The 56,029-nt window shown below is 38.0% G+C and overlaps 1 protein-coding gene across 3 annotated transcripts; it reads right to left on the bottom strand.

The window, feature by feature from the left end:
* Positions 1-8,400: 8,400 nt before the first annotated feature.
* On the bottom strand, positions 8,401-25,780 carry LOC310637533 (complement factor H-related protein 4-like). 3 transcript variants are annotated; one of them, XR_014491939.1, is made up of 8 exons: positions 25,492-25,780; positions 21,461-21,652; positions 18,708-18,914; positions 17,043-17,222; positions 15,784-15,963; positions 13,175-13,351; positions 12,216-12,367; positions 8,401-9,644 (listed from the first exon to the last, which is right to left on the bottom strand). XR_014491939.1 is itself a non-coding variant. In XM_083357989.1 (8 exons), exons 3-7 carry the CDS (start codon positions 21,522-21,524, stop codon positions 13,176-13,178), a joined length of 807 nt encoding a protein of 268 aa, XP_083214115.1. In that variant the 5' UTR covers positions 21,525-21,652; positions 24,209-24,246; positions 25,492-25,542; the 3' UTR covers positions 8,401-9,644; position 13,175. The 3 variants fall into 3 exon arrangements, 2 of the variants coding, with proteins under 2 accessions (XP_083214115.1, XP_083214114.1); XM_083357989.1 differs by lacking the exon at positions 12,216-12,367 and adding an exon at positions 24,209-24,246 and having other exon boundaries at positions 25,492-25,542; XM_083357988.1 differs by lacking the exon at positions 12,216-12,367.
* Between the last annotated feature and the right edge of the window lie 30,249 nt (positions 25,781-56,029).

Here is a 56,029-nt window from a genome sequence, read left to right as displayed (position 1 = left end):
TGACTTTGGTCTCATACTGAATTTCCCTGCCCACTCCTCATTTCCTGCTGGACAGGGAAAAGAGCATTTTAAGACAAAAAGTGCACTTGGCTGCAGATTGGAAGAAGGGCTCCCATCTTTCAGTAGCCTCTGAGGAAAACTCAAGGAATCTCAAAGCAGAAGATGATTTGCTTCAGATTTTGTCTGAAAGATGTAGAATGTCTAGCCAGGAGTATATTTGGATTTAGATATCTACTTTCTGAATGTTGGTGAGTTGTTTCAAAATCTGTGTAGAAGTTAGGGGGATGCAATGATTAAGTTCAGCTTTATTCATACTTCAGGCAGTTTTGCAAGATACAATTTTACAGATTTTGTGTTCAGTGGTGGTTAAGCAGGAAAGTTGGAGCATTTTAGGAAGGTGCTGCCAAAGCTCAACTATAAAGCCAGCTTCTGGCTAATATATTTTTTGTTTGATTATTTCTCCTTGCCTCTTTAAGGTTATTTTTTTAATGTTCAATTTTTATATAAAAATATTTTGGCATCAGACTTGCTAACCATACTCACATCTCTGCTTAATTTCTCAACTATCACCATTGACAGTTTCTGGACAACATAGATTTCAAGAGTATTTAAATAGAATTTTGACAAAAAATATTCATTTCATTCCTACAGCCACTTGCATTCAACCTCTTTTGGTGTTCAGACCTTCTCTTCTGCCATTTCAGTTAAATTCCTTTCATTCCTCATTTAATCAAAGTTAAGTTCCTCAACTTAACTTTGTACTCTACTCTATTGTTGCAAACATTCTATTCATGTAGCATGAAAAAAGGAGGTCTGCTCAGGTGCTAGCAAATTTCACTGCAAGTGTTCCTAAAGGCTCATTCACGTTTGCCATTTCTCTTGAAACAAAGAGGCCCCCCTAACAGTTCATTGAGAGAATGAATACACAATCTTGTCCCCAACCTCTCCCACTGCAAGAATCAGTTCTGCCTGCCATTTCTTGCTCTATTTCAAAACGGTGTTTTCTGATTTCTACTAGTACACCAAGTGGTATGCAGTCTATCTGTGATGCTTCACTAGAAAGGGAAAGTTCGCTATTAGCTATCTTCCACAGCCTTTTTACTTTGGGCCACCTAACCAAATTTAGAAGGAAAAGCTCCCAGTAAAGCCAGTTTGCTTTGTCAAGTACAGATTAGACTTGGCATGGGGCCACTTATGTATTTGAATAGGCCAGTGTCTTGGAATACCACCAAAGATTGCCAAGGATCAGCATACGACTGAAAAGTGCAAGAATTTCACCTCGTGTGAGCAGGTAACGTGGCAGTTATTTTTACCTCTCTGTCCTTTCCTCTCATCTTATAGAGGAATATTCTATGTAAATAACCTATTGTTTCTACCCTACTTTTGTTTTCCACACTCCACAGCATACTTAAAGTACACTTGCCATTTTGTGCCAGCATTTCTTCAAGCTGGGATGACATTCACCAGAAATCTGAGCAATTCTCCTTCAAGCTGTAAAACTATCAAGGACTTAGAACAGACTAAAACTAATATATTTTGTAATATAATAGGTAGATTAATGGGCTGGAAAATGGCCAGGAGCTTCAAGAAGCACCCCTTCTTCCTTCCAGAGATTTGTCAATTTGTTGTTTTTGAATGGACGTTTACTAGCCTTACAGACCACTGATAGACTGGTTCACTGTTTTTCCTGTGAATATGTTATGTGTTAAGCTTTTAGTAAAGAAAATAAATAATAAAAGTTGTAAACTCACTTTTGTAGCACTGGATTTCCTTCTCTAACTGTGACAGGATATGGCTTCTTTAAAGAATCACTCAGATTAAATCATATTCTTGGGTCCTTACAATCTTCAAAGAGGTATTGCCTTTACTGTGGTTTATGGATTATGGTTAGTGACAGCCAGTGCTTTTTTTCTAAAAAAAAAAAAAAAGGTGCTGGAACTCTCATCTTGGCGGGCACAGGAGGCAGGGGGTGGGGGGGCGCTGCTGCAGTCACAGGTGCGAAGGGTGTTGGTGGTGGGCTACCCCCCAGGGCTGGAGCCAGTGTGGCTGGTGCTGTGGGAGCAGCAGAGCCCACTCTATATGGTGGGGCTGCACGGTGCGGGCAGTGGAGGCGGTGCGGGCCAGGCGATGTTTTAATCTTATGATTTTAAATATATATTTTTTTCTATTGTAAGTTTCCCCAAACCTCGCCATGTGGATTGCATACAAATATTATATAATTGGTAAATAAAGGTAGAACATATGTTAAATATACATCAAATGATAATATGCTTCCCTACAAAGTAAATTCTTGCTCAATGACAGACCAAGGAGTTAACTCGGAAAGGCAAGAGGAAAATCTAGAAGAGGTCTGTGCAACTTGTAGAAGGGAAAAGCCCACACTGATAAATTAAAAATCTTTGGGGTCTGCAAAGGAATGCTGGTGGGCTAATCAATGATTTGGTGACTAGAGGAGCATCTACAGTGTTGGAGTTTGTGGTCATGGTAAGCCATGGAGGCACTAGGCAACATGACTTTCAGGGCAGTGGTGGTGATTTTATTACTTTAAAAAAAGTCTGTGCTCTGTTCAAGGGTGCTTGGTAGGCTGCATGTACAGGCCTGGTCTAGAATTTATTTTGGAGCATTCAACTATCTAGAGCAGGCATGTCAAACTCATTTTGTTTGAGGCAACTTTTTATAAAAGAATTGCCATTAATTTGTTTCAATAAAATAATTTAAATCAATTTTCACTTGATTTCAAATTAAATGAATTATATTAGTTGACAATGAGATTTTTTTTAGTACAATTGCCAAATGCAGTAAACTGGTTTTAGGTATGTTTATTTATTTATTTTTATTTATTTTATTAAACTTATATACCGCCCTTCTCCCGTAGGACTCAGGGTAGTTCACAAGGTTTTTTAAAACAATGCAACAAGTTACAAAAATTAAAAACAATTAAAATAATTACACTAACCTTGAAATAAAATAAAAAAAACCAATTACAATTAAAAATACAATTAAAACCCCAGTTAATACCCTCACTCTAGGCCAGAAAGCTCGAAGAGCCAGGTCTTCAGGTCCTGGCGGAATGAGCGAAGGTCAGGGGCAGTCCTAAGCTCTACAGGCAGCTGGTTCCAAAGGGCAGGTGCACCCACAGAGAAGGCCCTCCCCCTGGGTATTGTCCACTGGCAATCTTTTACCGGTGGTACCCCGAGGAGACCCTCCCTGTGGGAGCACACAGGATGAAGGGAGCTTGATGCCGGCAGCAGGTGTTCCCTCAAATATCCCGGACCCAAGCCATTTAGGGCTTTATAGGTCATCACCAGCACCTTGAATCTCACCCGGAGGGCAACTGGAAGCCAATGCAGCTCGCGGAGTAGAGGTGTTACATGGGAGTATCGGGAAACCCCCGTCACAACCCATGCAGCTGCATTCTGCACCAGCTAAAGCCTCTGAGTGGTCCTCAAGGGCAGCCCCATGTAGAGAGCGTTGCAGTAGTCCAATCGGGAGGTCATGAGTGCATGAGTGACTGTGCACAGGGCATCTCGGTCCAGGTACGGCCGCTACTGGCGTACCAGCGAACCTGGGCAAAGGCCCCCCTGGTCACGGCTCCTATATGGTCTTCAAAACTGAGCCGAGAATCCAGGAGGATGCCCAAGTTGCAAGCCCTATCAACGGGGGGTAACACCTCACTCCCCATCATTAAAGATGGAATGGACTGGTTAGTCCGAGATGCTGGTATGCACAGCCATTCAGTCTTGGCAGGATTGAGACGAAGCCTGTTTCTCCCCATCCAGACCTGGACCGCCTCCAGGCAATGGGACATCACGGTGAGGGCATCACTGGGTTGGTTTGGGGTGGAAAAAAAAAGTTGGGTATCATCAGCCCCACCCCGAAACCACGAATGATCTCACCCAGGGGCTTCATGTAGATGTTGAACAGGAGGGGAGAGAGAACTGACCCCTGAGGAACTCCACAAACAAGAGGCCTCGGGGCAGACCTCTGCCCTCCCGTCAACACCAATTGTGAGCGGCCCAGGAGAAAGGAGGAGAACCACTGCAAAACAGTGCCTCCCACTCCCAACCCCCTGAGATGCCGCAATAGGATACCATGGTCGATGGTATCAAATGCCGCTGAGAGATCTAATAGAACTAGGACAGAGGAACAACTGTTACTGGAAGGAAAAAGCAATCCCTGCTGCGTTACTGATCCCAGAGAAACATTTGCATGTATGCAGGTATCCTTAGGGTGCCATAGTTATGGATGAGAAATATTGGTTGCAAAGCTGGCATTTCTGGATGTAATACAGATATATTGGACTTATTTTTGGACTTATTTTTATCTCTTTGCATGTTTGATACTTTTAAAAAGGCATATGCTACTGACTACGCTTATGCACATATGGAACATGATCACTGCTTGTCCAAAATTTTACTATACAGATAATACCCCCAGAAATTATTTTAGCCTTTTTAATAAATGTTGTTATTGATGTTAAGCTCACCAGGGAAAACATCATATATTGTTATGTATATACTAGGTTAATTATTTAAAGACTGAAGTGCAACATAACTAGATTCTAAATCATCTATTTTTCAAAACACACAACAGTCCAAACAGTAAAAGTCCAAATTAAGCATATTTTATTCTTAAGAATTGTTTAGATTCAAAATAGTTTTCAAGAGTGTACAAAAGATACTATTTTTTCTAGAATCAGCTAAATTAGACATATTACATTGAGAAAAATGTTTCTCGTTTCTTTCCTGTTACCTTTGATTTCATTGCAGAGATGTTAACATAAGAAATAGATTATTTTGTTATCTAATTTTACCTTCCAAAAGACAGAAGCAGATGAAAAATGTGAGGTTCTTTCCGATTGGCTTTTTTGAATTAGCTGTTTTAGATTCTAAAAGTTTAGTTCCTAAAGAAGTAATCCTGTAAATAATTTTAATGTCCTCCTCTAGTGCAGGCTCTTTTATGAATCAAGGACTTCAACTCCCAGAATTCCTGAGCCACCATGGCTCAGCTTGGAAACCTTTCCCTTTCCCCTCAGCATGGCTGGCTCAGGATTTCTGGGAGTTGAAGTCCATGAGTCATAAAAAAGAGCCAAGATTGCTAGCCCTGCAATAGGCTTAGGAAAGCCAATAAGGGAGGTGGTTTTATTTTATTTTATTTTTGCAAGAAAAAGGTGCCGGAACGCCGTTCTGAGCGTTCTATGAGAAAAAAAGCCCTGGTGACAGCAAAGAACAACTCTTCTATATAGAATAATAATAACAATAACAATAATAATAATAATGTTATTGCTATTGAATTTGCTTTTAATACATTTTTCCTTGCTCTTTGTGGAACAATTTTATGATTATTATAAATGGCTTTAGGACATTTTTAAGAAGAAAAATTATACAAATGTTCTCATTACGACTGCTCAGTATACTAATCTCCTTCCACCATTATTATTTCTAAATCACTCATTGTCAATAAAGCAATTCATCCTTCATTAACAATAAAGCAATTTCTGCACTAGAAACTAAATGCAAATATTTTTTTTAAAAAAAAACTGCTTACCTCCACAGAGAGCAGGGGGCTTCCAAATATGAGCAGACATTTAGAAATTTTGCAGGGGAGTCTTACAACTTTAGAAAATTTATTTCTATGACAGGTTATGTCAATTTCATCATTGTGCATGTATTGAGATCGGCTAGGTTGAATGTAGCCTTTCCTCAATTTTGGAGGATAACACTGAATTTCTACAGAGGAATACGAATAGAGAAACATAGTCAATAAGTCACTACCTATGAGACTAATGCACTGCAAAATGAGGAGAGATCCTCATGCTATAAACCTTTAAGTGAACCTATAGAATTAATTTTGTTTTATGATTTTTTTTCAATTTTTCAATTTTTTTTCAGATTGATGATTCCTGCACTAGCTATCAAGCAATTGCCTCAATGTAAAAAGGTTAGGGTGTATCAAACATAGAAGACATCTGGCAGAGAAAAGCTGATACCTTGTATCTTTCCCCTAAGCTAGGGCCCCCAACTCTTAAGTTCATCAACCTCTTCATGATGTTTAGATTGCCCACTGACCCCACAAATATTTATTATACTTGAATAACTTAGTATCAAAGGGCTAGAACAACAACAACAACAATAAAAACATACATTAGTTGATTATATAAATGACAGCCAAGAACATGCATGGATACAAGTTAAAAATTTGAACTTACTGAATGTTCTGGGAAAGAAGTTGGAATTGATTGATTGACCTTTTTTCCCCCAAAAAACCTTCCTTTGTTTCCTTGCACATGGCAGTGGTGGATTGCGAAGGAGCAACAGCACAGGGCTGGGAGTCAGGTAAGGAAAGAAAGGCAATTTCTGGGGGGAGCGAGGATTTCTTTCCTTACCAGCCCCACTTGTTCCGAGGCCGCTTTATGCTCAGATGCATTGCTCTTGCCAATAGCCCGATCACTCAATTCAGCACCCTCCCACCCTGAGCCTTCGGCACTCCACCTGTTGCTTTGGTCAGCCTGCCAGCCCCCACCTCAATGCCTTGCCCACTGCCACCCAGAACGGCCTCCCTGGGGCTGAAGGGGCTGGCCTGGCATGGGAAGGGCATGCACCCCACCCTCCCACCAACATGCAGGGTAAGGTTGCCACCCCCGCCCAGATGCCTTCACCTCCACCAAGTGTTTTTTTACTAACCTATCTTTCAGCTGCATGCTGTTTTTCCATTCTTTTCTCAACCTTTGCCACGTGTTTGTGGAACTATCTGTTAAAAAAAAAGTTCCACCAGACTTTCCAACTTCTTAAGATCTCGCGAGAAGTTAGAAAGTCTAATGGAACTTTTTTTTTTTACTGATAGTCCCACAAACATGCAGCGAAGGCTGAGAAGCAAATGGAGAAATGGAATGCAGCTAAAAGGCAGGTTAGTAAAAAACACTTGGGGAGGTGGGGTGGGCATGGCAACCTTACCCTGCATTGGTATTGATGCAGGTTGCTCATGGATGGGACTGAAGGCCTAGGACTGGGGTGATGGCACATGTGCCCACAGAGAAAGCTCTTTGTGCCACCTGTGGCACGCGTGCCATAGGTTCACCACCATGGGTCCCAGTCATTATTGGTACACTAAGTGCCATAACACAAAATCTTGGATAGCATTTAAAACACCTGCACATTGACAAAATTTCCATCCATCCTCTACAAAGGTTATACTACTTGGATCTACACATATGCTAACCTGATATATTATGATATCTTAGGTTTCTGGGAAGAACTTGATACGAATGAAGGCAAAAACTAGCTAAAAAACTGGCAACTGTGATTTCACATTATTGTATGTGTATATTAGTAGCTGAAGCAGTCCGAAAGGAAACTACCCAAACAGCAGAGGAACAAAATATCAGCCCCTAATTGATAAGTTAATTCTGGAAAACTGCAAGTGAAGGAAGTTCAACTTAAACATAGTTTTGGTTGACTACAACAAGAAACCAGGATGAGCAAACAAGCAAAGCCCCATCCACAGGATGCAGACAGCAGGCAAAACCATGCCCTCTCCAATCCACAGAAAAGCCTCTCTCAATGGAACTAGCCCCTGGTGCCCAAAAGCTTGGGGCCTGCTGGATTACAAGAAGACAACCAACTCCCTGTGACATGATTTGATAATCAAGTGCTTAGAAATAATAGCAATCAGTAGAAACATCAGAAGACTTGTACAAGGATCAAAAGCACAGTGGAAGACACAGGTGCTGTCAACGATGATAGGCTGGAAGAGGTAATATCAAGATAGGAATCTTTCAAGGAGCTTCACTATCATCACTACTGTTTGTTATTGCACCAATTTTTCTTTCAACAATACTAAACAAATCAAGGAATACCTATAAAACATCAAAAACATCTGTCAGGTTATCCCGCCTTCTTTACATGGACAATCTAAAGCATCATCTGAAATAGAATTTCCGCTGAACTCTAGCCTGTGGCAAACTGATCTTCTGTGGCTCAATTCTGCCTCTAATGCATGCTTCCAAAAATAGCTTGTGTTGCTATCCCCCAGATTGTCCCTAAACGAAACAAATGCTTTTTTCTAAACTTTGAGTTAGACACAACTCAATAAATGTTTGCCCCAAATGATCTTAAGAACAATAATGACCTGTTCTGAAGAAAGACATTGGACATTTTAAGTCTGATCAATTAAAATTAAAAGACAATAAAGTATGCTGCTTTAGTTCCACAAGTTCCGGGAAACTATGGAGCCTGATTTTTTATTTATCATGGATGGCTACAATATCAACATTATAGAATTAGTGGCTCTTTTTATACTATTCATTTAAAACTAATTATAGTTACTTTAGGCAATCAGTATTCATGTAAATAGCCCATAGATTCAGAAGAAAATTGAAACAGATTATGTTGCATGTTAATGAAAGGAAATATGGTTATTCTAAGATAATGCTTATTATTCATGTTATATGTAGGTATCTCTGGTGAAAATGAAACCAAATACCTACACACAAAGACTCAATTCCTAAATTACCAGAAATTTTTTTTATTGATTGGAGCTGCAATCCTAGGCATCCAATGTGTATAAGAATATATTTGCTCATGATCAGCAACTGCATATTCTCTTCAGGGAACTTCTTACTCTTTACATTTTTCATGCCCAAGAAATCTGCCCAGAACCACAGTTTTTGTCCATTTGTGTATCACGTAAAAGAGCTGAAAAAGTATCATGAGAAGGAAGGCCTTTAACAATTTCCAGAAGAAAATCAATCCCTTCTTGTAATGGTCTCTGGGTAGCCAACAATATATCTTCATCACAGTTTTGGTATTAGGATGAGAAAATAGAAGGATGCGTGTTTTTCTCTCTTGTCTGTGGCACAACTCTTAATATAATGTCTGAATATAAGAGGACGATTTATTGCAGGATGGATGAAATACGTCATAGTACAGTCTTGCAAGAATAACTTCCGGTATTTAGTGTGGACAGGACTTTGAACCATAGCTTTGGTTAACATTGCAAAATTTATTCCCAGAACTATTGCAAAAGGCTTTTTAAACGATATATAAATAGAAATGTAAATAATTGTAAATGACAGTGAATGCTCCTTATGAATAAAAGTGTTGTTCTTCTGAAAGAGCTTTGTAGATGAAAGCATTGAACTCAATCAGCAATCTTGGCTATTCATCTTGGCTAATATCAGTGAGAATTTATATCTCTTTAAAAAATAAAAATCATTTTTACATATGGGTTTATTATTCATTTAATGAATTCAACACCTCTTTCTAAAATACCATTTTGAGTGTTCTCAAACTGCTTTAAAAAGGATTAATAGTTGTTAATTCTCATTAATCAAATATTTTGGCTACAAGTTTATGCATAAAGGTGTACATTATTGATTTCAGGTACATTTTGAAAAATATATGTTAAATTATAATGGTTAATGATGGCCCATATATTTGCTGAATAATGCATTATTTTAATAATAATAATAATCTAGCTTTTGCAAAGTAGGCTTTTATTTTCAAGATCCATTGTGAACAACTGAAGAGTACATATATTTTCCAGAACAAACACAAGTTTCATGTAGAGGTATTAAAGAGAATGATCCATGATTATTGACATCCAAATGCTGGTTAAAAAGAGCTGCTTCATTCATCTCCATAGACCTAGAAAATAAAATGTAAGTTTGCAAGTTATATTTTAAAGAACTATTTATTATACCTCTTCATCTAGAACAAAATGCACACTTGATAATTTTATAATATTAAACTGATTCCACACATGGGCAATATGGAGGAAATATCAAATATAATTATCTCAATATGTTAAATCTTATGGCCAAATGGACACTCATTCTAGAACAGATTGTAGAGCATTCTGTCACTAAGCAGTTGCTTACTTCTATTGTTCCTCTCTAAAAAATCACAATACAGTAAAACCTTAAACATTTTAAGGTAAAGGTTCCCCCACACATGCGTGCTAGTCGTTTCCAACTCTAGGGGCCGGTGCTCATCTCTGTTTCAAAGCCGAAGAGCCAGTGCTCTGGCAGGCAGAGTGATCCTCAAGCATAACCTTTAAAATGAATAAAGGAACTGGGCTGAATCCCAATTTACTTCTTCCCTCAGAAATCTATTGGATAGATTACATGCAGTGCTTTTTTGTCATAGAATGCACTGGAACAAAGTTCTGGCACCTTTTTTCAACAGATTTTCCAAGTTTTAAAAGTAGCTTTTGAAAATTTGATGTTTTGTCCATGTGGACATGAATCGCCCTGTCAAGCATAGCAGGTTGGCAGCAAAAACATTAAAATGTTGCATGCAGGCTGCTTTTGTGTCAAGTCCAATGCATGCATACTTCGTCTGCACTGGTTGTGATGGCGCTGCTCGGCTTGTGGCACTGCTCGGCTTGTGATTGGTTGGTTGTTTGGTCATACACTGAGTGCTTACTGCAGGTGGTGACCACTGTGTTTCATTACACAACTGACATGTGTATACAGTGATTGATTACATGTGAAAGGTAAATAATTTCTTTATTTTAAAAAATCATTGGTGAATTGAAAATGTTTTTTTAATTTTTAGTGTAATATATATATATATGGATCTTTGGTCATTCGGGTTTTTTCCCACGTAGAATTGATGGTGTAAGAGCAACATTTCGACAGAATCCCATCCGTCATCCTCAGGCTGGTGGCTTCAGCTTCCTTCTTCTGGGAGAAGCATGTGGTAGTGGCTGTTTGTTCCTCTTTTTTAAACTATATATATATAGCAGTAGCCTTCATTCTATGTATATGCCTGCTTATTAGGGCTTTCACACACACCCCAAGCGACATTATTACAAAGTCAGCTTAATTGCCCCCAACAATCTGGGTCCTCATTTTACCTACCTCGGAAGGATGGAAGGCTGAGTCAACCTTGAGCCTGGTGGGACTCGAACCTGCACTAATTGCAGGCAGCTGGTGTTACTTAAGGAGGCATTAGCCCACTGCTCCACCAAGGCTCTCTCTCTATATATATCAGTAAATGGAACTTCTTTGATTGCAATGGACTGTTGGATCCAAACCAAGAATTTAAATGAAAAATTTAGGCTGATTCAAACCAAACTTGTTGCAATGGGGCCATTGAAATCAGCGAGTATAAGAGGATATATTAGAGCCCCAGAAGAGAGGACTTTACCAGGATTCAGGAAGAGATGAAATTATGGCAACTGTTTGTATCTCTCTGATCCAATCCTCATTGTTTTTAAATATACCACCCATCACAGATATAGACATTTCCCCTCTGTTGTTCTGAATGAAAGGAAACTGATTTAAATCACAGAATTCTTAAGAATTTCCCTGGTTTAGAACAACTGCAGAAAATAAAATTAGTTCTATTTTATCCAGATATCTTTTGGGTTTGTTAAATATTTCACGTTTTTAATCCATAGATACCCTTAAAATATATATTTTTAAAAAACTTTCTGAGTTCATTCAATCTTTCTCCCTCTCCATTATCCAAAGGACCTTTTGGGTTAAGATGATTGAGAAAAAGTCATCTTCTTCCCTTTCATCTCCATGAAGTAATCTTATATCAATTTTATTTGAAGAAGTCTGAGCTAATTTGGGCATAACCATTGATTCAAAGTGGGATAAGGAAAGCCAATGATGAAAACTGTAAGATACCTAAAAATCAGAATATTTCATTTGCATGCTGGTAATAAAAGGTGTGGGGGGGAAACAGGGAAAGAAGGGGAAAGTGTACATATTTTATACCAGTGTGGAAGAAGCACCCCTTCTTCCTTCCAGAGATTTGTCCAATTTGTTTTGTTTTGTTTTTCGATAGACATTTACTAGTCTTTTCAAACCACTGGTAGACTGGTTCACTGTTCTTTCTGTCATATGGGGCTTTCAGAAGGCTTGTAGCTTATGATAAAAAAAATCTAAGTGGCAGATTATCTGTATGAAGTAGGAGATCTAATCTTATCTTATCTCTATTCCCCAAATAGCTGAAGCATTTGTGAACATTCAAACTCAAGTGCATAAACACAAAGCAAACATATTTCTGGTTTTAAAGGATTACAATAGCTATTAAAAAGACTTCCTGTTTGAGCAAGGCGACTGAAAGATTTCTTTAAAATTACTAATTAAGAAGGAGAAAGTACAAGTTTTGTGTGGCCTGCCATGCCCTCTTGGCCTCTGAACACTGTCACCTTATCCTCTTCTCCCACATTTTTCTCAGTATTACATTTCTGCCACTAACCTGCTTTGAGACTTTGCATGTTGAATAAGAGATTTCAGTTATAGCACTTAGGCTTATATACAGTATTTCTTCATAGTGCTTTAGAGCAATCTCTAAGCAGTTTACAGAGTCAGTATATTTCTGACAACAATCTGGATTTTCATTTTACCGACCTCGGAAGAATGGAAGGCTGAGTCAACTTGAGCCAGTCAGAATCGAACTCCTGGCAATGAGTAGAGTTAGCCTACAATACAGCATTCTAATCACTGTGCTCTTGTCTTGATATCTGACAAGACTTGTGTAGCTGATGAAGGCACAGGAGGATCAACCATTAGATACTAAACAGGAAGTATTTGGGGCAAATCCATGCAGTTTGTGTGCATGATACAAGGACAGTCCACTGTTTCCCTAGCACGTCTGTATGCTTCTGCCTGTATGTCAGGTTCAGATCCTGAGCTGGGCAAGTACGTGTCCCTCTGTGAATGTGTTAAATGTTAAGCTTTTAATTCAGAAAATAAGCAATAAAAGTTGTAAATTCATTTTTGTAGCACTGTAGCACTTCTCTGACTGTGGCTTCTTTAAAGAATCATTTGATTAAATCATCTTCTCAGGTCCCTACAATATTCAGAGAGGTACTCCCTGTGTTATGGATTATGGATTATGGTTAATAACAGGATGGAGCATCAAAATAGTAAGGTTATTACAATTGAATTTGCATTTTTTCTCTGCTTTTTGTGGAATCATATTATGATTATTTCAAAGGCTTTAGGACATTTTTAAGAAGAAAAATTATAGAAACGTGTCATCACTACTGCTAGTTATAAAAAAAACTAGTCTCCTGCCACCATTATTATTTCATAAACAATCATTCTTTGTAAATTAAGAAATTTATCATACATTAACAATAAAACAATTTCTGCTCTAGACAGAAAGTAAATACAAGGAAACTGAAACAAAAACCAAAAAAACCCTCTGCTTACCTTAGCAGGAAGCAGGGGGATCCCAACCATTAGCAGTACATTTAGAAAGGATTTTTTTGTTTCCTTTAAGGAAAAACCATCTAAAACAGGTTATCTCAATTTCATCGTTGTGCATGTATTGAGACTGTTTAGGTTGAATGAAGCCATTCCTCACTTCTGGAGGGGAACACCGAATTTCTACAGAGGAATATGAATAGGGATACGTGGTCAATAAGTCACTGCCTATGAGACTAATGCATTGCAAAATGAGGAGAGATCCTCATGCTATAAACCTTGAAGTGGAATTTATTTAGAATTTATTTTTTTATGATCTTTTTTTCAATTGCAAGTACCACAAGCTGTGGGACCTTTCTCTGTCTGTTGTGCTTCAGTTCTGTCAACTTCACAAGATAGCAATAGCAATAGAACTTATACTTACATACCGCTTCACAGTGCTTCACAGCCATTTATAAGCGGTTTATAATGTCATATTGGCCCCCAAAATCTGGGTCTTTATTTTAGCAACCTCAGAAGGCTGGAAGGCTGAGTCAGCCTTGAGCTGGTAAGATTAGAACGGCAGAGCTCAGACAATTAGCCTGCTGATTGGCAATCAGCAGAATTAGCTTGCAATACTGCATTCTAACCACCGCGCCACCATGGCTCTTAAGATGGGTGGGCTAAGGAAGCTCAAGACTACCTTCACTGAAATTTGTAATGATGATGATGATGATGATGATGATGATGATGATGATGATGATGATGATAATAATAATAATAATAATAATAATAATAATAATAATAATAATAATATCTTACGCATACGATTGTGCTATATTTCTCCTCCTTCATTCAGTAAATAGGAAAAGTTCTGAGAGCCTTCCAAATGTTATCTTGCTTTTCTGAACTTAAAAATGTTTTAGCCCTTAGACAACAGTTCTTGCATACATCTGTGAAAGCAATCTTTCTTACTTTCTCCATTGGTCTGCCTCCAGTATATAGTTTGTATGTTTTTATTTCTGTTGTTGTTCTTTAACATATATTGAGCTCCCTCTGGTGGCCAAACACAAATCTTTCCTTGTTTAGAAACTGGTTTGGTAAAAAGTTTGATCCCATACACATAGAGCACCCATCATCTCTCATTTTGGAAAAAAAGTGCATCCTGAAAAGCCATACTCCATTTTGTAGCATTCTGAGGTGACAGAAGCATCTAGAAGAATCCAGGTTAGTCCGCAGCACATGTTCTTCTGAGGACAAAATCTATATCCCCTGCATAGCATTAACCTCAACCTGTTTTTAAATAAAGTATCTAGTTCTGTGTTTATGGTCTGGATTATTGAAGGATAGGAAACTTTAGCTACATGTTGAGCTACACACAGGGTAAAATGTAGTGAGGACAGAACATAGGGAAAACACCAGAGAACAATATCATCTGGAAGATTGGTGATTGCAGCATTAGCTATCAAGCAATTGTTTCAGTGTAAAAAGGTTGGGGTGGACTGGACAATATTCATTCTGCTAGCAAAGACTTTTTGAATAAAAAAAGCCCTCTCTCAAGTAAGAATTCACTAATCATGAGAGGACTTAGTGTATGATGAGGAACATGGATGTATTATACAGATGGCTACAGTAATGATCAGGATTAACAGCTTCAAATTCCCCCAGATGATCCCCCAGATTATCCACAACTTATTTATTTCGAGGCCTAGGCTGGCTTCCTGGTGCCTGAAGAATTCTCTGGAAGCAAGGAAAATTCAAGAAATAGACCCAAACATTCTCCAGACAATTTGCAAAACAGATTTCTGGGATCATTTTGTGAGTCTGAACTGATAGACAGTGTTTCCATTCAAGTTCAGCCATTTTGATGTAGCTGGGATAAATGGACTCTGGGTCTCACCTCCCAGAAATGATGAATACAAGATAAAAGATTTTATCTGCGACTGGTTATGTCTTATTTTAATCATGGGAACATAGAATTTGGTTACTGTACAAAGGTTTCAAATCTTCTAGAAGAAGGTTCACATATAAATTTACCTATCAGAAGCAGAATATAAACAGATCTGACATCCGTGTAGAATTTACAAGTATGAACAATGGTAGACTTCTATGTCTCTGAAGGAGTGGAGATGATATTGTGGTGATTGGATGACAAGCCTTAGCCAGCAGAGCCTCCTTGGATAAAGAAAGTCCAAGAAATTGCCCACTATGCTCTGGAAAGCTGTTCCTTGTGAGAAGGCTGCAGGACTTTGCCGTTGACTTGTAAGTCTCAGTGGCCATAAGATGCAAGAAAGTCAATGAATTTTCCTATTCTCTAGTTTATGGATTATGATTAGTGATAGCATGGAGCAAATCTTCTATGGAAAGAGTTCATTATTATTTAATCTGCTTTAGCTACATTTTTTCCTTACTTTTTATGGAACAATTTTATGACTATTATAAAAAGCTTTGGGGCTGTTTCTAAGAAGAAAAATTAAATTACTACAGCTAGTTATAATAAACTAGTGTCCTGCCCCCATTATCATCTCATCACATCCACCATAACATAGGTATATCATTCATAAACAATAAAGCAATTTCTGTTTTGGAAAGAAACTAAAAACAAAGAAAAATTTTTAAAAAACAACACTGCTTACCTTCACAGAGAGGATAGGGACTCCAACCATTAGCAGTACATTTAGAAATGTACCTTCTTGAGATTTCTCTAAATAAAATCCATCTATAACAGATTATCTCGATTTCATCATTGTACATATATTGAGATCGTCTAGGTTCAATACGGCCTTTCCTCACTTCTGGAGGGGAACACTGAATTTCTATGGAGAAATATGAATAGATACATGGTCAATAAGTTACTGTCTATGAAACTAATGTACTGCAAAATGAGGAGAGATCCCCATACTGTAATTCTTGAAGTGGACCTAGAGAATTTATTCACAAAAAGATTCTAAACAAGAAAATACCACAGTCACCAAAATGATACACTGGAACACCTGTCAAAATTATCAAGTTCCAGTAACAAAAGAAAAGATAGGCACATAGAAGTTGTTGCAAATGAGCAAGTTAAAATATTTTGCAATTTCCTAATAAAAACTCATAAGTCTTGGCTCATAACACACCAGGTAAAATAGTGGTTGATAATAAGAAAGTGTGGATACTTGATATGGCAATATCAGGAGAAATTAGAATAGAAAACAAGAATTGGAGAAAATCACAAAGTGACAAGTTCTGAAAGAGCACCTGTGAATTTGCCTATAACTTTGGTTATTCTTTATTTATTTTATTTTTTTTATTTTAATTCCATTTATATCCCGCCCTTCTCCGAAGACTCAGGGCGGCTTACAAGCTTAGCAGTAGCCTTCATTCTATGTATATGCCTGCTTATTAGGGCTTTCACACACACCCCAGCGGCATTATTACAAAGTCAGCTTAATTGCCCCCAACAATCTGGGTCCTCATTTTACCTACCTCGGAAGGATGGAAGGCTGAGTCAACCTTGAGCCTGGTGGGATGCGAACCTGCACTAATTGCAGGCAGCTGGTGTTACTTAAGGAGGCATTAGCCCACTGCTCCACCAAGCTGACAAGCTGATATTCCACACTTCATTGAAACCCATTTCTTGCATCCATCCGACTTGTATTTAGAATCTTTTCAAGATGAATTGGTGGAAATGCAGTTCTACAATCTTGTCCCTTCATGTCTGCCCTGTATCCTGTTGCAACTAAATAAGAACTTTAGATATGTGCAAAATCTGCTAAAATGTTCTGAGTGAGATATGTCCCTTAGGCAAAAATAATTGGAAAAATTACAGAAAATAATGTTTAAAAGTACAATTCTTCAGAGTTAAATAGCTCAGTCCTTCCATAATCATAGTAATACATGCAAGTTCTATTACCAACACATTTTGGTGAAGGTGACCATCCATTTCTTGTGCATTCAACCACTTTTTCCCCATTATCTGGTTCAAGAGTAAATCCACTATCACAATGAATTCGAATTAGATCCCCATCATGATATATAGTTCTTTGAGATCGAAAAGAACCATTCAATATGCTTGGAGGGTTGCATGTAATTTCTAGAGAAAATAAATCATATGTTACATTTAAAAAAAGAAAAATCTGTGCTTATATTGGATTATGAGAATTTTTTCTAACAGCATAGAAACAATACCATTAATATACTATATAACATCATGAGACCATTTTAATCAATAATCATGCCTATTGATGGGCACCAAGTAATTTCAAATTTCCTGTTAGTATCTAAAATATACTGTGAAATTAGCCATCTTGATTAAAGTACTTTTACCACCTTTGTATTTATTTTGAAGATTAATAATAAATTCAGCAAGTTACTATAACTATTCATCTCCTATACTTTGGTGTTGAAATTGAAATATAAAGTTACAATTTGATACCGTCATATTTGCTATTCACTCCCACTGTTGATCACAATAGCCTTTTCAGCCACCTGGAAGTATTGCAAATTAGGGGTTCCACATCTTGCCTGTTATAAATGGGCCCAATTACAGTGGTGATGGATGCACTGCTGTAAAGCACTATGAAGCAGTATATAGCTCTAAGTGCTATTGCTATTGTTGGTAAATCTAAAGAACAAGACTGTGGATAGATTGTCCTGGAGGAAAAAAATCTATGTGATTGATGAGTTGATACCAACTTCATGACGTATAATTAATCAATTTGTTTTTCCTGGGATTGCCCTGGGGGTACCCTGGAAATGTCAGCTGGTCTAGAATTCAATACACTGCATGTTCACAGATGTAAACTTAATTCTGTAATATTATAATACTGCTATAGAAGTTTCACTGGCTACCAGTGTTCCTTTGGATGCAATCCAAGGAGCTGCTCATTACCTTTAAAGCTGGATGTGGGCTATCTGTGACATTAAATTTTCCAAATAATCACTGCTTGTCCACCTTGGAAGGCAAGACAACATTCACTAATGGTCCCAAACTATCATTTTGGTCAGGGAATGATATTAAGCTTTCTCCTTGCAGCTCCCCTGCTCTGGGATCAGCTACCTACAGGTGAAGAGTTAAAGGAACATGTGTGTATAAGTGTGCATTTTTTTATTCTTTGATTCCTATTTTTATATCTGTAAATTGCCTAGAATCCATAAGGAAAAATATGATAGAGAAATGTGCGTAAACAAACATTTCCATTATGTTTTTCTGATGCTTGTGGTGAAACTACTGGTACTGGGAGACATTAAACTTCTAAAATTGTGAAATGTACCACATTAGGCATCCACTAATCTACTAGTCCCAAGATCAGAGGTAAACCAATATTCTCTAGCAGTAACTAAATTAGATTTTGGTATGGCAATAGTTTATAAATTCTTTAAAAATAGAAATATATAGTAGCTCAGCTATGGATATGAGCTGTACTATACCATTCAATGATATAAATGGTATTGCCATGCAGATATATTATCCTGCATTGATGAATGAGCAATCTTTTTGGAAAAACTCTCAAGGATGCTGTGTGCTATTTTTGTGCTAAATTAGCCATGGTTTGTAAAATTAAATCCTTTGAGTCACCTTTGCATTTAGGAATCATGGGGGTTGTGCCATCACAATGGATTATAGAGGCTGATTGGGAAGAATCTGCTGCAAGGACATATCCTGTTCTACAGATCAACTCTATAGAATGTCTACGTTGCACAAATATATTTTCAGAGGCATCCATTCCATCTTTAACTTCTATCTTCTGCCTTTCCAGTTCAGCCGTGGGAATCATACAGGGATCTCAGATGAAAAAGAAAATTAATCTGTTAGAGAAGGATCTAAATGCAAATCCAAATCTTGTTGCTAAGGTCTAATAATAGAATTTAGGTTTCACCTACTACCAGTTCAACTCAGACTTAGAACTGAAATCATATAAGTCATTTTAAGCAAGAGAAAAAGAAAGCAGTGAATGGATCCTAATGATTAGAAATGCTCATCAAAATTAGGTGAAGACTATTTTCTGCTGATAGAATTTTGTCAAGAGAATGCAATGGTCATAGCAAACACTCTTTTCCAATAACCCAAGAGACGGCTTTACACATGGACATCACCAGACGGTCAACACAGAAATCAGATTGACTATATGCTCTGCAGCCAAAGATGGAGAAGCTCTATATACTGTAGTCAGTAAAAACAAGACCAGGAGCTGACTGTGGCTCAGACCATGAGCTTCTCACTGCAAAGTTTAGGCTTAAACTGAAGAAAGTAGGGAAAAGCACTAGGCCACTCAGGTATGAATTAAATCATATCCCTGTTGAATATACAGTAGAGGTGACAAATATATTTAAGGAATTAGATCTGATAGAGTGCCTAAAGAACTATGGACAGAGGTTCGCAACATTGTACAAGAGGTAGCAACCAAAACCATCCCAAAGAAAAAGAAATGCAAGAAAGCAAAATGGCTGTCTGAGGAAGCTTTGCAAATAGCTGAGGAAAGGAGGGAAGCGAAAGGCAAAGGAGAAAAAGAAAGATATGCCCAATTGAATGCAGAGTTCCAGAGAATAGCTAGAAGAGATAAGAATGCCTTCTTAAATGGACACTGCAAAGAAATAGAAGAAAATAATAGAGTAGGGAGGACCAGAGATCTTTTCAAGAAAATTGGAGAGATGAAAGGAAAGTTCAATGCAAAAATGGGCATGATAAAGGACCAAAACGGCAGGGACCTAACAGAGGCAGAAGAGATTAAGAAGAGGTGGCAAAATTACACAGAAGAACTATACAAGAATGAGCTTAACAACCCTGATAATCACAATGAGGTGGTCACTGACCTCGAGCCAGACATTCTAGAATGTGAACTGAAGTGGGCCTTAGAAAAGCTGAGCAACAACAAAGCTAGTGGAGGTGACAGTATTCCAGCTGAGCTATTCAAAATCTTAAAAGACAATGCAGTAAAAGTGCTACACTCAATTTGCCAGCAAATTTAGAAAACTCAACAGTGGCCACAGGATTAGAAAAGATCAGTTTACATTCCAATTCCTAAGAAAGGCAGTGCCAAAGAATGTTCAAACTATCATACCATTGCACTCATTTCTCATGCTAGTAAAGTTATGCTTAAAATCCTACAAGCTAGACTCCAGCAGTATGTGGATCGAGAACTACCAGAAGTACAGGCAGGATTTCGAAGAGGCAGAGGAACTAGAGATCAAATTGCCAACATACGCTGAATCATGGAGAAAGCTAGAGAGTTCCAGAAAAACATCTACTTCTGCTTCATTGACTATGCTAAAGCCTTTGATTGTGTGGATCATAACAAACTGTGGCAAGTTCTTAAAGAGATGGGCATACCAGACCATCTTATTTGTCTCTTGAGAAACCTATATGTGAGCCAAGAAGCAACAGTGAGAACTGGACACGGAACCACTGATTGGTTCAAAATTGGGAAAGGAGTCCGGCAAGGCTGTGTATTGTCACCCTGCCTATTTAACTTATATGCAGAGCACATCATGAGAAAGGCAGGGCTAGATGAGTCAAAAGTTGGTATTAAGATTGCCGGAAGAAATATCAACAACCTAAGATATGCAGATGATACCACTCTAATGGTAGAAAGTGAAGAAGAACTAAAGAGCCTCTTGTTGCAGGTGAAGAAGGAGAGTGCAAAACTTGTGTTGAAACTTAACATTAAGAAAACCAAGATCATGGCATCTGGCCCTCTCAATTCCTGGCAAATAGATGGGGAAGAAATGGAGGTAGTGACAGATTTTATTTTTCTGGGCTCCAAGATCACTGCAGATGGGGACTGTAGCCAAGAAATTAAAAGACGCTTGCTCCTGGGGAGGAAAGCCATGGCAAATCTAGACAGCACACTAAAAAGCAGAGATATCACCCTGTCAACAAAAGTGCGTATAGTCAAGGCTATGGTCTTCCCAGTTGCAATATATGGCAGTGAAAGTTGGATCATAAAAAAGGCTCAGTGCCAAAAAATTGAGGCCTTTGAACTGTGGTGCTGGAGAAGAGTGGAAGGCGATCAAACCAGTCCTAGAGGAGATCAACCCTGACTGCTCTTTAGAAGGCCAGATCCTGAAGCTAAAACTCAAATACTTTGGCCACCTAATGAGAAGGAAGGACTCACTGGAGAAGAGCCTAATGCTGGGAAAGATTGAGGGGAATAGAAGAAGGGGACGACAGAGAATGAGGTGGCTGGATGGAGTCACTGAAGCAGTAGGCGTGAGCTTAAATGGACTCCAGAAGATGGTAGAGGACAGGAAGGCCTGGAGGAACGTTGTCCATAGGGTCGTGATGGGTCGGACACAACTTCGCAGCTAACAACAACAAAATTTTCTGCTTACTGAGGCAAATGGGCACCTTTGTCCAGGTCCCATTTTCACAGAAAGATCTGTTCTGGCCTTCCATGGCATAATACTTTTGGCATTTGAATTCTACTGAAGAGCCAGATCTGTACTGCTTCTCAGATAAAGTAGTAATGTCTCCATTCTCAATCCTTGGTGGAGCACTGCAGTTTTCCCCTCTTTCTATTAAATCTGAAAGAATGAAAAGATTTTGCCCATACTCCAAACTAAAGCTTTGTGATTAACTATCAGTATTTTCTGACCAATTAAATAGACACCAATAAATCTGTTTTAATAAGCATCCATCCAAGTTGTATGTGTTTATAGTATTTTTAAAATATACACAGAAAAAAACAGCAATATATATCTATTGAACAGATAATCTAAGTAGTTGTTAAATATAATGCAAAAGCAGCTACAAAAGCAGAAAGAATAGTCAAATTAACAATGCCTCCACTTAGAATTAACACATTAAACTGATATACACCAGCTAAATACATTGCAACTTACACATAAACATAAACTGCTCTTTTTATGAATCTATGACAAAATTTATACAGCATCATTTATTTTCTTAGCAGAAAAAATAGCCTTTTCCAAAATTGATAATTATGTTTCTTGAATTCCACATGTATGATATAACCTCGCAGTTCCAGAAAAATGGTTAGATTTCTTGATTTTAGAATATAATTCAAAATACCATTTACAACTTTAACGTGAAAAACATTTACCCATATTTCTATTTGTTACAATATTCTTCTAAAATGAAGCCAAAATTACTATGACTCAGTTCTGAATGTTTCTGATTTAATTTTTGAGGAGTTCCAATGAATTCAGAATCAAATCTCTACATAAATTCATTTCAACTTCAAGTCCAAAGGATACACTTAATGTGTTTTGAGGTCTGAATAGAGGATGGAAGATCTTGTGGGGTGGTTCTAGGAGTCTCCCTAACCCAGGAGAGTCATATCAACCAAAAGAATGCCTACGGTAGTCTTTCTGTTAGTAAGATGAAAAAGGCAACAGCCCAGGAAAAAAAACCCTTCGGGGAGCCCCAGAGAACTCTCCCTGAGCTTGCCTTCAGTTGGCCATCTTCACAAGAAGTCCCATGTATGCTTAATCTTTCTGATGTAGTCTTTGAAGAGTTCTAATACATTTAGAATCAAATCTCTTCATAAAATCATTTCAACATCAGGTTCAAGGGATAATCTTAACATGTTTTCAAGTTTTACATAAACTGCTGTTCCATTTTTTTTATTCCAACTCTTCATTCCATAAGTCATACTTCACAACAATTTAAACCACAAATTTCAGATACAGTTTCAAACTCAAGTTGATTGACAATAAAGATATGATTAAATTGATTACATTGACACTTACATTTTAGGCCAGGAATTTCTAGCTGAATTGCTGACATTCCTTATAATAATAATTTCAAAGAAATTGATTTAAAGTAACTATTACAGATTATCTCATCTTTTCTGAAAGAACAAGATACCACCTATTTTTTTAAAAGAATTCCTCCATAAATAAGTGAGACTTATCATAAAAACACAATCTACATCTCAACAGAACTCAGATACACCTACTTGCTCACAACTCCCTTTATTTTTTGCTATATGTTGAAATCATCTTTGCTCTGTGTTGACCCAAGTAATTGTCAACATCTTAATAGAAAATACTTAAAGTAATGGCATATAGGAATGACCTTGGAAAGAAGTGAGAGGAGATGCAGCCAAGGGAATGGTCAGAGATAAAAGGCTACATCACAGAAATGTGGATGGGCAAGTGTTTCAGAAAAGACAAGGATTGTCTAGTCCACAGGTCTGCAACCCGCGGCTCCGGAGCCGCATGCGGCTCTTTCAGCCGTCTCCTGCGGCTCCCAGTCCTCTGCCATGTGCAGTCCCCCCCAAAAAAAGTGGGACTAAAAAAGTTCAACCAATCAATTCAAATATGCAGGGTAGGTGCATATCTCGCCTTGGCTCCACTCTTCAGTCAAACCCTGTTCTGCGCATGTGCGCATGTACATGCATGCGCACATATTTTTTGCGGCTCCCAGTTTTTCCTTTTGTGAGGGAACCGGTTCCAAGTGGCTCTTTCACTGTTTCAGGTTGCTGACCCCTGGTCTAGTCCAATCTAACACGTTCTGAGCATAGCAAAATATACTATTTATACGTTGATGTAAACATCAAATGTCCTCCAAGTTAAATTATACTGTATATATATCATTTTCTCTTTCTATAATTTTTAATTAAAATTTTACAAAACACAGAAAGGAAGGAAGGAAGGAAGGAAGGAAGGAAGGAAGGAAGGAAGGAAGGAAGGAAGGAAAACAAAACTGTAGAAAGAAACAAAAAAAGATGTGATCCTTTGCAGTAAGTAGTTACAAAATTTACAAAATTCACTCTTAATTTATGATTACAAAAGATTGCATCACTTTCTGATTTTGACCATTAATATGTGATGTTGTTTTGAAATATTTCTATCTTAACCGAATAGAACTGAAATAAAACTGAAACTTAACTGAAAATTCACAAAAAGATTTAGGGATCCACCAACAATTAAGTGATCAACAAACAGTGATAGTTCTGAAAATTATCTATTAAATTCTTCTGGACTATTTTTGTGGGCTACAAAATTATTATAAGAATCAGAAAATTAAACATCTTCAAGCAAAGATCTCCGTGACCCAAACAGTTTGGAACAAATATATGCAGAAATATTAAGTACAGTCATATTCTCAGGTACCTTACTATTACTATGACTATATGATAATGTCATCCAACCTATTTCAAACAAAAGAGATTTTTCATCATGCAAAATATGGTTCTTTCCTAATGATATGATATCAACATGTTTTTAAACAACTTTTACATTTTTTAAAACAAATTCCTATGCTACCAATATTTATTTTTTAAAAACCCTCCCTTTTTACAACTCTGTAAACCCTTAATTTGGTTAGACACTGGGTGACTGAAGGGAGCTGAGCATTTACTGACTGGATGCCTTCCTGATGCCAAATGGAGTTCACAGCAGATATTTTTACTTTGCGCCCTAGGAGAGAAACATATGCTACTACCAAGGATTGACTCTCAACCGTCCAAGTGGTAGGTGAGCATCTTCACTACTAGAAGACCACATCACTCATGCTACCAATATTTATATGTATCTTTGTGTATTTACTAACTGATTTTATTTTTATCTTGACGTAATGCATCTCTAAAATTTAAAACTTCTGACTTATGAAGGCTCATTTCCTTTGCATAAAATGGTACAGAAGCTGCAGACATGTCCCCTGCATAATCAATGCACTTATGGAGATATTATGTGCTGTAGCGATAGACCAGAGCATTAATAAAGGGCATTATAAAAATAACCTCATCTATAGGAAAATATAGAGAAAAAGAATCTATTCTAGTTAACACCCTCTTGTTGACTTGGGGGAAAGTATAGATAGCTACACTACTGTCAACATGTTTTTCTACATATGCACAGGGGAAAAACTTCAGTCGCAAAACTTCAGCAGGATTTATTGCTATGAAAAGTCTCTATTTCTGTAATCTCTGATTTTAGTACATTAGCATCTGAGTAGTTAAATGATGTGGAAATATATTCAATAAATATATTTCATTTTACACCTGTTCATTTCAACTTTTTTGTTTATAAGTAAAATAAACCATTAAACACAAATACTTCAATGAAATCAAAGAGTAAACTTGTACATCAGTTTTAAAGTAGCATTATTAGATATGATAATCACTTGGTTATTGCAGTATCAAAATATTTATTACCCAAAACAAAGTCCCCCCCAAACAGGTGTGAATTTATAATACCAATTGCTATTCACCAATCAGTTGCTGAAAAATTTTGCATATGATAAGAGGATTGTAATTATCAGTCTATGACATTCTTAACAAATCTGGTATTACAAATTTCAAGAAAGCCATAAATGAAAAATGAAAGTCTTTTAATGATTGCAGCAGAAACTGTTTCCATTAGTAACCCTTTGATTTGTCTTCCTCTTTGCTTACCATTTTGAGAAGAGCAGCCTGGCCAGAGAAGAAAAGCAGCAGCCAGGAGCAGCCAGCTCTTCATAGCTCTTCAGGCAGTGTCTGAACCACCAAACCTCACTTCAGCAGTTTGGCTTTCTCAGCTGATTTCTTCCAACTATTACCAGCCTTTCCTCATTTTATGTTTATCTTTGGTCACAAAAACCTGGGAGGAGGAAATATTTACTGGAATAATATAGCAACAAACAAATCAAGCAACAGTTCAGCTTTTCAGGCAGTGTTTCAAACTCTTCAGAAGAAAAAAATATCACTTGCATTCCAAGGTAGATAAGTAGCAGAAGTTAACAGCAAAATTATTACACAAACTGCTTTCTCATTTTCCCAGTTCTTAACACTGTCTTTTTTTATTGTAAAGCACCCAGAATGACTCAGAGGAAGTGGGCAGTGTAGAAATTTGATAACTAATTAAATTACATTTGATATCTGACATACCTATTTTGCATTTATTATGTAAATATTTATAAGAACCACAAGTTTGCAGCTATCTAATAATTTCTTTAAATAGCTTTGAAGTTTAACAATCTTTAGTCAAATGTAGTTAACCATTAGCCAATCCTACCAGGGAGACTGTTTGTACATGGGGATTTTTGTCCCCCTGAGATACTGCAGATCTGGGATTGGGTTGCACTTCTACGAATAGCCAGATGGACAAAATAATATCAACCCCCAGGGGCTAGAACAGAGAAAATAATATTGCCTTTTATCAGAAGGATGCAAAATATACCCTTCTCCAGGAAAATTTCCATGCACAAGGGAAAATGTGACATTCCATTTTATTTTCCTTTTCCCCATTTTTTTTGTCTTTTAGAGAAAATATGATGTCACCAGTTACCAGTTTATAATACAATTTTCTTAAATTCAAAAGTCTCATTCTTTTTACAGGTTTGTATAAGAGGTATTCTTTGCTGCCAATACCATCTAACTTCTCTGGAAAAAAACCCAATACATATATTATCTATCTTGTACATTTTGAATTGAATCAAAAAGATATCAACATCATGTATTGTTAGTGGAAACACGTTTTATCTCTCCCAGGACCTACAAGATTTGACAACTGTACCTAGTACTGAAGGGATTTTATTGTGCTTATGATTTTAGTATGTTTAAGTTTGACATTAGCAGCTATGAAGAGCAACCAGGAGCAGCCAGCTCTTCATAGCTCTTACCAGTGTTTTTTTTTGTAAAAGAAAAAGGTGCCGGAACTCACACATGTCATACATGTCACACATGCCTTGCCTACCCTACAAGGTTCCATCCAAAAAAGGTGCCGGAACTCCGTTCTGAGCGTTCAATGAGAAAAAAAGCCCTGGCTCTTACGCAATGTCTGAACCACCAAACTCACTTCAGCAGTTTGATTATCTCAGCAGTTTTCTCCTAGCTGCTACCATCTCTTCCTCATTTTTGTTTGTTGGTTTGCTTTTTGTTAGGGAACTGATGAGGAGGAAATATTATCTGAATAAGAATATGATCTTGGCAGCTAAGAGAGGATACCATGAGAATTTGGGGAACTTTATGTTGCAATGATAATAACAAACAAATCAAGCAAGTTCAGCTTTCCCGGCAGTGATTCAAAATCTTCAAAAGGAAAAATCACCAGAGTTGATAAATTTTAAACCGTTCCAAGATCTTCAGTTGAAGCAACTACCTGCAAAATTATTAGACATGAGATTTATGAGAAATTCTTGTCAGTGAAAACTGATTTCTTCCAGGGCTTAACACTTCATTTTATCATAAATCACCCAGAGTGAGTCAGGTGAAATGGGCAGAGTAGAAATTCAATGACTAATTAAATTACAATTAATATCTGACATATCTATTTTGCATTTATTATGTCAATAGTTATAAGAATCACAACTTTGCAGATATTCAATATTTTCCTTTAATCTAGTTAATCATTAGTCAATGATTATCAGGGAGACTGTTTGTACAGTTTAGAGCTTTTTTTTTCTCCCCTGATTTTACAGATCTAGGATTAGGTTCCACTTATACAAATATCCAGAAAATCAAAATAATATCAACTCCCAGAGGCTAGAAGAAGAGAGAAAATAAGACCTGGCTTCCTTATCGGAAGGATACAATACCTACCCTTCTCCTCTTACCCACCAGGAAAATTTCCTTTTAGAAGGGAAAATGTGACTTTTTTTTCCTTTTTTGTCTTTTAGAAAAAATATGTTGTCACCATTTTATAATATATTTTTCTTAAATTTAAAAGTCTCATTTTTTTGCAGGTGTGTTTGAGAAGTATTCTGTCAGGACCCACTTCAATCCCACATCTTAAGAAAGCAGAACTCTTGGAAGCGATTTCTTCTAACAGGAACTTTTATTAAGAGTAGTTTATAGCAGGCATAATAGACAGGATCTGAAATTTCCAGGGCAGAATGATAGGTTAAGGTATCCCCAAGCAAGACCCCACCCCATAGTCTATCCAGCTGGTGTGGGACAACCAATCCCCAGGTGTTAGGTTCATCATGGGAAAAGGGGAGATAACATCGGCCCGTCTCCAGATCAAACAGCGATGGTTGACGGCTCTTCACCCCTTCCTCTGGGATCGTAGAAATAAACCGGGCATGGAGGTTACATTCTTTATTCCTTCCCTTGTTCTTACTGAGAGTTTAGGGAATAAATTCTGAGAGAGAGAGAGAGCACAGGGGAGCAAGATGTTACATTGTAGCAGATAGAGGAAGCAAAGGCAATAAACAAAAGCAAAAGGTTACATTGTAGTGGATAGAGGAAGCAAAAGCAATGAACCTGAGGGCACATTCTTTGAGCCGTCTCTTGCGGCTCCCAGCCGCCCGGTGCGCGCGCACCTCTTCCAACGGGCAGTGGTGCGCGCGCACCTCTCCAAATGGAGAGTGGCACCGCCCGTTTGGAGAGGTGCACGCGCACCTCCCCGAATGGGCGGAGGTGCGCGCGCACCTCCCCAAACCTTTGGAGAGGTGCGCGCGTACCTCCGCGCGAATGGGCAGCGGTGCCGCTCTTTGAGGAAGCTGCCGCGGCCCGTCTGTGAAGCTGCCGAAAGCGGCAGCTTAGCAGACGGGCCGCGGCAGCTTCCGCAAAGAGCGGCGCCCCTGCCCATTCCGAGAGGTGCGCGCGCACCTCTCCGAACGACCGGAGGTGCGCGCGCACCTCCCCAAACCTTTGGGGAGGTGCGCGCGTACCTCCGCGCGAACGGGCAGCGGTGCCGCTCTTTCAGGAAGCTGCCGCTTTCGTAAACTGCCGTAAACTGAGCGCCCACGCAGCCTTCTCCCCTGAGGTGCGCAAATGGCGGCCGAGGCGCTCCGACGGGCCGGCGAGCGAGCGAGCGAGCGGGCGGCCTTGGGTCTCCGCCCCACTCCGGGGCTCACCTTCACGCGGCTCACGCTGGCCTCGAGCCACAGCTGTTGCACCACTTTCTTCATAGCGGCTACGTTGGAGGCGCCGGACATGGCCCCCTCCCTCACTCACTCCCTCACGCCACTTCACTCCGAGCGACGCCGAACCCGTAAAAACGCCGCCGCTGGCAACGGGGTGGGGCGGGGGAGGTTGTGTTTTTTTTTTTTTTTGCTTCTCGGAACTTTCGGACAAGTTTCCGGCGCTTGGAAAACTCCCCCGCCTATAGACTCTCGAGACGGGCGGGAGTTGGGAGTGGTGGCGGGGGGGGAGGGGGGAGGAAAGACTCGTGCGCAGCAGCGCGCGCTGGCGGGCTCCCTGCGCAAACTCGGCCGGGCGCTTCCCCCCCCCGAAGTGGAAGTCGAAGTTGCCCGTTGGAAATTAAGTTTGAGAAGCTGAGCGGGCGGGGCTTCCCGTCCCATCTCGAGCGGCAGGAGAGGAGAGGAGGCCGGCGGGGGGTGGGGGGAGGGGCAGCCGTGCAACGAACTTTCCTCAGTTTCCTCGCTAAAGTCCCTTGGGGCGTCGGCCGCGTGTCGTCGGTCGGGAAGGCAGGCTTTGTACTGCTGCAACAGTTGGGGGACGTAACTGCTGGGAAAACAACAACAACGACAACTCCACGCTTTCGGCAGCTTCCTTAAAGAGCGGCGCCGCTGCCCCTTCGCACGGAGGTACGCGCGCACCTCCCCAAAGGTTTGGGGAGGTGCGCGCGCAACTCCGGTCGTTCGGAGAGGTGCGCGCGCACCTCTCAGAATGGGCAGGGGCGCCGCTCTTTGCAGACGGGCCGTCGCCATCGGGCAACCGGGAACCGGTTCCATCTCATTTTTAAAAAAATGGCAGCCGCGTGCGTTCGCGCATGCGCAAAAAACCTTTTTGCGCATGCGCGTGCATGGACACACGCACGCGGCTCCCTCTTTTTTTAATTTGTGATGGAACCGGTTCCCAGTGGCTCTTTTTCTTTTTTAGGTTGCCGACCCCTGCCCTGGGAGTATGACAGAACCCAGGGAAAGGTGATATTTGCTTTTGGGTTAGAGGGGATAGGTAGAAATGGAATAGGAATGGGTTCTGACATATATTCTTTGCTGCCAATACTTCTCTGAAGAAAACAATATGCATATTATCTGTCTTATACAATTTGAATTGAGTCAAAAAGACCTCACGTCTTGTGTTTATCTCCCCCAGGATCCCAGATGGAATGGCCTTGGTAGACAAGAAAAAGAGCCATTATCAAGGCAGCAATCAGAAAAGAGGCACTTGAGACCAGACCCAGAAAGTAACTTGAAGGAATGTCTCAGACAAGCCCATTGTAGATCTGCAAGATTCTATGACTGTAGCTGATACAATAAATGTAGTACTGACTAACATGATGCTGATTTCTTAGTTTGGTTTACTTTAATATCAACTTTTGTTTATATTCCTTTTTCTCTAGCCCAGGGGTGTCAAACTGCTGGCCCATGGGCCAGATGTGTCATGCCAAAACCGCACCCATCCCATTGCCAGCAATAGAAAAATAGTCGCAATGTGATGCGACACATCATGTGATGTTGCAAGTTTGACACCCCTGCTCTAGCCCCTCCATAAATCATCAGGCCATAAAATTGACTAATAGAATACCAAAAGACATCTGGCATAAACCACAATTCTGTCACATATGTCAGGAGAATATTGTACAGATGAAATAACTTTTTGCATAAAGGTTTTCATAATGACATGCACTTGATGTGACAGGCTATTTCTCTCTCTGCTGAAACCTTTCTACTTCTTCATTCACAATCACAGCTGGAAGTTCTCTTCAGGTAACTTCTTACTCTTTATTTCTTTCATGTCTAAAGAGACAAAATCTGCCCAAAGCTTCAGTTGGACTCCATTTAGGTGTCATGTTTAAATGCTGAAATGTAAGCCTGGAGAGCACTTGCCTGTAAAGTCACCAAGAGGTGGGCACAATGCTGAAGAAGCATAATGAGAAGGGAGGCTTGTAACATTTTTTTTTATAAATCAGCTCTTTTCTCTAATGATTTCCAGTATTCAGTGTGAGGAGGACTTTGAATCAGAGCTTTGGTAAACATTGCAAAATTTATTGCCAGGAGCTATTGAAAAAGGTCAGTCCTAGAGGAGATCTCCTAGAGGAGACTGCTCTTTAGAAGGCCAGATCCTGAAGTTGAAACTCAAATACTTTGGCCACCTAATGAGAAGGAAGGACTCACTGGAGAAGAGCCTAGAGCTGGGAAAGGACAGTAGAAGAAGGGGACGACAGAGAATGAGGTGGCTGGATGGAGTCACTGAAGCACTAGGCATGAGCTTAAATGGACTCCAGAAGATGGTAGAGGACAGGAAGGCCTGGAGGAATGTTGTCCATGGAGTCGCAATGGGTCGGACACGACTTCGCAACTAAGAACAACAACATTGAAAAAGGCTATTTAAATTATACATACATACATATACATGCACACATACATACATATGTACATACATACATACACATGCATACATACATACATACATACATACATAGTGTGTGGGTATGTATGTATGTGCATGTGCATACGCATGCCCACACACAAATCATATACACATGCTCTTTGTGACTAAAAGTGTTGTAGTTCTGAAAGGGCTTTGTATGCATAAGGCATGATAAAACCATTAAACTCAATCAACATCAGAACATCTATTCATCTTGGCTAATATCCATGAGAATTTATATATCTTTTGAAAATAAAAAAATGAAAATTATTTTTTCACGTGAATTTTATTCATTTAATGTGCTCAACACTTCTTCATGCTAAAAGTATCCATTTCAATGTTCCACTGCCATTGACTTAAGAAGGGCTGATGACTGGAAACTAGCTAACCATTAATATATAAAAGGTATACATTATTGACATCTGGTACATTTTTAAAAAATGTATATCATTTTACATTATAATACTTAAAGATGGCCTATATATTTGTTGAAAACTGCATTGTTTTACAAATAATAATTGCTCAAATATAGCTTTTATAAAGTAGTTTGTTATCTTCAAAATCCATTGTGAACAGCTGCAGACAATGCCGAGAAAATATGTTTTCGAGAAAAAACTCAATCAAGTTTCATGTAGCATTATTAAAGAGAATGATCCATGAATACTGATATTAATATTCTGGTTAAAATGGGCTGCCATCATTCATTTCTTTAGAAAAATGATGTTGAATAATTTGTGTACCAAATAGGTTCTTTAATTCATTGCAAGGAAGATCCAATCTAATATACTGCATTCAATTTAGTGAGACTTGCTTTTGAGCTGAGGTAGAGAGGAGCAAGTTTTTTCAAAAGACTTTATTCTGAATAAGCATGTGAAAAAACAGTATATGCAACTGATAGCTGTGCAGGAAAGCTATTTACATTATAGTGATTAAAATAAACTAAGTATAACAGAAGAAAAAAAGATTAGAAATGGTAGCCTCACATGCAGAAGTTTTTTCCCCAAAGTTTTGCAGTTGAAACTTTTCAAAATGAAATGTTTTGCATACCCCTAACAGTGAGGAACTAGCTACTTTAGGGCAGACCTGGGCATTTTATGGCCTCCGGGCCACATCCAGTGATTTGGCTACCCCATTCCAGGCCACATGAGATCAACTGGAAATTAAAAATCAATTATAAATAAGGGGGGTGGATCCTTGGTACTCTCTGAACTTGGTGGTTTGCTGCAAAAATTTCATTACACAAACTGATGATGTTACCTAGTTTGGATAATGAAATGTCTGCAAGAAAATCACCAAGCTCAGAGAGCATCAAGGGCCTGTCACTTCAACTCTGAGCTACAAATAGCCTTCTTTATTGGTACAAATGTAAATAGGTATTGGGGGGAGGGAAATGAATCAGGTTTGGCTCTGTGCAGTAGCTGTGTGCTCCTTCAGTTGGCTGACAGCCATGGGAAGGCAAGGAGATAAAGCACTATTCTGCACCTGCACAATGCTTGCCCCTCACCTAGAGCAGCCTGAAGAGGTGGCAGTGGTAATCGTCATGTGAAGGGACCCAAGCTTGGGCACCCACCACCACCACAGAATGAAACAAGGCCTTGCAGGTGAGTTGTTGGAACACAGCTAGTGATATCAGCCCTCCACAACAATCCCATTTCCTCATGTTCTCCAGTTCTTCTCAGGGACTCAAAATTGTCAATTTTAAAAAAGAAAATCCAGGAACATTTCTAAGCATGAAATTCTAAGCATGAAATTGCTTCCCAGCATCCATATTTTCTTTCAAATTGAAATTTTTGTTCACTCCCTGACAAGCATGCTTGTCACTGGCATCAGGAACTTTCTTCCCAGGCACCCAAAATTGTTGATTTTTTTTAAAAAAGGATCCAGGATCATTTCTAATAATGAAATTCCATCTCAAATATCATCCCAATGTCTGTTTTTGCATTTGGGTTGATTTTTTTTATCTCTATGTCATGTGTGCTTACCAGAGACATGAAGAACTTTCTTCCCAGAGCAGAACAGTGATAAAATCCCTGTTCCCATGAAATTATGCATGAAAATTATGCCAAAATGGTGCAACAAGATCATTGAATGCCTCTTTTGAACACCCGCTAAACTCAATGTTAGTTACTTAACCAGCTCAGTGACTGGAAAGTAAGAACAATCATCCATAAACACAGGGAAAATCTGATCCCCAAGAGAAAAGATATAGAAATAAATCCTAACTTTCAAGTGTAAAAAGGAAAACCAAAAGACTTCTCTGAAAAGTACTGTGGGAAACAAAATTTGATGTGGAACTGAAAATCTTTGTTCATGATCAGAAACCAGATATTCTCTGCATGTAACAGAATATGCTCAAAGGCAAAGTTGTTTTCAATCATTTAGCATCTATTCTTGTGTTCCCTACAAAGAAGCTGGAAGAAGTTGGCCCTGAGTAAGTATATCATCAACAAATTTCAGAAAAAAACCAGCTTTTCCCATAATGTTATCTGGCTAACAAGTTGTGTGTCAATGCTGCAAACATTTGATGTTTTTGCTCTGACAATATAAGAGGCAGCCTTTTCCTTTAAACTGTTTTGCTTTGAATCAATGAAGCTGGGGTGGGGGAGGAGAATGCTAACCTAGTTGTTTTAATAAGATAAGGAATGGCACGCTACAGAAAGGAAGTGAAACTTTGCATGTTGAACTAATTGAAGAATGTGATTTATGACATGTAATTAAGGGAGGGAATTGTGTATGATACATGTGTTCAGGGGAGGAGAATTCAGATTCTGGTACCCATCCATGAGTGCCGATGCTTCGTTCTCATTATTATAGACTTTTTAGGAAAACAATGCCTGAATGTTCTTTGATCTGTCTCATTAATCAGAACCATGTCATCATGCCAGAATCTACTTTCTTTTCAAACAACCTGGGGGTCCTGAGCCCCAGCCTCTGTCTCTAGCCTTGAGAGAAGCTGGCAAAGATTCAGGGAAAAATCTTCATCATGGGAAAAGGGAAACTGCTTGATGATGGTGACCTGGCAGCTACTGACACCTCATAGGAGGAAGTAACAGACAGCATGCTGTGGGAAGATGAGTTTGTGCAGACTTCCCAGTTGTGGGGAGAGCTTATCTGGTTGTCAGGCTGGAACCACTCCAGTGGAAACTCCAGACGCCTCAAGATTGCCCAGCCAAAGACTTCAAAAGCAGAATGGTGGAGAGCTACCAGATCGTCTGCCACTGAGAATTTGGGCGAGTGGAAAATCCTGTCTGAAGACCAGACAGCCTGCCAGCCCCAGGAGTCCCCTGCCAGGCCCTCCAGACCCACAGAGGCAGAGAACCCCAGCCTAGGGCCTCTGCAGCAATGGGAGATTGGGGAACCCCTGCAAGTGAAAGGCCAACAACCTCTGAGCTTGCCACAGCTAATAGAAACCTTGCAACAGCTTGGGGTGGTGCAGAATCTAGGAGATCAGAAGCTGGTGGGAGGCTGACCACAGCAAGGAGATTGGTCACCACCCCCAAATGTACAGCAACCGCTGAGGAGCCCGCAAATGAGGGAGACCCAGCAGCCTCCCCTCAGACAACCACAGCAAAGGGGGCAGCAGCAGGGCCTGAACATACAACCCCTGGTCATACAGCAGCACCAATGGGGGTTAAACTGACAGCAGCAGTGGGGGGCCCAGCAGCTGTTGAATCAACAACCAGGATGGGGCCTGCAGCAGTGGGGGCCCCAGCAACCAATAATAGCCCCACCTTTCAGAGCAACCTTCGATGGGGACCCACAGAAACTGATTTTTTTCCTCAACCAAGTATGCTCTCATTTGAATTGCTGGGCCTATCTCTACCCAGACCCAGGTGCTATGGTCGATGTGATTGCGTCTAGCCTAGAGGGAGAAGCATCTGAATGGTTAAACAATTTATATAATGAGCAAGCACCTGAATTGGAGGACCTCCACCTCTTCCTCCTAGGGCTGAGAGAGAGATTTGAGGACCCATCCATTGCCCTCAAAGCAGAAGAACTAATCCACAAGATAAAACAAGCTGGCTAGTAGTGAAACTTTGCATGTGTAATTAGGGGAGGGAATTGTATATGATACAATGTGTTCAGGGGAGGAGAATTCAGATTCTGGCACCCATCCATGAGTGCTGATGCTTTGTTCTCATTATTATAGATAGACTTTTTAGAAAAACAATGCCTGAATGTTCTTTAATCTGTCTCATTAATCGGAACCATGACATTGTGTTTATTACTGAATCATTCCTTCCAGCTCTTTTGTTTTCAATATTGGTTGAGTGTAGCCTAAAAGCAAATCTAATAATGCCCATTTTCTCCTATTAAGATCTAAATATACTAAAAACTGATACCTCTGAAAATAATTCTGTCAGTTGGAAAGTTATGGAATATGTAATAAAAAGATTTAACTCAGTGAAGGTGGAAAGATACTGACTTTGAACCAATTGATAGATTATGATGAATTTTTTACCATTTATATCTCACTACCATCTCACTGTCAAGCAACTCTAGATGGCTTACAAAATTGCTGTCGTTTTTAACCTATTTATTTCAGAAAATATATGTTTCTCATAAGACAAATTAACAATGTGTGTGTGTGTGTGTGTGTGTGTGTGTGTGTAAATACATATAATATAAAAACAGATGAGAATCTGTATACATTATTTAGATCCTGGTAAAGTTCACCTACTAAAACCTTCTCCATCTAACTGAATCTGTAGAGTTGGAGGTTGGAAAAATGACATAAGTTATTCTATTCTGTAATTCAGCTTTTGTAAAGTTATCTGTCTGATGAGAATGGAATAAAAACATTCACTACAGATGTACTACATTTTTTTACAAAAAAATTGTGCTTAGAGCTCACCATTTTAAGTGACATATACTTGAATATTTGGCAGAGTATTCACACATGCTTAATAGGAATAACAGCAAGTATCTTATAACTAACTACATTATCTATAATTACAGAAGAGAAATAGGGCATTTAATAAAAGTTCCACAGGATTCATTAACTAGAAAAAGCCATTATAACCATGTTGGTACATTGGGGGAAAAAATTTAAAATCCAAAGCTGCTTATTTCTTTATATAATCAAAATGACACAAAATAAAGATGATATAATGCTTTTGAAAGCAGTTCAGTGAATTCAGTTATAATTAAAACAAAGAGAAAGCAGTAAATAAAGATCGATGATACAAAGGATCAATGCATCTTGGACCTATTTATTGTAAGTTGTGGCTTCTGTGCTGTATATCTTGGATTTATAAACCATGGATTGCCTTGAGTTTATTATACAGGAGTGACTAAGCTTTTAAAGTTGAACCTTCTCCAATAGGATTCTGCCTATATAATAAGCTATCAAAATCATGCTAATAAAATTAATAAGACCAGACTGCTACCTCTCATTCTTCTAGAGTGTTTGGAGGAGAAAGAGGAGAATGGGTGAAATGTCTCTTACCAAGCTGATTGATGAATATCTGTAAAATAAACATCCACACACAATTATTTAAGAACAAACACTTTTGAACTTAGATTCAGTAAGAATGGTTGTAGCTACTGCTATTGTCCTTTATACAGTAACAGTGAACTGGGGGAGATGCGTCAAAAGAAATAACACCATGGTAAAATGGGAAACGATTAAAGACAAACATCACTTCCTTCTTTTTTGAAAACAGAAATAGCAAAATAAGGAACAAGGATGCTGAAAAAGCAGATGTTGCTGAATGAAAATGAAATGAAAATGAAAACAATTAACAAATTTGGAATTATTTCTACATCCTACTATTACTCTTTACTGAGGGGCACATGACATGGACTTTGTAATTTGTTAGCTAACATAGTTACTTTGTATTTTAAACATAGTTACTTTGTATTTTAATTTGGCTCTACACACTTTTTCATTCTGTAACTACTGTTAAAGCTACAATAAACCCTTCCTCAGATCCTACCTAGGAAGGAAGAAGAAAAATAATTTTTGCTTGCAAAATTAGAGGACTCCCAAATTGTTAAGACACAAGACAAAAATCTTGCCAAAGCAAAATTATTTCCTAAGTTTAACTGCTGCATCATCATAAATAAAGCTCCTATGGGTAAAAACTAAATGATTGGACAGTCACTTGTCTGAAATAAGAAGAGACTGCACAGCCGCTTGTCTGAAATGATATAGGGCTGGACTAGAAGACCTCCAAGGTCCCTTCCAGCTCCATTCTGATTGATTGATTGACTATGCAGTTTTGTTCCCATTTTTTAAAAACTATCTCGCTGGTCAGTTAAAATATTACTGCTTGGGAAAAGGAGTTACGGTAAATGGCATATATTCTTACATGAAAGCAAAGGAAACCAGAATTTTAGTTGTGCAACTGGTGGGGAGTAGGACAGGTTAGGGAATGGAAGATGAATTGGATGGAGTGTATACTACTCTCCAATAGTCAGAAATACATAGAAGAGATCTAAGTGATGTTTACCTGTAGAGACACAATTCAGAGTGGGAAACCAGTCATTTTTTCTGCATGTGGCTGTTGGTAAATGGTGTTCGGGATAATATCCCATATCACAATTAAATGAAATCTCATCACCTTCTATGAAAGTGTCCTGATGATTATAAGTCACATGACCATGTGGCAAGTGTTTAGGAGGACGGCACTGTTCTAAAAAGAAAATATATATTAATAACTTTTATTAAAAAATTTAAAGATGAAAATAAAAACTAATAAAACCTAATATAAAGTAAAAAGGAAAGGAAATAAAAGAAAAGGCAAAAATTGCAAGAAAAAGAAAAAAGGAAGAAAAATAGAAAAGAAAGAAAAAAAAGATATAAAGAAATGGTTTTTCTTATCCTTTCAGCAGATAAATACAGTACAAATTATTTGATTGAAATTTTTGTGGAAATTGAAAAAATGCTCATGGTTTTGAGGTTTTAAGGTAATTATTCAAGTATAGCTCTTTTGACTACTCCTATTTCTGAAAATTTATAAAATAAGTGCAATATAAAAGGTTCTTTTTTTCTTATTAATGTCAGATAGTAAAAAAATGTAAGAAAACTAAAATATGTAACTCCTTGCAAAATTGTACTTAAAAGTGTGCAAAATTGAATCATAAATTAACACAGCAAAGATGTTTGAAGAATCCCTCAATTTGTTTTAAGAAGTTGCAGAACTTTTTTGCCTGTGAATTCTCTTCAGCCCTACAAATGTATTACAGTAGGCTAGTAGTTTTTTAAAAATAGATTTATGCTAATTATAATTTTAAAATAATGTTTATTGTTGGGGCTTTCCAAATTCATAAAAGTGAAACTGAAAAAATGATGCACTTACTATAACATTGTGGTTCTGGATCCCAGCCAAAATTAGTGCATTTTATTCTGTCCCAATGCTTTTTATTTCTTGACAGGAAACCATAATTACATTTGAAGCCAATTATTTGTCCCGCTTTTTTGGGAAAAGAGACATCACTATAATATATGTTGGACCAGGATAATGCTCCATTCTCTATATGAGGAAAGCCACACTGTTTTCCTTTGAAGAAAGTAAAGACAAATAATTAATCAGTTCCAAAACATTAACCTATTCCACCCATTTTTATCATGTGATCACAGGGATGCCATAACAGCTGCAACTTCACAGATTGGTCAGAGATCCCTCTGTTGTAATATTGAACAGTCACTGAATCTGTGGTTACAGTTCAAGAGCTACTTGAATTTATAAAGAAATTTAGTCACAAATATTTGAAAATTTCAGAAAATGCCCAATTGCTTTCTTCTAAATCAAACTAAACTTGTCTTTTATTTCTGGAACTTTTCAGCACTTAGGAAAGGGGAGCGATGTAATGGGTGTTTTGCCTCTTTATTTGCCGTTTTTTAATAGTGTTAGGGCTTAGGGTTAAGTGCTTTTTTGTAACTTTTTTCAGTGTTGCTATTTTTTTTTATTTTGCATGATTCCTCTATGATAAAAGGTTGACTTTTAAACTAACTGAACTTTGCTCAAACTGAACACTTTTCAAGTTAGCTACAGAGCATGTGAGAAAATATGGATCTGAAAAACAGGAAGCAATATGAAGTCAGACTGGAATTTTCATTTGTGGCCATATGGAGTAGCTTGTTATTTCTGATTTTATCCATGATTAACTGAAAATCACAGTAAAAGACCAACTATGAGTATTCCAGAGATATAAATATATACAACCAAATACATTATCAGCTCTTTAAGATTTGGCACTGAATTTAAAAAAAATCTGCAAAGTATCATAAAAATTACTTACTGACACATTTTGGATATGGTGACCAGCCGCTTTTTGTGCATTTAGATGAATTCTTATGACTTTCAAGCATATATCCTGGCTTACATGTTGCATAGATTATGTCTTCAGTGTTGTAACGAGTCCACAAAGGAGAAAAGTTACCATTTTCTACTTGTGGGGCAGCGCAGATGACTTGTAATGAAAAATAGAAATATTGTTATTGTTATTATATTCCTCTGTTTCCTATCCACATCCTACAGTAGCTGGTATCCTGTATGGTACCTATACTCAGACAAAATAATAAGGGCAATCTGTGGTTGAGTCTTCTCATTTCAAAAAAATAAAAATAAAATTACATGTAATTGTAAAACAACATCTAAAAAGGTTGTTTTTTCCCTGCTGCTTTCTTGGGCTCTTTCTCTGTCGTCTTTTTGGACTAAGGTCTAGACAGCACACTAAAAAGCAGAGACATCACCCTGTCAACAAAAGTACGTATAGTCAAGGCTATGGTCTTCCCAGTTGCAATGTATGGCAGTGAAAGCTGGACCATAAGAAAGGCTAAGCGCCAAAGAATTGAAGCTTTTGAACTATGGTGCTGGAGAAGACTCCTGCGAGTCCCTTGGACTGCAAGGCGATCAAACCGGTCAGTCCTAGAGGAGATCAACCCTGACTGCTCTTTAGAAGGCCAGATCCTGAAGCCCCGAGTCCCTCGGGAGAAGGGCGGTTTATAAAAACAAATAAATAAATAAAAATAAATAAATAAAACTCAAATACTTTGGCCATCTAATGAGAAGGAAGGACTCACTGGAGAAGAGCCTAATGCTGGGAAAGATTGAGGGCAATAGAAGAAGGGGACGACAGAGAATGAGGTGGCTGGATGGAGTCACTGAAGCAGTAGGCGTGAGCTTAAATGGACTCCAGAAGATGGTAGAGGACAGGAAGGCCTGGAGGAACATTGTCCATAGGGTCGCGATGGGTCGGACACGACTTCGCAACTAACAACAATATATATATATATATATATATATATATATATATATATATATATATATATATATATATATATATTCCCTCTCAGAGGATATAAACCAAACTGAATGAGTAATTATGCTCAGAAAAACATAGTTGAAAGAAAATATTGCAGTTCCTTGTCTAACTTCTTTGCTGCTTCAAATTGTTATTACAGTTATGCAGTTATGTTGCTTAAACAGACATGTGCAAAATGATAATGGTTTCTTAATATTAGCTAAAAGCAAGGATTTCAACAGGCTAAGTCAAATAACCTGAATGAGATTGTGATTGAGCTTTTCAGCACGTTCAAATATCTATGTATGTGTTTGATCAGAACTGATGCCAGGAAACCATCTCTCTACTGAATGCCATTTTTAGTTCTCCTTAAACAAATATTCTCAAAATGTTCTATTGGCATCACACCATTTTAATACCTGGTGAAGAGGAATTCATTACTAGTGGTAGCAGTCTCCTGGAAGGGATAGCAGCAGCACCAATAGAAGTCTCTGCACCGTTAGAAGGACACAATATATGACACACAAATTATTATTCAGGTTCTTTCCATTGATTATTAATGAATACCAATTATTCCAATTGGTAGCATGTACCATCTCTTCCACATGGTGAATGTTCTAATTAGGAATTGTGGCCACAGTTTAAAATTTATAATTCCCATAATTGTAATAAAAAATAATTTAATTGAATGGTGAACATTTCCTCCAACTCAATTTAAAAATTAACACTGGCGTGACATATTTTTGGAAAGGGCAGATCCTAATTTTATAGAGAGTTCTTCAAGACCAGATATTGTGTTCCTCCATTGTGTTTCTAAAAAGGTAAATGACCCAAAATTCCCCTGGGCAAGATCAGTTATCATGTGAACTCAGGAAAATCTAAACAAGAAACCATTTTCACTACATTGTTCCTTATCTAAAAATTTCTGTGCAGAATATATTATCCCTCTGCTTTTGAAAATCTGGATAAATTGGATAAGTTTTATACTGCTCCTTTTAGGGCACATCATTATATAACTTTCAATATAGTAAAATCTCTATAACTGCAGAGTATCTCAATTATTTATTGGAATAATCTTCAGCTTATTTTCCAAAGCATCAGAACAAGAAACCATGGATGGAAATTAATCAAGGAGAAAAGCAACCTGAAATTAAGGAGAAACTTCCTAACGGTAAGAACAACTAATCAGTGAAACAGCTTGCCTTCAGAACTTGTGGGTGTTCCATCACCTGGAGGTTTTTAAGAAGAGATTGGGCAGCCATGTGTCTCAAATTGTATAGGATCTCCTTCTTGAGCAGAGGGTGGACTAGAAAAAAAGGTCCCTTCCGGCTCTATTCTGATTATTATTGAATGCCATAAACATCTATTATAACTTTGATGTGTTTGATTAATCTGGGTTTAGATTTGGATCTTTGATTAGAAAAAAAACAATGTATAGATCAATACTATAAAATGAAATGGGAGAAGTATATAAAAACAAGATTGGGTGTGAAACAGTGACAATATGAGAAACAAATAGGTCAAGGCATGGGAAACAGTAAACATTTTTAAATACGATATGAATAGCCATGTGTAGGTTTATGGTGATCCAAATATATAATCTAAATAGAAAGAAAGTAGCAATCCAGGGAAATCAAAGACAGGAAAAAGGGGGAAAATTAATCTGCTAAGGTTAAAAAAAGAAGCCAACTTAAATTGATTCACACTAACAGTAGATTTACCAGAAGAATTACAGGAAGGTAAAGTTAAATTCCCATCAACACACTTTCTGATAGAAGGAGATACAATGGAATAGCCTTTCCTGCATATAAATTCTATTGTATGTCCATTTCTTATCCATTCTGAATGTCTTTGCCCACCATTCAAAAGCAGATTTCGGTTATCCATCTGTTGTTTTGTGAGAATACAGGGTGCTAAAAGAAAGGGAGAAAAAATATAGATTGTATTTGGGTTGGAAACTAGTATTCCTTTGTTTTATTTATATTTCTCTACCTAATTATAACTTTGTGTATGCACTTTAAAATGATATTTTGGACACTGAATTCAAACATATGCTCTATCTGGAAATCCAGATGAAACTAATCCACTCAAACTTCTCCTTGAGGTCAAATGGAGGGAAGCCATCACTCTTTCAATTATTGATTCTACTTCTGAATTAGTCCTAAATAGATTATTTTTATGGTATTCAGTTGAGAACTGACTTACTATACAGCTGGTCCTTGGTTAACAGCAACTCATTAAAAACTAAGATTACTATGGTGCTGAATGAGTAGTAGTTATGAGTGGTATTCATATTTACAACCATCATAGCACTTTAGTGTCATGCAATTATAATTTAAGGGACACAGTGCCTCAGTGGGTTAGGACGCTGAGCTTGTCGATCCGATGGTCGGCAGTTTGGCGGGTCGAATCCTGAGTGCCGCGTAACAGAGTGAGCGCCTGTTACTCGTCCCAGCTTCTGCCAACCTAACAGTTCAAAAGCAAATGAAAATGCAAGTAGAAAAATAGGAACCACTATGGTGGGAAGGTAACAGCATTCCATGCGCCTTTGGCATCTAGTCATGCCGGCCACATGACCATGGAGATGTCCTTGGACAAGCGCTGGCTCTTCGGCTTTGAAACATAGATGAGCACCAGCCCCTAGAGTTGGAAATGACTAGCACGCATGTGCGGGGGAACCTTTACCTTTACCTAATTATAATTTATGATCTTTCCTGCCACCTTCCAACAAGCAAAGTCTGCAGGCAAGCTAATAGGCAATTCCAAGTCAAAGCCTGTGAAGTCCTCAGTTCATGACCTGTGCAATTCTTGCTTAATGGTGATGATCGGACTGCTAGCACTAAACAGTACATTTTGGGTTGTTTTTTTTACTTACAACCCTATTGTTTATCAACAGAGTTTCTGATCCCAATTAAGCAAAAACTGCTTATAATTTCTTTGCTTTTGCTCTTTACAGCTGTCAGTTATAAATTAAAATCTCTTCTAGTATATGCCCTTTCAAAGTCCATTATTAACAGATTCAGAGAATACTTTTATGATATAGTTTTTTTCAGTTGTTGTCCATAAGTAAAGTTTGTCTCTGAAGAAATGAGATTTGGTTACCTTACACATATATAGTAAAAATAAGACAGAGGTGATTCTAATAACTATTTCTGTATAGTTGAAGCTGAGTGCTGGAAAACGATTGCGTAGGGGTGAAAAATGCCTCTTGCATCAAAGCCAATTCCTATATCCCACCTCTGTTTCTTGAAAGACATTAAGTTTGCATTAATGTTCTTCTCAATTTGGTTAGATTGGGGCTCAAAATCAGAATTAAGTGAAATAAATATTCTGTATACCATGCCCTAACTTCAATTTAACCCGTGATTTGAGTTAATTCATCATGCTACTTCTAAATATGAAGTAGTTTTACTAGGCCTTTTTATAGCAAAGCTGTATTAATGGTCAACCAAATCAATGAAACTTATTTTAGTTCATTAAGAATACAATGGTAGTAAAAGACTGTACAGGAACTCCCCAGGTTAAGAACATCCAACTTAAGGATGATCCCTAGATACTATTATTCATAATGGTAGACAGCTTTCTCCTTCCTCAAGCCACACAATGCTTTCAGGAACCACTGAATCTGTACATTTTTATTATACAGGCTGTTTTCAGCCATTTTCAGTGGTTCCTGAAACCTTTGTGTGGTTTTAGCATTTCATTGGCTCGAGGAAGGATAATGCCATCTTTTCAATAATATGCACTCTATAGTATTTGTAAGTATGAGTTCTGGATTACATATAAAAACAAATTAAAAACAGAGTTAGGAACAGAACTCATTCTTAATCGCAGGACGACTTGTACTCCTGTGCTGAGACCTATGGGAATAAGCATCATCAAATGCAACAGAACTTTCTTTGAGTCAACCTCTGTCAGAATCCATTTATATTTCATTTCTAACTGTGCAAATCTAAATCTCACCCCCTTACTGGATTATGCCGTTTCCAAGGAGGGGAAGAGAAGGCAGGGTTGTTAAGAGCCATCTGTATTCCTTAGATGCAAGGTTTGTGTATTCAGCCTGCCTGGAGGCCATTACAAAAGATCAAGGAAGAAACCCTTTGAACTAAGAAGTACAAAGAAAGAGGGAGAGGGGGGAACTCTGGTTTGTATCTCTGACTAGAATGTGAAGGGCAGGAAGTAATAATGTTGCAAATGTACTGGGGCTCTCTTTTCCCATGAGGAGTTTGACACCTGAAACTTAACTGATCTGGGACTGACCAAATGGACTGAGGGGAGGGGTTTTACTCGGGGACACTTTAAAAGTATCGACCTGCGAGACAGTTTCCAGATCCTGTCTAGATTATCCACTGTCAATCATGTTTTAGTAAAAGTTCCTGTTGGACAATCTCATCTCCAAGAGTTCTTCATTCCTAAGATGTGGATTGGGGTGGGTCCTGACAACCTCCATGGAATTGTCCTGGCTTCTCGCAAGATGAGGAAGACATTATCTTTTTAAAGGAAGGATTCTGTTTTCTCAAGAAATGCTTAACAAGGACATGGTAGGAAGATACAGAACCTAGATTGTTCATTCATACATTCATTCATTTGTATAAGCACCAATAAAATTATATTTATTTGTATCTAAAAGTATATGTTGCTCCATGCCATAGATTCTGGGCAAATTACGATTATAATACAATCCAAAAATAAGCATCCAAACCCAATAAAAGTAATTTAACAAAAACATTAAATCATAACATAAACAGAAATAGCAATATTTAGAACTCTGTGCTTATTTAGTAGACAACATTTTACTGTGCAAGAAAGGCCAGCAGTGTCTCTGTTTTCATTCATTCATTTATCATTTATGTTAATTATCTGTTTTTCTTTATGAATGGTAGGTTTCAACTAATGTGGAAAATGATTTCCATAAAGTGGTCACATTATAAGAATTTGCACTATTCACAGTGATGTTTCTATGGAAAATAGGGTAATTGGTTCCAGCTCAGTGGAAATAGGCAATTAAAAATTTTAAGCATAAATGTTACAGTTAATGAAATATCGTAAAACCATAAAAAATAAATCCATATCCAAAGTGTACCTGCTGTCTCCTGTAATGGTCTTCTAGCAAAACAAGAAAGTTCAGTTGCTTTTTGAAAGAAAACATCTTTGGGACAACCATGACCTGGATGACAGAGAATCTCCATAGACCAGGGGTGTCAAACTCAATTTCATTGAGGGCCGCATCAGCATTGCGGTTGCCCTCAGGGGGCCAGGTGGGTATGGCCAGGGTGGGCGTGGCCTACTGGGTGGGTGTGGCTAGAGTGTGTATGGCCTACTGGGTGGGCGTGGCCAGCTCTACATCATTCACATCAAGGGTGCCTATGGGGGCCTGGGCAGGAGTGGGACAGATCTGAGGGTCTCTGGCAGAAGGAGGGTGTCTGGGCCAGGGCCAAGGCCAGGGCCAGGGCCGTTCCCTCACTGTTTCCAGGATGGCTTCGCGGGCCACATGAAACCACTTTGCGGGCCGTATCCGGCCCCAGGGCCTTGTGTTTGACATGTCTGCCATAGACATTTAGCAATGCACTTTGCAGTGAACACAAATAGTGTTCACTATCCTTCGAATAGTGTAGGACAGGGTGTCAAACTGTCAGCCCACAGGCCGGTTGCCTCATGCAGAGCCACACCCACCCCAGCTCTTGCAATGGGGAAAAATTCACAATATGTCGCAACATGTCACATGATGTGGTGAGTTTGACAGCCGTGGGGTAGAACCAGTGCTTTTTTTGTAAAAGAAAAAGGTGCCAGAACTCACACGTCATACAACCTGCCTTGCCTACCCTACAAGGTTCCATCCAAAAAAGGTGCCGGAACTCCGTTCTGAGCGTTCTATGAGGAAAAAAAGCCCTGGGTAGAACTATGAAAGAATTTCCAGAAAAAAAAATTGCAGACTACAAGATTTAGGTGATCTGAGGGCACAGATAAACCTTGACATGGCCTCAATGACTCTCAGAAAGAGGGTTAATGATCACATGACTGCAAGGAATATAAATTCTTCTATTCCCCCCCCCCCATTCAGAACTGAATAAGCTTCTTGGATAAGAAGCGAAACATCTTCTAGCAAAACAGGAAAGCCCAGCTGCCTTTTGAAAGACAGCATCTTTCTATCCTGCTGTAGTTCTTCAAAATGAAACTCTTGTTTTTGAGTTTTCCTCAGACAAAGCCTTCCTTTTCTTTATTTTTTATACACGTATGCATGATGGTTAGCATCTAAAATTTAGTATGTCTCCATATCTACTAACCTCAACTTCCAATGTGCTAGCTTCAAGTGTACGCATTCTAACCTTGCCTTAACTGAATTTTGACTTGCATTAAGGGCAACCTGGTATCAATTTTGTAATTCAAACTTCCACCATTGTGACCCACCTGCATGTCCAATTGATAGCTCTCTCTCTTTCATTTTTGCTAAAAACTTCCCTATCTTCTTTTTAATGAACTGCTCAGTTATCCCTTTACTTACATTATCTCCTAGCTACAAAGAAGTAATTTTATTTATTTAATTTAATTTATATACCGCCCTTCTCCCGAAGGACTCAGGGCGGTGTACAGGGCAATGCAATAAAATACAATGTACAAAAATTAAAAATATTAAATACTATAGCCCTATTCAATAAATTAATACAAAACTATAAAATACCCCTAAACCCATCAGACCAGGCCGGCTTGTTCAAATAAATGTGTTTTTAGGTCCCGTTGGAAGGAGCAAAGGTCGGGAACCATCCGGAGCTCAACCGGTAGACGGTTCCAAAGGTCTGGCGCGCCCACAGAGAACGCCCTCCCCCTGAGGGCCGCCAGTCAACACTCTTTGACCGACGGCACCCTAAGGAGGCCCTCTCTGTGGGAGCGCACTGGACGAAGGGAAGTCGATGCCGGGAAGTCGATCATTTTGTCACATAGCCCACTTACCGAAACACTTTGGTGGAGGTATCCAACCTTCTTTTTTACATGCTATCCAGTCAGACCCTTCCAAATCATATCCAGGATGGCACTTATACTGTATTCTGTCATTTTCCAGATATTCCATTTGTTTATTCATTTCAATTCTTCCAAAATCAATCTCAGGTGGGCTACAAACTGAAATTATAGTTAGTAGCATGCAGACAATTGTATTTATTGTTTTTGTTTTCCTGGCAGCACAATAAATACAGCATGATTTTCTTAAGTTAGACTCCAATTTTCCATGTTATCCCTTCTCCTAAGAATCATTAATATTTCTGTGCTATCATTTTCCCCTAAGAATAGCCACCTTTTTAAAGTAACATTTAAATAATGACTCTGTTAGCCAACTGCATTCCAGTGTTTTAAATAGATATATTTTGTTTTTGTTAAAAAATGCAATTCTTACTATAGCCATTAGCATGGGACTGTCAATATGCTATATAGTTATGGAGAATACATTTTTATATAGAGTAACACCAAATGTAAATGGCATGTGACATCATTCTAAGAAGTATAACAACTTTGTCTAACTGTGTAGTTAACCACCATTCTATAATCATTGGAAAAATAATAATGTAACTGTTAGAATTTTACAATTACTGTATAAATGAAAAAAAGCAAAGCTGAATTTTTTTCTACAATTTTAATTCTTATAGCAATTTGTTCTAAAATAATTTGTAGAATACTTTGTTATATATAACTATATATACACATACATACATTCATACATTCATACATACATACATACATACATACATACATATATATATATATATATATATATATATATATATATATATATATATATATATATATACAGTCATGGCCGAAATTGTTGGCACCCCAGAAATTTTTCCAGAAAATCAAGTATTTCTCACAGAAAAGTATTGCAGGTTTATTCCCTTTGTGTGTATTGGAACACAACAAAAAAGGGAGGAAAAAAAGCAAATTGGACATAATATCAAACAAAACTCCAAAAATGGGCCGGACAAAATTATTGGCACCCTTTCAAAATTGTGGGTAAACAAGATCGTATCAAGCATGTGATGCTCCTTTAAACTCACCTGGGGCAAGTAACAGGTGTGGGCAATATAAAAATCACACCTGAAAGCAGATAAAAAGGAGAGAAGTTCACTTAGTCTTTCCATTGTGTGTCTGTGTGTGCCACACTAAGCAAGGACAACAGAAAGAGGAGAAGAGAACTGTCTGAGGACTTGAGAACCAAAATTGTGGACAAATATCAACAATCTAAAGGTTACAAGTCCATCTCCAGAGATCTAGCTTTGCCTTTGTCCACAGTGCGCAACATTATCAAGAAGTTTGCAACCCATGGCACTGTAGCGAATCTCCCTGGTCGTGGACAGAAGAGAAAAATTGATGAAAGGTTGCAACGCAGGATAGTCCAGATGGTGGATAAGCAGCCCCAAACAAGTTCCAAAGAAATGCAAGCTGTCCTGCAGGCTCAGGGAGCATCAGTGTCGGTGCGAACTATCCGTCAACATTTAAATGACATGAAACGCTATTGCAGGAGACCCAGGAAGACCCCACTGCTGACACAGAGACATAAAAAAGCAAGATTACAGTTTGCCAAAATGTACTTGAGTAAGCCAAAATCCTTCTGGGAAAACGTCTTGTGGACAGATGAGACTAGGATAGAGCTTTTTGGTAAAGCACATCATTTCACTGTTTACCGAAAATGAAATGAGACCTACAAAGAAAAGAACACAGTACCTACAGTGAAATATGGTGGAGGTTCAATGATGTTTTGGGGTTGTTTTGCTACCTCTGGCACTGGGTGCCTTGAATGTGTGCAAGGCATCATGAAATCTGAGGATTACCAAAGGATTTTGGGTCGCACTGTAGAGCCCAGTGTCAGAAAGCTGGGTTTGCATCTGAGATCTTGGGTCTTCCAGCAGGCCAATGACCCCAAACATACATCAAAAAGCACCCAGAAATGGATGGCAAGAAAGCGCTGGAGAGTTCTGAAGTGGCCAGCAATGAGTCCAGATCTGAATCCCATTGAACACCTGTGGAGAGATCTTAAAATTGCTGTTGGGAAAAGGCGCCCTTCCAATAAGAGAGACCTGGAGCAGTTTGCAAAGGAAGAGTGGTCCAAAATTCTGGGTGAGAGGTGTAAGAAGCTTATTGATGGTTATAGGAAGCGACTGATTTCAGTTATTTTTTCCAAAGGATGTGCAACCAAATATTAAGTTAAGGGTGCCAATAATTTTGTCCGGCCCATTTTTGGAGTTTTGTTTGACATTATGTCCAATTTACTTTTTTTTCCTCCCTTTTTTGTTGTGTTCCAATACACACGAAGGGAATAAACCTGTGTATAGCAAAACATGTGTTCCTGCAATACTTTTCTGTGAGAAATACTTGATTTTCTGGAAAAATTTCTGGGGTGCCAACAATTTCGGCCATGACTGTGTGTGTGTGTGTATATATATATATATATATATATATATATATATATATATATATATATATATATATATATATATATATGTTTTCTGAGGTTTTCGCGGGTGCTTGTATGTAGGTCTTTGGTCATTCGGGTTTTTTCCCACGTAGAATTGGAGGTATCAGGTATATACACACTCACATAGCTTTGCCCAAATTAAAAATATTGAGAACTCACCATGATCAGAAGTACATGTTCCTAGAAGAAATAATACAATGCACAGCAGCCAATCCATCATTAGACTTATAATAGTTTAATATTTTCAGAATATGGTCTTCTATTTGTTCTAACTTTTCCAACAAATAACATCTCAAAGATTCTTCTTCTTTTACTTCACCAATTATTTTCCTGTGTGTATGTTTTACTGTTTAGTACACAAAGTCCCTTTATTTTACATACTGTAACATATCTAGAATTTATTTCAGCTGTAAAAATCAGTTAGAATTATCTGCTAAATTGATATATTAGTTCTGATTAACACTTCTGGTAATAAGGATTAACACAAGCAGACCTTTTGAATAATAGAATCCTATATGAAACTGTTTAACAAAGAATGTATTTAAAAATAGCCAATTCAGTAAAAGATCATGATGACAGAAGAAAAATCATGATCTTCGATCCATGTTTTAAAAAGCAACCTGATTACCTTCTAACAAATGGCAGACTGCCAAATTCAAGAAAGAGCCCATATCCAAATCAGAGCTTTTACCACCTCCTAGGAAATGTATCTATTTCTATTTTAAATAAAAAATCTATTGAAGAATTCTGATATTACAGTATTTGTCCTGCTTCAGAAGTATTTCTTCAGTATTTCTAAATTAGCCTGTTTCTATACTTCCAATCAGCTGAATCCTTCAGTCTGTACAAAGATGATAAAATGTAATGAGACTGCAATTTTCTGAAAGAAGAGAAAGCATTTTTGGTCACATCATTGTGATGGCACAACACCAGAATGTTCAGAGGACTGAGGCATTGTTCTTTAACAAGGTGCTATCTCTTTCAGCCTCTAGTCAATACTCCATAATTTAATTTTCTATCTGTCTGTCTATCCTTCTTAACCGCCATCTCCCTCATAGACAAGTTCTTATATTTAACCTTATAGATACTCTATTTCTTCCAAGAGAAAGAAATATTTTCTTTTCCTTTGTTGATTTGAAAATTGCTGATACGCTTTCTCTACTGAGCTAGAAATGTATAAGCTTCCAAAATTAGGCTAATTTTAAAAACTAAAGTTAAATTAATTAAAGATAAGTTTAATATATTTTTGTGTCTGCTTTGTTTGTGCATGTTTTGACTTTGGAGGAACCCTTCCCCCCACCCCCTTTCTTGTTTATTCTTCCAATAAGCTTTGGGAAAACCTTTGCAACTAGTGGTTAAGACTGCAAAATTAGAAGTTCCAATATGATCTAATACAAGCATAGCTCAATAATTACTTTAACATTGTTTTCCTCTTCTTCCCATAGGTAAAGGTAAAGGTTCCCCCGCACATGCGTGCTAGTCGTTTTCAACTCTAGGGGCCGGTGCTCATCTCTGTTTCAAAGCCGAAGAGCCAGCACTTGTTCGAGGACATCTCCATGGTCATGTGGCCGGCATGACTAGATGCCAAAGGCACACGAAACACTGTTACCTTCCCACTGTAGTGGTCCTTATTTTTCTACTTGCATTTTTACGTGCTAGGTTGGCAGAAGCTGGGACAAGTAACTCTGTTATGCGGCACTCAGGATTTGATTTGACCCACCAAACTGCTGACCTTCTGATCGACAAGCTCAGCGTCCTAACCCACTGAGCCACCGCATCCCTTCTTCCCATAGATATTACCAATTTATGGATTTGGGGCAGTGGTGTGGTAGAGTAGGCTTGCACGGGCTGTCAAGACCTAATTATTTGGTTTTGTAACTTTGTGAGCAGGTTAAAAGCAGAACTGAGCCACAATGCTTAGTGCACCAGTCAACTGTTAGGCATCTAGTGGCTCAGCACAACACAGCAATGGAGCTGGGGTTTATATTTACCAGCACAGTAGTGGTTGGATATTTCTGATAGTATAGCAGATTTTGTTAGTTTGCTTGTTTTCCTGCCTGTTTCATAATCAGAAATTTGTTCAGGACATGATTATCTTGTTTACTGATTAAATTATTATTTGTTTTTTTTTCTTTTTGTATATATTTTACAAATTATCCACTCATGTTGGATGCTTCCAAATGGAGGGCTTCCAGTGCAATTAATCAGAAGACATTCAACACTCACTCACTCCTTCCTGTCCAATGGTTTTTTTGTGGGATGGGAAAAGTAAAATGGCACGAAAAACAATGAAAAACAATGAAAGCTAAGCAATGAAAAACAATGAAAGCTTCTTCAATCCATTTTTTGCTGGTCCACTTGGCTCTAACAATAACTGAAATAGAAAAAAATGAAGGATGAAATGTGATGTCACACATGCAGCTTTTTGCCTTTTCCCACTTCTGGTATCCTTAAAATATGATTCATACTGTTGGAGTCTATTCTGGAGCTTGAAGATGAAGGGAAGATAATTCACTTTGCTTCTATCTTAGCTATCAGAAACAGTTCCTTTTTATACCCTTAGTGGGTTTTACCTTTTACTTTACTACTGCAAGGGAATAAATAACCGTTATTCTGTTTTAAAGAATCCTTCCCCCCATTTCCATCAGGTTGCTAAGCAACTACTTGAGTAAATAACTGACAAGCTTGTCAGCTCATTGGCTGCCCCTACATGTGCAAAGTGCAACTGCTGAAAAACTAGGTGAGACATTTCCAAATTTCATGTGTTATTATGACAGATACTGGTTGCGTTATAAGTTGTAGCATTTGGTTTTAGGTTAATTTTATTTAACTGTTTCCTCAAACCTCAGGCATACAAGTTTGGCATGGAATTGATAAGAACTGGATCCCTGATACACTTTTATCTTTGCAAAGGGACTTCTTTGCCCTCCCAAAAATATGAATCACCAAGTCGTTCAGGCAAAGCAAACAGCCTTTATTCAAGGGGAGTCTTTTTGTACAGTACAGAAACAAATGATACATACATTTGGTACATGTATACATCAGGAAACAAGTGATCAAAGAATAAAAGACATTGAATATATGTGGGAATCGAACAATAAAAAAACATTGATTCTACCTAACTTTACATAAGTAAATTTATGGGTTATATTATTTTATCCCAGTGGCTATGTTTCTTCCTTATATTTTCTTTTACATTAAAATGTTAGAACAACTTAAACAGTATGTAATTAGAGTAACAATATGCAACATATTTCCCTTTATACAAATCACGGCCTTCTAAAAATGAGAGCTTTCAACAAGGATAAAAACTCATGTGATATTCTACGTATTGTATATAATTTGAATTAAACAGATTATGGCAAACAGTTATCTTCACATTTTCTTGATGAATTATAGCTTATTTAATTACAATCTGGTAGCCTTACAATTCTTTTCAGTACAATATGACCTGCTCTGTCAGTTGCTATCATAGTAAACTCCTAAAAGTTTTAAAGCAATTAATTTAACATTGTTTGTTTTACAAGTAAAGATCTTGTTTTTAATTAGTGGCTGAAAAAATAATTACACAAGTTATCTCTCACATGCATTGGGGCTTTTAAAAATAGAAACCACAAGCTGTAATGATGGTTTATACATCATTGCTGTGACACATGGCCCCATTAAACTAATGGAGACCACTACAGATGACATTGATGAGCTGGCAGGACTAAACCAATCTTGGGGAAAATGTGTAGGTCCCAGACATTCTTGGCTCATGGTGCCCATAGTGTCTCAGAAGTTTTTTCACAGTGCCCCTCAATTCAGGAACTGGCTTTGATACTTTGGGAAATCATGGCATACAGTTTGAGAACTTGAGCTTAACAGAAACAATAAATTCACATAGGAGGGCTGTGATTCTTGATTAGCAGTTTGTGCACTGTCCAGCAGATGGCAAACATCACTGTGTTTCCCTTTAAAATATGCTGCAGGATTCCTGTGAGTTTGCTATGGCAATCTGAAATGTTGCAGCATACAGTTTTGGAACAGCAGAACTAAGTACTAGGATTCTTACAATTGTCTAGAGTTGAAAGGTAAGTTGGCAGAGTACTGTACTGTGATCCTTCCCTCAGATGGGATCTCCAGATGGCACACAACATAATCATAATTATCAAGAAGGGATGGGGAGTTATGATTAAATAGGAAAACTGAATAGTATTTGTGCTTCTGAGAAGATAGTAGCGTATGTCACTTTAGTTTCACTTCTGTGGATTCAAAAGACCAAAGAGCCCACAAATAATCGACAGCAGGAGATGTCAACAGGCAGGATAACAATCAACACAATTTGCCCCTGCATTCTTTCTTTCTGATTTTTAAAAGTACCTTAATTACACACCAACATACAAAGAGAAAGTTATCAAGTGAATATGTGTGAATTTTTTTATAGGTAAATTAGGAAATACTTAACTCTTATTATACACATCTGGGATACATCCATGGTCCCTTCACACATTGTTTCATAAATGGCGATGATAATGGATGCTTACGAAATCCTGGTTTACACTCAAACTCCATCCAATAATCAGATGCTCTCCAGGAGGTTGACTTAGTAAACCACCTCAGTTGAATATTGTTGTGGTCCATGTCAACTTGATCAGCTCTACAGGTTTCTGAAGAATAAATAAATGTGCGTATCTATTAAATTGATATAGCACACTAAAAAACAGTGTTGAATAATTAGAACAGAATAATTAATAAAGTTATTTTTTATTTAAGTCTTATGTTAAATTATGGATGGTGGTGAACTTTTAGATATAATATACAGATAAATTGAAGGGGCTATTAATCATATCAAACATGTTAATTTTATCAGACAAATAAGAATTACTGTACCTGACAATGAGATATTGGTTGTGGTAGTCATAGATTATGGATACTGTTTAGAATGGTCTTAGTCTCTGATCTTCTGAAAATATTAGCTATTGAGCAAAAATTCCTAAATACCCTGCTGCAAATAAATATATCCATTTATACTGCAGAATGACTATTATTGTAACTATGCCCCAATTTTTAACTTTTAATTGTTTATTTGCACATTTGTATGTGTGTGTGTGTTTACAATATATTCTCCTAATAAGCGTTCCTGCAGCTATTGATAAATAGAATCAAAAAACAATAGATCCAGAAAATTAAAAACGAATAATAAAATATATCCCAAATTAACTAAAAGCATTACAAGCATCAAAATATACTGCTCATAAAATTATTTTAGAAAATAGAAAATGCATTAAGAATATATGACATATCAAGATGAGGTAGCAAAATGGGCAATGGGCTTGACAACTATGGGAGAAATATAAAAATATGTTTTAAAGTATAAAGTACACTAAAGTATAAAAATATGTCTTAAGGACATTAAAAAAGAGGCTGACTGGGAAAGAGAATTCTAAGGTATTGGTGCCGCTATAGAAAAATCCTTATCTAAAACATGCTTCTTTGCATGGCAGCACCTATAGAAGCCCATAAATAATACGGGAAGTTATTTCTTCATTGTAATAACTAGCATTGAACTTTGCATGAAATGCAGCTTAGCCAACACAGATGTTTATACTTGCACTAAGATGCCCGCACCAGGAGCCTAAATGTTGCCTTTGACCTTTCTGCAATTTCTGTGTTTTCTTTAAGAGCATCCTATATGATCTATACCTGTTCCCAATGCTTCTGGCCACTATGCTAGGTATTCTTGGTGACAGAATAGTAGAATCCAGGATCACTGCCTGGTCTTTTTCACATAATGGAGGAATATTCCTTCAGAAGCAAGTAAGGCTCTTCAAACTGACTGACTGAGCATCAGACCCTCAGATTCATCTGGATTCACTTTCAATATGTTACAAATTACCCAGACTACAATGCAGTCCAGATAAAAGCCAATTCAAGAACCTGGCATTACTGGCAATGATGAAAAAGAAATAAACCTGG

This window comes from Vipera ursinii (assembly GCF_947247035.1).
Source record: "Vipera ursinii genome assembly, chromosome: 3".
Taxonomy (NCBI): domain Eukaryota; kingdom Metazoa; phylum Chordata; class Lepidosauria; order Squamata; family Viperidae; genus Vipera; species Vipera ursinii.
This window is presented reverse-complemented; position numbering and strand designations above follow the sequence as displayed.

Excerpts from the sequence above, each read along its gene's own strand:
- LOC310637533 (XM_083357988.1), bottom strand. The coding sequence starts at position 25,555 with ATGAAGAGCTGGCTGCTCCTGGCTGCTGCTTTTCTTCTCTGGCCAGGC. Across the intron at positions 17,223-18,707 it reads CATGATTCCTAAATGCAAAG|AAATTACATGCAACCCTCCA; the intron begins GTGACTCAAAGG and ends TATTTTCTCTAG. Across the intron at positions 13,352-15,783 it reads TCCCTATCCTCTCTGTGAAG|AAATTCGGTGTTCCCCTCCA; the intron begins GTAAGCAGTGTT and ends ATTCCTCTGTAG.